We start from the raw sequence: 72,089 nt of genomic DNA, 5'->3' as shown, positions 1-72,089 counted from the left end.
TGGCAAACAGAGCCTGAGAAGTCGGCATTCCCTGTAGGCTCAGGTGGGACTTCTGTTATACTGGCCATTAATTTTTACTCCTAATAAAGTGCTACAGGCCTTTAGAAAACAGAGACAACTTCATAAAGATGTAAGTTGAATTGGGCTTTAAAAATAAGAAAATATTTTGACAGGAGAAGGGTTAAGTAGGGGTCTGGACAGAGGAAGCCCCATGAAAACTGCAGTGCACAGAATAGCTTTGGGGTTAAGTGTCAGATGTATGAAGGGAAGCAATGGTAGGTAAATCTGGAAAGGTAGTTAGAGCAAAATTCTGGGGTTGGGGAAGGACAGAAGAACAGATCTTGAACACGCATAATATCTTGAACTTCATGTGGTGGACAACAGTGAGCCAGTGAATGTAATGTAGTAGGGAAGGAGGATTGAAAAGCAACAGCATAGATGATAGGTGGGGTTGGAGTGAGGACGGCAGTGGTATGAAGGTGAGTCAGGGAAGCCAGCTGGAAAACTGTCTTCACTCTTAATTTGTGTAATGGCTATAACACCAATTTTGTGAGCATTTTGAGTATAGAAAAAAATTATCAGAAAGTCTCAAGTATCTTATCAAGCTCACAGAGGTACCTCCTATATGTTTGTTAAACACAATGACACGTTATGAGACTCTCCTTGTGTCTAATAAATGTTTGTTAACCTAGTTTCTACTAATAAGTGTAGAGATAACAGACAGTTCCATCCATTCATATTAACTGGCTTTCCACTTTTTAAATTTATTCACCTTTACATTTAATTTACTTGTTAGAAATTTGGAGTTTCTACCATATTGTCTCTTAATCCAAAGCTCCTTCTGAACTGGCTCTGACTGCCAAATAGAGATGTTTTAAGTTGAAGCATAATTATCACATTAAACCATTTACCGAGAAGAGACTATATGGGAGGAGGACAGTGATTAAGAAGTTTCTATGTTTAAATAACCAGCATAGGAAAATCCAAATTTATTACTCCTATAAGGTCACATTGGCAAGGTCACCGAGAGGCTGTGTGCTTCCATTTTAAATGGCTTTTCAATAATAGGATTCTTGGTGGACTTATCTCACCCTAGTCCCTTTCTGGGTACCTTGTGCTCCAGCCACACCAAATTACTTGCCAGGTAATTACTCCCCAGGTCTCTACCAAACATGCCCCTGATTTTGTATCTTTCATTTGGAAATTTTCTCCTTTTGTGTGATCCTGTTCATCCCACTCAATTGACTTCAATATGGTTTTTGCTAAGTGTGTCCACATAAGATACCAGGGAAAAAAATACTGTTTGTTCTTTCATTTGCATCTTCTGGGCTGGATCATGTTCATATAGAAAGTTGTGATGCAAACCAAGATCTCAGAAAGCTCCCTACCCCATCTCATGCCCTTTAGTAATTATAAGATTTTGAGCTCCCATAATCTTATCTTGGGTCCTGTCTCCCAAAACCATACTCGCTGCTGGGAGGCGTTTCTTGGTGGCCTGATGTGCATGCGTGGCACACAATTACATGAAAAAGAAAGTAATATGGAAGCTATCCTATGGCACTGGTGCAAGTTTAAAGCCTGCTACCTTTTGCTTTTTATTATTTACACAGGTACTTCTTCAGTGTGGGGGGTTTTCAACATTTCCTCATGATAACAGTCATTATTGAGAGGCCCAGGCCAATAAAACAAATACATACTACGACAATAGCAATAAATGTTCTTTGATGACGGGCATATGTATATATGCAGTGAGCTTCTAATCAAAACATGTATCAGTAATAGTTACTTAGGTACAATAATACTATAGACCAGGGATCATAAACTTAGATGTTTCAGCATCTAAGGTAGGTAAATGAAGAGAAAGTTTCGGTCTGGAGAAAATCCTTAGAGAGGGATGAAGATTAGAGCAATTGGAGCATGCATATCTATTGAAAGGCACTTAAGTTCAACATAAGATACAAGACATTGTGCAAGGTAATCAAACACTTTGAGGGGTGGAATTCTGTTCTTTGTAATCCCTGCATCACATCCTAAAGCCACCAATAAATGCTAAAACTCTGCCACCAAAATAGCATCTGAAGGTATGCCTATATCTTAAAATTGTGAGTTATTGGCCTATGGTTTCTCTAAAGCTTCCTGTCTTACCATTTTAAAATAGTTCTAAAATACATGTCAAATTGATTTTTATATACGGTAATTTTTGTATAAAATATGAGGCAGAATTCTCATGCACTGCTGATGGGAATGTAAAAATGATACAGCTGCTATGGAAAACAGAATGGCAGTTCCTCAAAAATTAAAAATAGAATTACCATATGAACCAGAAATTTCACTTTCTGGGTATATACCCAGAATAATTGAAAGTAGGGGCATGAAGAGATATCTGTATACCCCTGTTCATAGCAGCATTATTCACAAAAGCCAAAGGTTGGTAGAAGAAACCCAGTGTGCATCAATGGATAAATGGATGGATAAATAAAATATGGTATATGAAAAAAAATATAATATGAGTCATCTTTAATAAGAAAATAAATTCTAACACATGCTATTGACATGGATGAACCTTGAAGATATTATGCTAAGTGAATAAGCCAGTCACAAAAGGACAAATGCTATATGATTCCACTTATATAAGGTACCTAAACCAGTCCAATTATAGAGACAGAAACTAGAATAGTTGTTGCTGGGCCTGAGGGAGGGTGAATAGGGAATGATTGTTTAATGAGTCATAGAGTTTTAATTTGGGAGATGAAAAAACTTCTGGAGATGGATTGCGTGATGGCTGCACAGCAATGTGATTGAACTTAATATACACTGAGATGAACACATAAAAATGGTTAAAATGGTAAATTTTATGCTACATATTTTACCACATTATAAAAGTGAGATAAAGATCATGGTTATTTTGCTCCATATGATTATCCCATTGTTCCAGGACCATATTTTAAAAAGAGCATTCTTTCCCCACTGTAGTGGCATCCATAACATAAATTAGGTGAATGTTATATTTTTATGTATTGTTCAAGAAATCTTTGCCCATCCACAATAGTCTGCGGTAATACATTAAATCACAACCAATCATGATTTCATAACAATTTACTACTGAGTATGATTTCTTACTACTAAGCATGATTTCTTACAGGGAATGCAAGGTTGGTTTAACATTTAAAATTTAATCTATGTAAATCAGTACATTAACACTTAATCATCTCAATAGATCAATAAAAAAAGAATTTAATAACATTCAACACTTCTGCTTTTTTTTTTTTTTTAGACAGACTCTTGCTCTGTCACCTGTCACCCAGGCTGGAGTGCAGTAGCATGATCTTGGCTCACTGCAACCTTCGCTTCCTGGGTTCAAGGGAGGATTCTTGTGCCTTAGCCACTTGAGTAGCTTGGATTACAGGTGTGTGTCACCACACCTGGCTAACATCCATATTTTTAGTAGAGATGGGATTTTGCCATGTTGGCCAGGCTGGTCTCAAATTCCCAGCCTCAAGTGATCCCCTGTCTTGGCCTCCTAAAGTGTTGGGATTATAGGCATGAGCCACCACGCCCAGACTTAACACTTATTCTTAATAATATTTCTCAGTAAACTAGTAATGGAGGGGAACTTTCTAAAATTGATAAAGTATATCATACTTAATGGTGGAATATTAAATGCTTTCCCCCATAGTTAGGAATAAGATGATAACGTCAACTATCACTATGTCTGTTGAATATTATACTGGAGGTCCTAGCCAGTGCAAAAAAACAAGACAAATAAATATAAAGTAAAAGAATTAGAACAGAAGTTAAACTCTTTATTTGCAGGTGACTCGATTATATTTGTAAAAAATCGAAAAGTGTCTCCAAACAAGGTTGCTGAATACATGATGAACATGTTGATCAAAAATGAGCAAAAATGCACTATATTTTTGTATATTAAAAATAAAAAATTGATAAATTAATTTGGAAATTACATTTATAGCAGAAAATATCAAATGCATTGGAATAAATTTAACAAAAGATGTGCAAAAACTCTACATTGAAAACTAAAATATTTTGCTGAGATAAAGAAGACCTAACTAAATAAAGAGAGATTCCATTTTCGTGGATTGGAAGGTTCAATAACATTAAGTTGTCAATTTTCTCCAAATTGATCTATAGATTTGATGCAGTTGTTATCCATGGGGAGGGAGTGGCAATTTTGCTCCCAGAGGACATCTGGCAATTTATGGAGACATTTTGGCATGTCTTTACAACTTGGGGAGTGCTACTGGCATCCAGTGAGTGAAGACCAGGTCTAGTACTGAACATCCTACAATAAACGGCACAGCAGCTCTCCCCAACAACGAAGAATTGTCTGGCCCCAAATTTCAATAGTGTCAGGTTGAGAAACTGTAGTTTAATGGACTCATAATGCAAATCTCAAGAGTTTTTTTAAGAAATTGACAAGCTCATTTAGCATTAAATGGAAATACAAATTATCTAGAATCGACAAAACAATATTTAAGAATCAAAACTTGGAGGGATTATATTCTCAGACTCCAGAACATTCTACAAACTATAATAATTAAGACCATGTGGAATAGGTGCACAAGTAAACAAGGAAACCTAAGAAGCAGAATAGAGTTTAGAAATACAGATACACATACACATTTCCATTATAGGTGCTACTATAGTGGGGAAAGGATGCTCTTTCTAATAAATGATGCTAGAGTATTTGGATACTCATATGGGGGGAAAACAAACCTTGACATCTATCTCATGTTATAGGATAAGAGAAAAAATAGAAACATTGGACATCATTAAAATTAAACTTTTTTTTTCATTAAAAGACAATTATTAAGAAAGTGATGGCTGGACATGGTAGCTCATGCTTGTAATCCCAGCACTGTGGGAGGCTAAGGTGGGAGGATCACTTGAGCCCAGCAGTTCAAGACAAGCCTGGCTAACATAGTGAGACTTCTTTACTACCAAAAAAAGTTAAAAACAATTTAAAAGCCAGACTTGGTGGTGTGTTCCAGCAGTCCAGCTCCTTGGGAGGCTGATATGGGAGGACTGCTTGAGCCCAGAAAGTAGAGGCTGCAGTGAGCTGTCATCACAACAGTGCACTCCAGTATGGGTGACAGAGAGAGACTCTGTCTCCAAAAATAGCAATTACATCACAGACTGGGAGAATTATATTCATAAAACATATCTGACAAAGGCTTATATCCAGAATATATACCAAACTTTTATAAATCAATTTTAAAAGAGGAGAAGCACAGAACTCAATTTTAAAATGGCCAAAAGATTTAAATATGGTTTGAAAAAGAAAGAAAAAAGACTTGAACATGGATCTCAGAATCGCCAATAAGCATACTGTTAGTTCAGGTGCTTTGAGAAGCACATGCCAAGATTACACATGAAAGGGATCTACTGGGGGCAATGCCAGTGAAGAAGAAAGCGGGTGGAGCAGAAGAGGGAAAGAGCCCTTGTCTGTCCTGCAGGTCTGACTTCTGTGAAAGGAAACAGGGAAGGAAGGAGGATTATATAAGAAAAGCTTCAGATTGCACAGCAGTTCTGAGATAATCTGGGTCAAGCTGATAAGGAGTCTCTGAGCAAAGCTTGCTTATTGAAGAACTACTCCATGGGGCAGACACTGCCCAGCTCTAGTAGCTCTGCCATGCTTAGTCCTTGGCAGGGATCAGCCCAGGGGAAGTGTGGCCTTAGCATAAACATTTGAAGATCTGGATGCTGGAGGCTGTCAACTAGCTATGGTCTTTGCAGCAGGCTCCCTTTAAAGGAGATAGGAGTGGTACAGTTCCTCAGCCACAGCATATGAAAGATGTTCAATGTCATTACTCATGAGAAAAATGCAAATTAAAAGTGAGATAACTTTATTCATATACCAGGATAGAAAATATAAAAGACTGACAATATCAAACAATGGTAAGAATTTGGAGCAACTAGAAATAGAGTGCATTGCAGGTGGGAGGGTAAATGTATTCAACTATTTTGTAAAATAGTTTGGTAGTTTCTAATAAAGCTAAACATATACCTACTTTACGACCTACAGTTCCACGACTAGCATTTTCCCAAGAGATATAAATGCTTATGTCCACCAAATGACATATACAAGAACATTCATAGCTTTATTCATCATTCCTAAAAACTAGAAACAATCCCCTTGTTTATCGATAGGTGAATGAATAAATTATAGTTTCTACATATCACAGAATACTACACAGTAATAAAAATGAACAAACTACTGACATGCATGACAGCATGAATTAATCTCACAGCATTTGTTGAGTGAAAGAAGACAGACACAAAAAGTACAAAATTCAAGAACCAGCAAAACTAATCTATGGTGACAGAAGTCAGAATAAGGATTTTCACTGACGAGCAAGTATTAATGGAGAAGTGGCACGAAGGAACCTTCTGGGGTAACTGAAATGTTCTCTTTTTTGATCTAGGTTGTGGTTTCATGGGTGTATACCTATGCAAAAATTCATTGAGCTGTCTTTTTAAGATTTGAGCATTTTTTGTATGCAAATAACTCAATAACATATAACTTGTTAATAATACATAACTTATCATATGTAAATAATTTAAACCTGAGGGTTTTTTTAAAGCATTTTTTCTTTCAAAAAGTAGTTGAGAACCAAACAGATGACCAATATAGAAGGAGGAGTTTTAATACAGACAGGAAATTGTAAGATTTATGTATTCAACAAGCATTTTTCTGGTACTTACTATGTGCCAAAACATACGTCAGGAGGTAGGCAGGCAGAAATGACTGACGTTGTTTCTTCCTTCAACAAAGAAAGGAGAAAGGAGTTAAGGTTTACTTTATTGAGCAGCCATCATGTGTTAGAAGGATTGAATCCTTATGACAATATTGTCAAGAAGCCAAGATTAAACCATTGTATTCACCAGGGTTCTCCAGAGAAACAGAAACAATAGAATATTGTTAGGCTATGTATAGATATATAAGAGGAGATTTATTCTGGGAATTGTCTCACACAATTATGGAGGCCAAGAAGCCCCACGATACGCCATCTGCATGCTGGAGAACCAAGACAGCTGGTGGTGTAATTCAGTCTGTTTGAAGGCCTGAGAACCAGGCGAGTTGATGATGTAACTCCCAGTCTGAGGCAGAAAGCCTGAGAACTGAGTGGGGAGGGGATATAAGTCCTGGAGCCTGAAAGCCCAAGAGCAAGGAGCTCCAAAGGCAGCAGAAAGAAAATGGATGTCCCAGATCAAGAGCAGAGAGAGAATTTGCCCTTTGTCTGTCTTTTTGTTCTATTTAGGCCCCCAACAAACTGGAGGATGTCCTCTCCACATCAGTGAGGTATCCTCACTGATATAACCAAAAATAATATTTTACCAGCTATCTGGGCATTCCCTAGCCCAGTCAAATAGACACATAAAATTAGCCATCATAACCATAAATCAGGAAAAAGCAGTTAAATATCATGATCATTAAGTGGCATTAAAGATCATGATCATCAAGCCCGGATGCTTTGATTCCAAAAGCAATGATCTTTCTATCACAGTAGACTCCTCAAGTCATAAAGATTCTACCACTTTATTATGGGCAAAGATCTGTAAACATAAGGTCATGAGAGGACCACTGGGACAGAAAACAATACTAGGTGCTTGTGTTGTCACAGAGTCTCTAAGTGCTAGCATGTTCTGAAATGGGGGGATAAATTTGGACTTGGGGAGCAGGGACCCCTTTGCACTCTTTGCTCTGGTTCCGACAGATTTCCATTCAGCCCAACACATGTTGACTGAGTGACCACTCTGTGCTGCCTTCTGATGCTGTTCAAATAGACACATAAGAGCATGTTTTTTTATGGTCTCCCCTGACTGAAGGCAGATGCTACAAGTTCTTAAGTCTGTCTTTAGGGTATCTTTGTATTGTTTAATGGTCTGTCTGACAGCAGCTATTTGTACCACTCTGCTGGCAGCAGGAAAATGAGGGTTCTTCTGTTCTTAATGCCCAAGATGTGACCAGCCCAATAAAAGGGTGCTGATGTCAGAAGGGCCTGTATTCTCTAAGCATGGGCCAAATACCTTCTAGCCCTAAAATTGACAGATGGGGCTGCTGGTGCGGAAAAAAAAAAAAAAAAAAAAAACAGAACAGAACAGAACAAAACAAACAAACAGAAAACATTGAAGCAAAACATTGAGTGGTGTTACAGGAGTCTAAAGTAACTGGGCTTTGCTTCAATATCAAATAAAGGTTACTGGCTCAGCCCAACATTAGCTCCTAACACACATAGGTGTCCAAATATTTTCCTTGAAGTTCTTTTATTGATTGAGGAAAGGCATTGTTAGGATTAAATGTGGATCATTCAAATGCAGTAAACCAGTAGATTTTCCACCTGGCAACAGAAGGCTCAATGGCAACTCCGGATTTAATAGTAGTCTTTCCATACAAAAGAAACAGTAAATATATGAGCCCTCATCTATGAATGAGATGAAATTGAAGCCACTAACTACTATCTCTTACACTCTTCTACTTAGATTTTTTTTGCTTCTTTTAGATGGTGTGCCAAATGAATACATTCAATAAATTAATACTCAGGAATGTGTGCTCTGGATTCAGACTGCCTGGGTTCAAACTCTGACAATGTCACCCACTAGCTGTGTGATCTTTGCCAGTTAATCTTGCTTTGCCTCAATTTCTTCATCCATAGAATGGGGATAATACCCATTACTTCACAGAGTTGACTGTGAGGATTAAATGAGATCTACATGTGTGGGAGTCAGAACTCATGTTAGGTGTCATCATCATTCTTAACAAGCTAGCCATTTTCATTCTTCCTATTCCTGAAAAGAAAATGAGATACCTGCATTTTACTTCTTAATTCTTAGCACACTAGTAGAACAGGATGTGCAAACAGAATGCAAGCATGGGTTTTGCCACAAGATAGGATCATTGCTCAGCTCAAAGGATAATTTAAGGGCTATAGGTAAGTATAAAGTTTCAGAATCAAGATATCAAGGCAGTGTGGACAGAGGAGCATGTGGATAGAATTATCTGAGTGCTTTACAGTTAAATGCAAAGGCAGGATAGTTTAAGAGTTCCAAGTGAAGATACATAGTATATGGGAATTAATGAGAAATGGAATCACCAGAGACTCCTATTCTGAGGTACATGTTACCTATGTTAATTACCTGTTTCAATTTACATGTAGATTTGAGTGCAAATGACACATTTGGAGAACAACTGTTATGGAAGATACCAAATAATTAGTTTGGTAATCTGTATTAGCCTGCTTGGGCTGCCATAACAAAATACCACTGATAGGGTGGCTGAAATAACAGATACTCATTTTCTCACAGTTCTGGAGGCTGGAAGTCCCAGTCAAAGTGCCAGATGATGTGGATTTTGGTGAGGACTCTCTTTCTGGCTTGTAGACAAGCCACCTTTTCATTGTGTAGTCACATGACATAGCAAAGAGGGCAAGCTCTCTGGTCTCTTCTTAGAAGGGCACTAATACCATCATGAAGGGCCCATCCTCATGACCTCATCTAAACCTAATTATCTCCCAAAGCCTCCATCTCCAAATACCATCACACTGGGGCCTAGGACTTCAATATATGAATTGTGGGAAACATCATTCAGACTATAGCCAAATTGACAGCATAATTAATGAACTGGACTATGGTTTGTCCTGTACCTATCCAAGGTGTGCACTCTTCATGTCTGTTAACATAGTTCAGATGGAGTAAGTTATCTGAGTGCTACATGTTTGGCATTTTTTATTGTGCATGTATACACTTAGGTAGGAAGATGTAGAATTTAAGATCAAAACCAGTCAAGTGAACTGAGTAGAATTTCCCCACCTGCCACTGAGCAATGCTCCAGCTCTTCCATCAGAAATAGGCAATCACTGAAGTGTCAGAAATGGTGTCATCATGAAAGAGTGTAAGGATGGAAAGGGATTGCTTAAACATGCATGCGGAGCTCTGGGTGGGAATACAGAAACCCTGGACACTTCCTCCTCCACAGCTGATCATTTATGCTGTTTCTGTCTGCCCTGAACTCAAGGAGAAATGTGGAGGGTTGAGCAGGGAGGAAGTGGGGAAAGCAGGAGAAAAAGAGAAACAAGAGAGAAGAAAAAGCGACAATTAGCACATAAAAGCGAGAAGGCAGAAATAAAAGCGAACAAACCACAGAAAAAAGAACTGACCAGCCTCTGCCCCACCCAGCTTTGCTCTGGGGCTCAAGCGGGTCTCTCTGATCCACCGTGCCAGCGGTGCTCACAGCCCCCGAAGAAACTGCTGGCCCAGAGAAGGAAGAAGGCTGAGTGCTTGCAGGAAGAAACCCTTCAGACACCAGGGGAGGCAGCAAGCCCCACCACACTGAGGCAAGGCCTGTGGGACAGCAGACAGGATAAGTCCTGTCTTACTGTGTGTGGAAAGAGGTGTGTGGGCTTCCGCTTAGAGTTAGGTGGAAGTTCAGTCTGAAAGGGAGGGTAACAAAGTACTAAAGAGGAACAGAAGAGCTGAGAGGAGCTAGATCTTTTCAAGGGGACGTCTGCTTCTGCACCACGTGACAGTAGAGGATGCCTTGGATCTTCAGCAAAAGAGGCAACTTCCTCTTCTCCTTGAGAGACAGAGCAAATCCCTCACTTACAACATAGAACCTTCCTAGCCTTCATCCAAATGCATGTAAACCTTGAGAGCGCACCAAGAAGGAGAGAAAGGAGGCGACAGATTCTATAAGAAGTGAGACGTGACAGATGTTGTGAGGCAAATCGACGCAGGAGATGGTGGTGTGACTGAATGAATCACTAGCCTAGTGTGAGGCGAGGGCCTCTGTTCTGAAGAGCCGCCCCCCTGAGGCCTCTGGGCTGCTTCCTGTGCTGCTCACCAAGAAAATGCCATGCCAGGCTAGGCGTGGTGGCTCACGCCTGTAATCCCAGCAATTTGGGAGGCCGAGGCTGGCAAATCACCTAAGGTCAGGAGTTCAAGACCAGCCTGGCCAACACAGTGAAACCCCATCTCTACTAAAAATACAAAAATTGGCTGGGCGTGGTGGTCCACACTTGTAATCCCAGCTACTCAGGAGGCTGAGGTGGGAGAATCACTTGAACCCGGGAGGCGGAGGTTGCAGTGAGTCGAGATGGTGCCATTGCACTCCAGCCTGGGTGACAGAGTGAGACTCTATCTCAAAAAAAAAGAAAATAAAAAAAAAGAAAATGCCATGCTAAGTTAAACTCACTTTCTTTTCTGATGTGCTGCTTTCTGCTAGGCTGTTAAGTCATGGGACGGCTATATCTGTATGCATGAACTGCAGCAAGGCCTTTGAACAAGAGGAACAACATGCACACTACGTGACTGCATGCTTGAGTGAATGACCATACCCAAGGCGTAAAGACCACGGCGCCATGTTTACCTGGAGAGGCTCTCTCCAGGTCTTGCTAAAGCACTCTGCCTTGTTGGGCATTTTTATTGGCAACTTGGAAGAAGGGAAAGAGAGCAGGCTTGTCAAGTGTTCAGTTGACACAGAATTAGGAGATGGCACTAATAAGTCAGTTGACAGGAACAAGATTCAAAGAGATCTAGATAACCTAGAATAATGAATCAAAATTAACATGAAATATAGTTAAGTTTAGGCAATTAGGTGCACCAAGTAGGGGAGATGAGCTCATGCATGAAAAATGAAAACAGTAGGTTTTGGTTGATTGCACACTTGATATACATTATTAGCATAACATACTTATTTAAAAATAGAGAAAAAAGTTTGGAGTTTTACACTGCATATATAAAATGGTCATATCCAAAATAAAGAAGATAATTACCCCACTGTATTTTTCATATTGCATTCTCTTTGGGATGCCTCAAATTAAGCATACATTCATCAAAAAATACTGGTGAAACCCCATCTCTACTGGAAATACAAAAATTAGCCAGGTGTGGTGGCATGTGCCTGTAATCCCAGCTACTCGGGAGGCTGAGGCAAGAGAATCGCTTCAACCCAGGAGGCAGAGGTTGCAATGAGCTGAGATCGTGCCACTGCACTCCAGCCTGGACAACAGAGCGAGACTCTGTCTCAAAAAAGAAAAAACAAAATACTGGTGAGGGGGAGTCGGGGGGAGAAAAGTAATTGATGCAGTTGGACGAGTTTCTCTGGGGAAAGAGAACACATGTAAAGTGCAGAGAGGATGAAATAGACATATTCATATATTTTAAAGTGATGTAAAAATGGATCAGGTGTATTTTGTTTAACTCCAGATGACAAGAAAGTGGAAGTTTCAGACAGAAAGATTTCTGCTCAATATGCATTAGAATTAACTGACATTTTGACACACTCAAAGTGAACTTGTTATAAACAGAAGTTTCTATGCTGAATCCATTAGGGACGCTGTGGAAGGGATTTGGGAGGACACATTAGGTGGCTTTAGGGTTCCTTCTACCCTGTGATTTCATCCATTCCATTTAACAGATACGTATGGAATGTTTACATGCTGTGTATACAGTGATTAGTGAGGCAAAGAGAAATAAGTCCCTGCTTTTTTTGGCACTTACACGTATAGTCTATGGGGAAGACAGACAATGAACAAGTCAACAGACAACTATGAAATAAATGTTATGTGGAAAGCAAACCGGGTACTGAGAGAGAACAAGGAAGAACCTTTGTAGATAAAGCAGTCAGGGCAAGGCTCACCGAGATGGTGCTTGCTGAGGCCTAAGGATGAAGGGCTAAGGTTTTAAAGAACCAAGGAAAGCATTCCAGGCAGAAAGCACAATACAAATGCAGGCCTTAGGGTAATATGAAGCTTGGCACACTGAGGAACAGAAAACAGGTTAGGGTGGCTGCAATATAATGGGTGGGGAGTGGGACGGCTGTCTGTGAAAGGGGAAGCAGGTAGGGACAGATCATGCAATGCCCATAGGAACCAAAAGGATGACTTCACCTTTTTCTCTAAGTGTAACAGAAAGTCACTGAAGAGTTATAAGCAGAGTAACAGAACCTGATTCATGTTTTAAAAAGTTGATGAGTTCTTTAAGGCCATTTTCGTACTAAAAAACAGCAGCAAAAACCAGAGGCTGCTCTGCTCTGGCTCCCAGGTTAACTCAGAAAGGAAAAGGAGGGAGAACCAGGAAGAACTCTGCCAGAGTTTTCTCAGCTATTAAGATCCCAGCATCCAAGGAGGTTCAAAAACTTCATGGCAAAAGTCTTCAGAGCATTGGGTAGTACTGTTTACACTCAACTTGAGAACCTGGAATCCACCTTAGTGCCATTTGTTGCTTTCCAGAAGAAATGCAACTCAGAAACAAAAAGAAAACAAAACAAACAAAAAGAGGCTGGGTGCAGTGGCTCACGCCTGTAGTCCCAGCACGCTGGGAGGCCAAGGTGGGTGATCACTTGAGGCTGGGAGTTCGAGACCAGCCTGGCTAACATGGTGAAGCCCCGTCTCTACTAAAAATACAAAAATGAGCCAGGCATAATGGCATGTGCCTATAATCCCAGCTACTCGGGAGGCTGAGGCAGAATTGCTGAAGCCTGGGAGGCAAAGATTGTAGTGAACTGAGATCACACCACTGCATTCCAGCCTGGGTGACAGAGTGAGACTCTGTCTCAAAAAAACAAGGAAAAAAAGAAAGAAAGAAATACAACTCAGGGTGGCCACCAGAAAACAAGTACATAGCCAGTGGAGGCCTTGAGGCTCTGGGTTATCTTGAATGTGTAAAGTGGCAAACGTTTTAGGGAACAAATGAGCAATGAGGGTTGAGAAGAAGGTTAGAATTAAGTAGAATAACCAGTATAGGGTTAAGGGGAAGGGGGAAAAAACAGCTTGGTATAAAACTTGAATTAGATACCAAAAAATTGGGTAGGAGGGCATGAAGAAAATAAAAGAAAGAAAGGATTAGAGGAAGATTAGGATTGAATAGCTAGGATGAGAACTAGGCAAGTTTAAGAGGTGTTCTGATGAAGGTAGAGACGTGGGGCCTATGACCACTCTACCGCTGAGAGTATAATAACATTATACGCCATATAAAACAATGGGAGAAAAAGAAGAAAAGAACATCAATAATCCTACCATCCTAAATAAGCATTATTATTATTATTTTGGTACATCCTCTTTGTTATTGTTTTCTATGTGTTTGCATTTAATATCTTTATCGGATTTTAAAAATCAGAGCAATACATGCTAGTTGTAGAAATAAAAACTGCACCAATCTCCCAACCCAACCTCCCAGAGGTATATAAATGGAATCATACAATATGCAGTCTTGAAAGTTAATAGTTTGTTGTGACTAAAAATATTTTTCATGTCAGGTACGATGGCGCACACCTATGATTCCAGCCCTTTGGGAGGCCAACGTGGCAGATTTCTTGAGCTCAGGAGTTTGAGACCAGCCTGGGCAACATAGTGAAACCCTGTCTCTACAAAAAATACAAAAATTAGCCAGCTGTGGTGGTGTGCTCTGGTAGTCCCAGTTACTTGGGAGGCTGGAGTGGGAAGATCATTGGAGCCTGGGAGATGGAGGCTGCCGTGAGCTGAGATCACACCACTTCTAGCCTGAGGGACTGAGTGAGACCCTGTCTCAAGAAAGAAAAAAAAAAAAAAAAAAAAAAATTGACCTGACTATAGTCATAGTATATAGTACATTGTACAATGTTTGTTACTTAACATTATACAAACGATTACTATGTCTTTCATCTCTTTGTATTAATAACAATTAATGTCATTTTAACTTAGGTTAAAATGTTCCATACAAACATTAAAGGAAAAAGACTTTCAAGACCATTTAAAAAGAGGAAGATGATGGCTAAAAAGCACACGAAAAAGAGTGCCACATCAATAGAAAAATCCAAATTGAAAAAAAAAAATCAGATACCACTTCACACCTACTAAAAAAGGCACACAATAACAAGCACTGTTAAGGACATGAAGAACTGGGAACCCTCATACAGAGCTGGTGGAAATATAAAATGGTATAGCCACTTCGGAAAAGTGGTTTGGCAATTTCTTAAAAAGTTAAACAAAGTAACCATATGACCTAGCAATTCCACTCATAGGTTATCTGCCAAAGAGAAATGAGAGTAAATGTTCATATAAAGACTTTAACGTTAGGCCAGGTGTGGTGGCTCATGCCTGTAATCCCAGCACTTAGGGAAGCTGAGGCAGAGAGATTACCTGAGGTCAGGAGTTTGAGACCAGCTTGGCCAACATGGTGAAACCCCATCTCTACTAAAAATATAAAAATTAGCTGGACGTGGTGGCTCAAGCCTATAATCCCAGCTACTCGGGAGGCTGAGGCAGGAGAATCATTTGAACCCAGGAGGCAGAGCTTGCAGTGAGCTGAGATGGCGCCACTGCACTCCAGCCTGGGCGACAGAGCAAGACTCCATTTAAAACAAAAACAAAAACAAAAACAAAACAGACTTTAACATTAATGTTCATAGCAATATTATTCCTAATAACTCCAAAGGAAAATGATCTAAATGTCCACCAACTGGTGAGTGAACACAATGGAATACTACTCAGCAATAAAAAGGAGTGAAATACTGATACATGTGCAACATGGATAAACCTCAGAAGCTTATGTAAGTGAAAGAAGACAGAGGCAAGAGTCTACATATTACATGACTCTATTATATGAAATGTCCAGAAAAGGCAAACTTATAAAGACAGAAAGCATATCAGATGTTGCCTTGGGACTAGCTGGGGGTGGCAGTTGGGATTGACTACACACAGCTTTGAGGAAATTTTTTGAGTGATAGAAATGTTTTAAAACTGGATTCTGGTGGTGATGGCACAACTTCATACATTTACTTAAAAAGTGAATTGTGGGACGGGCGTGGTAGCTCACACCTGTAATCCCAGCACTATGAGAGGCTGAGGTGGGTGGATCACCTGAGTTCAGGAGTTCGAGACCAGCCTGGCCAACATGGTGAAACCCCATCTCTACTAAAAATACAAAAATGAGCCAGGCGTGGTGGTGGGCACCTGTAATCCCAGCTCCTTGGGAGGCTGAGGCAGGAGAATCACTTGAACCCAGGAGTCAGAGGTTGCAGTGAGCCAAGATCATGCCACTGCACTCCAGCCTGGCAACACTGCAAGACTGTCACACACACACACACACACACACACACACACACAAAGAATTGTGGCCAGGCATGGTGGCTCAAGCCTGTAATCCCAGCACTTTGGGGGCTCAAGGCAAGCAGATCACCTGAGGTCAGGAGTTCAACAGCCTGGCCAACATGGTGAAACCCCATCTCTACTAAAAATACAAAAATTAGCTGAGCACGGCGGCACAAGCCTATAATCCCAGCTACTCAGGAGGCTGAGGCAGGAGAATCACTTGAACACAAGGGGCAGAGGTTGCAGTGAGCCAAGATCCCACCATTGCACTCCACTCTAGCATGGGCGACAGAGCAAGACTCCATATATATATATATATATATATATATATATTTGTACATTTACAAAAAAAAAAAAAAGAAGAAGAAGATAAAGAGCCTGCTTTGAACTACTTCTGGAATAATATTTTAAGAACAGTGAAATTTGGAATCTAATACTGAAAAAGTATTGGTACAACAAAAGAATTTGTAAAGTCTCTTGGCTTTACAAAATATAACTACATTTGTTCTCATTACAGTATCATCCTGATTGAGCCTATGTCAAAGGACAAGTTGAAAACAGTCATATGTTTGAAAGGCACGAAATGAAATGAAATGAAATTGAATTACCACTGCCTATCTTCAAACAAAAAGAATGAAACAGAAGGTGGGCCTCAGTTTGGTTTTTATGTTACTACGCTGCTACCTAGTGGTCATTTATAAAATGGCAGGACTTGGGTTTTTGGTTTTTGTCTTGGATTTGTTTAGCCATGTCTGTACACCACAGCAAATACCTAAACGCTAACCGATGTGTGGGTTAAATATCTGAATGTATTGCTGAATAATTTATGCTTTATAAAGATACTATAGTGGCAAGAACTGGATTGAAAGATTTGAAAAATGGCTTTCAGTCCCTGATCGGCTGGTGTCAGCTTTGTGACTTTGAGCCAGGTCAAAATTAATCCATGGGTACTACCCTGTTCCACAGTTTTAGGAGCAGCTCTGTAAGGTGAGTTGGCCTTGGGGCCAGCTCCTTAACTGCTCTAAACTTTAGTGTCTTCATCTTGAAAATGGGGATAAACAATCCCATCCCTAGGCTAGTTGTGACAATTAAATGTGACAATGCCTATACAAGTACTATCTCAGAACATACCTCAGGAAAAGTTAGAATATGACTTTCCCTCTCAGAATGTGCCTAATGGGGAACAATCCTTTATCTGTCAATTAAAATTAGTTACTCCTTCCCATCGTATCCCAAAGCAACAAGCAAAAACACCAGAAGTTCAGAAAAGTAAATATGATTCTTAAAATGATCTGCTGATTTGAAAAATAAATTTGAACAATTTAAAAAATAATCAATAAAGCATAGCAGCTGGAATTTTACAAATCACTTGAAACTTGGAAATGCTGATTATTTTAAAACAGTAAGGTAGTGACCAAGATGTCAAAAGGTGAATGTTCTAGCTCATCCTCTCATCACTGGTATCTTATGGAGGTCTGACATGTTTAATGTATGCCAGTCAGCACAATGCTGACCACAGAAAGTATAATTCTTTCATTTTCCCAAGAATTAAGCCCCACTTTTGTGGGGTTGGACTTGTTCCTGGGTGTGGTGGCTCACACCTGTGATCTCAGCACTTCGGGAGGGTGAGGCAGGAAGACTGAGCCTAGTAGTTCGAGACTAGCCTGGGAAACACAGCAAGACCTCCTCTCTACAAAAAAAAAAAAAAGAAAAAAAAGAAATCAAAGAACCAAAAAATTAGTTACGTGTGGTGGCACATACCTGTGGTCCCAGCTACTCCAGAGGCTGAGGTGGGACGATTGCTTGAGCTCCAGAGGTGGAGGCTACAGTGAGCTACGATTACACCACTGTACTCCAGTCGGTGGCAGAGCAAGACACTATCTCAAAAAAGAAAAGAAAAATAAATAAAACCAAAATGAGTGTCTGTAATAGGCGGGAGCACAGTAGTTCAATCATGGCTCATAGAAGCTTCAACCTCCCTGGGCTCAGGTGATCCTCCCAACTCAGCCTCCCAAGTAGCTGGGACCACGGGCATGCTCCACCAAGCCTGGATAATTTTTGTATTAGATGGAGTTTCACCATGTTACCCAGGCTGGTCCCAAACTCCTGGATTCAAGCGATCCACCTGCCTCAGCCTCCCAAAGTGCTGAGATTACAGGTATGAGCCACTTTGCCTGGCCCACCCTAGATTTTATTCAATATTTCACAGGTCAGAGAACTAGTTTTCTTCTTTAACTGAAGGGTTTCTACTACCACTTTATTTCTTCACCCATTAGGATATTTCCTTAGGATGCCAACATATTTAGATGACTAATTTTAGTTATTACTTTCCATGCAGCAGATAGATGTTTTGGCATTATTTAGTTTTTAAAACAGCTTTATTAAGGTATAATTTAGATGTCACAGAATTCACCTATTTAAAGTGTAAAATTCGATGAGTATAGTAAATTTAATCAATTGTGCACCCATTGCCACAGTCCAGTTTTAGAACAATTCCAACATATATATATATACTTTACATGTGACCAGCTCCATACTGAAAAATTTATTGGATAATTAACCTGTGCATTTTAAACCATCTAAATCTAGGACCCAGCCTAGACATTATTTTGAATAAATCAAGCTTTAAGGAAAAACAAATTCTAAACTTTACTCAAAATAGAGATCCATAAAGCACATTCTCCCAAGGGTCTCTCCAGGGGTCTGTAGGCTAATTAAGAATACAAATTCGGCCAGGCACGGTGGCTCAAGCCTGTAATCCCAGCACTTTGGGAGGCCGAGAGGAGTGGATCACGAGGTCAGGAAATCGAGACCATCCTGGCTAACCCAGTGAAACCCCGTCTCTACTAAAAAAATACCCAAAAAAAAAAAAAAAAAAAAAACTAGCCGGATGAGGTGGCGGGCGCCTGTAGTCCCAGCTACTCGGGAGGCTGAGGCAAGAGAATGGCGCAAACCCGGGAGGTGGGGCTTGCAGTGAGCTGAGATCAGTCACTGCACTCCAGCCTGGGAGACAGAGCGAGACTCCGTCTCAAAAAAAAAAAAAAAAAAAGAATACAAATTTGGGGGTGGAGCAAGATGGCCGACTAGGAACAGCTCCAGTCTCCAACTCCCAGCGCGAGCGACACAGAAGACCGGTGATTTCTGCATTTTGAACTGAGGTACTGGGGCCATCTCACTGGGGAGTGCCGGACAATTGGTGCTGGTCAGCTGCTGCAGCCCGACCAGTGAGAGCTGAAGCAGGGCGAGGCATCGCCTCACCTGGGAAGCGCAAGGGGGAAGGGAATCCCTTTTCCTAGCCAGGGGAACTGAGACACACAACACCTGGAAAATCGGGTAATTCCCACCCCAATACTGCGCTTTAAGCAACGGGGCACACCAGGAGATTATACCCACCCCTGGCCGGGAGGGTCCCACGGCCACGGAGCCTCCCTCATTGCTAGCACAGCAGTCTGCGATCTAACTGAAACGGCAGCAGCGAGGCTGGGGGAGGGGCGCCCGCCATTGCTGAGGCTTAAGTAGGTAAACAAAGCCCTGGGAAGCTCGAACTGGGTGGAGCTCACAGCAGCTCAAGGAAACCTGCCTGTCTCTGTAGACTCCACCTCTGGGGACAGGGCACAGCTAAACAACAAAAGGGGAAGCAGCAGAGGCCTGTGCAGATGCGAAGGACTCCGACAGCTTTGAAGAGAGCAGTGGATCTCCCAACACGGAGGTTGAGATCTGAGAACGGACAGACTGCCTGCTCAAGTGGGTCCCTGATCCCTGAGTAGCCTAACTGGGAGACATCCCCCACTAGGGGCAGTCTGACACCCCACACCTCACAGGGTGGAGTACACCCCGGAGAGGAAGCTTCCAAAGTAAGAATCAGACAGGTACACTCGCTGTTCAGCAATATTCTATCTTCTGCAACCTCTGCTGCTGATACCCAGGCAAACAGGGTCTGGAGTGGACCTCAAGCAATCTCCAACAGACCTACAGCTGAGGATCCTGACTATTAGAAGGAAAACTATCAAACAGGAAGAACACCTATACCAAAACCCCATCAGTACATCACCATCATCAAAGACCAGAGGCAGATAAAACCACGAAGATGGGGAAGAAGCAGGGCAGAAAAGCTGGAAATTCAAGAAATAAGAGCGCATCTCCCCCTGCAAAGGAGCGCAGCTCATCGCCAGCAACGGATCAAAGCTGGTCAGATAATGACTTTGACGAGATGAGAGAAGAAGGCTTCAGTCCATCAAACTTCTCAGAGCTAAAGGAGGAATTATGTACCCAGCGCAAAGAAACTAAAAATCTTGAAAAAAGAGTGGAAGAATTGATAGCTAGAATAATTAATGCAGAGAAGGTCATAAATGAAATGACAGAGATGAAAACCATGACACGAGAAATACGTGACAAATCCACAAGCTTCAGTAACCAACTCGATCAACTGGAAGAAAGAGTATCAGCGATTGAGGATCAAATGAATGAAATGAAGCGAGAAGAGAAACCAAAAGAAAAAAGAAGAAAAAGAAATGAACAAAGCCTGCAAGAAGTATGGGATTATGTAAAAAGACCAAATCTACATCTGATTGGGGTGCCTGAAAGTGAGGGGGAAAATGGAACCAAGTTGGAAAACACTCTTCAGGATATCATCCAGGAGAACTTCCCCAACCTAGGAGGGCAGGACAACATTCAAATTCAGGAAATACAGAGAACACCACAAAGATACTCCTCGAGAAGAGCAACTCCAAGACACATAATTGCCAGATTCACCAAAGTTGAAATGAAGGAAAGAATCTTAAGGGCAGCCAGAGAGAAAGGCTGGGTTACCCACAAAGGGAAGCCCATCAGACTAACAGCAGACCTGTCGGCAGAAACTCTACAAGCCAGAAGAGAGTGGGGGCCAATATTCAACGTTCTTAAAGAAAAGAATTTTAAACCCAGAATTTCATATCCAGCCAAACTAAGTTTCATAAGTGAAGGAGAAATAAAATCCTTTACAGATAAGCAAATGCTTAGAGATTTTGTCACCACCAGGCCTGCCTTACAAGAGACCCTGAAGGAAGCCCTAAACATGGAAAGGAACAACCGGTACCAGCCATTGCAAAAACATGCCAAAATGTAAAGACCATCGAGGCTAGGAAGAAACTGCATCAACTAACGAGCAAAATAACCAGTTAATATCATAATGGCAGGATCAAGTTCACACATAACCATATTAACCTTAAATGTTAAGGACTAAATGCTCCAATTAAAAGACACAGACTGGCAAACTGGATAAAGAGTCAAGACCCATCAGTCTGCTGTATTCAGGAGACCCATCTCACATGCAGAGACATACATAGGCTCAAAATAAAGGGATGGAGGAAGATCTACCAAGCAAATGGAGAACAAAAAAAAGCAGGGGTTGCAATCCTAGTCTCTGATAAAATAGACTTTAAACCATCAAAGATCAAAAGAGACAAAGAAGGCCATTACATAATGGTAAAGGGATCAATTCAACAGGAAGAGCTAACTATCCTAAATATATATGCACCCAATACAGGAGCACCCAAATTCATAAAGCAAGTCCTGAGAGACTTACAAAGAGACTTAGACTCCCATACAATAATAATGGGAGACTTCAACACTCCACTGTCAACATTAGACAGATCAACGAGACAGAAAGTTTAACAAGGATATCCAGGAATTGAACTCATCTCTGCACCAAGCGGACCTAATAGACATCTATAGAACTCTCCACCCCAAATCAACAGAATATACATTCTTCTCAGCACCACATCGCACTTATTCCAAAATTGACCACATAATTGGAAGTAAAGCACTCCTTAGCAAATGTAAAAGAACAGAAATTATAACAAACTGTCTCTCAGACCACAGTGCAATCACACTAGAACTCAGGACTAAGAAACTCAGTCAAAACCGCTCAACTACATGGAAACTGAACAACCTGCTCCTGAATGACTACTGGGTACATAACGAAATGAAGGCAGAAATAAAGATGTTCTTTGAAACCAATGAGAACAAAGATACAACATACCAGAATCTCTGGGACACATTTAAAGCAGTGTGTAGAGGGAAATTTATAGCACTAAATGCCCACAAGAGAAAGCTGGAAAGATCTAAAATTGACACTCTAACATCACAATTAAAAGAACTGGAGAAGCAAGAGCAAACACATTCAAAAGCTAGCAGAAGGCAAGAAATAACTAAGATCAGAGCAGAACTGAAGGAGATAGAGACACAAAAAACCCTCCAAAAAATCAATGAATCCAGGAGTTGGTTTTTTGAAAAAATCAACAAAATTGACAGACCGCTAGCAAGACTAATAAAGAAGAAAAGAGAGAAGAATCAAATAGACGCAATAAAAAATGATAAAGGGGATATCACCACGGACTCCACAGAAATACAAACTACCATCAGGGAATACTATAAACACCTCTACGCAAATCAACTAGAAAATCTAGAAGAAATGGATAATTTCCTGGACACTTACACTCTTCCAAGACTAAACCAGGAAGAAGTTGAATCCCTGAATAGACCAATAGCAGGCTCTGAAATTGAGGCAATAATTAATAGCCTAACAACCAAAAAAAGTCCAGGACCAGATGGATTCACAGCTGAATTCTACCAGAGGTACAAGGAGGAGCTGCTACCATTCCTTCTGAAACTATTCCAATCAATAGAAAAAGAGGGAATCCTCCCTAACTCATTTTATGAGGCCAACATCATCCTGATACCAAAGCCTGGCAGAGACACAACAAAAAAAGAAAATTTTAGACCAATATCCCTGATGAACATCGATGCAAAAATCCTCAATAAAATACTGGCAAACCGGATTCAGCAGCACATCAAAAAGCTTATCCACCATGATCAAGTGGGCTTCATCCCTGGTATGCAAGGCTGGTTCAACATTTGCAAATCAATAAACATAATCCAGCATATAAACAGAACCAAAGACAAGAACCACATGATTATCTCAATAGATGCAGAAAAGGCTTTTGACAAAATTCAACAGCCCTTCATGCTAAAAACACTGAATAAATTCGGTATTGATGGAACGTACCTCAAAATAATAAGAGCTATTTATGACAAACCCACAGCCAATATCATACTGAAGGGCAAAAACTGGAAAAATTCCCTTTGAAAACTGGCACAAGACAGGGATGCCCTCTCTCACCACTCCTATTCAACATAGTGTTGGAAGTTCTGGCTAGGGCAATCAGGCAAGAGAAAGAAATCAAGGGTATCCAGTTAGGAAAAGAAGAAGTCAAATTGTCCCTGTTTGCAGATGACATGATTGCATATTTAGAAAACCCCATTGTCTCAGCCCAAAATCTCCTTAAGCTGATAAGCAACTTCAGCAAAGTCTCAGGATACAAAATTAATGTGCAAAAATCACAAGCATTCTTATACACCAGTAACAGACAAACAGAGAGCCAAATCAGGAATGAACTTCCATTCACAATTGCTTCAAAGAGAATAAAATACCTAGGAATCCAACTTACAAGGGATGTAAAGGACCTCTTCAAGGAGAACTACAAACCACTGCTCAGTGAAATCAAGAGGACACAAACAAATGGAAGAACATACCACGCTCATGGATAGGAAGAATCAATATCGTGAAAATGGCCATACTGCCCAAGGTTATTTATAGATTCAATGCCATCCCCATCAAGCTACCAATGAGTTTCTTCACAGAATTGGAAAAAACGGCTTTAAAGTTCATATGGAACCAAAAAGAGCCCGCATTGCCAAGAGAATCCTAAGTCATAAGAACAAAGCTGGAGGCGTCACGCTACCTGACTTCAAACTATACTACAAGGCTACAGTAACGAAAACAGCATGGTACTGGTACCAAAACAGAGCTATAGACCAATGGAACAGAACAGAGTCCTCAGAAATAATACCACACATCTACAGCCATCTGATCTTTGACAAACCTGAGAGAAACAAGAAATGGGGAAAGGATTCCCTATTTAATAAATGGTGGTGGGAAAATTGGCTAGCCATAAGCAGAAAGCTGAAACTGGATCCTTTCCTTATTCCTTATACGAAAATTAATTCAAGATGGATTAAAGACTTAAATGTTAGACCTAATACCATAAAAACCCTAGAAGAAAACGTAGGTAGTACCATTCAGGACATAGGCATGGGCAAGGACTTCATGTCTAAAACACCAAAAGCAACGGCAGCAAAAGCCAAAATTGGCAAATGGGATCTAATTAAACTAAAGAGCTTCTGCACAGCAAAAGAAACTACCATCAGAGTGAACAGGCAACCTACAGAATGGGAGAAAATTTTTGCAATTTACTCATCTGACAAAGGGCTAATATCCAGAACCTACAAAGAACTCAAACAAATTTACAAGAAAAAAACAACCCCATCAAAAAGTGGGCAAAGGATATGAACAGACATTTCTCAAAAGAAGACATTCATACAGCCAACAGACACATGAAAAAATGCTCATCATCACTGGCCATCAGAGAGATGCAAATCAAAACCACAATGAGATACCATCTCACACCAGTTAGAATGGCAATCATTAAAAAGTCAGGAAATAGGTGCTGGAGAGGATGTGGAGAAATAGGAACACTTTTACACTGTTGGTGGGATTGTAAACTAGTTCAACCATTATGGAAAACAGTATGGCGATTCCTCAAGGATCTAGAAGTAGATGTACCATATGACCCAGCCATCCCACTACTGGGTATATACCCAAAGGATTATAAATCATGCTGCTATGAAGACACATGCACACGTATGTTTATTGTGGCACTATTCACAATAGCAAAGACTTGGAATCAACCCAAATGTCCATCTGTGACAGACTGGATTAAGAAAATGTGGCACATATACACCATGGAATATTATTCAGCCATAAAAAAGGATGAGTTTGCGTCCTTTGTAGGGACATGGATGCAGCTGGAAACCATCATTCTTAGCAAACTATCACAAGAACAGAAAACCAAACACCGCATGTTCTCACTCATAGGTGGGAACTGAACAATGACATCACTTGGACTCGGGAAGGGGAACATCACACATCTGGGCCTATCATGGGGAGGGGGGAGGGGGGAGGGATTGCATTGGGAGTTATACCTGATATAAATGACGAATTGATGGGTGCTGACGAGTTGATGGGTGCAGCACACCAACATGGCACAAGTATACATATGTAACAAACCTGCACGTTATGCACATGTACCCTAGAACTTAAACTATAATAAAAAAAATACAGATTTAAAATATAAATTAAGAATAAAAAATACACAAATACCAATATACATATGTATTTTGAAAAGTGTATATTGTATAATTCATTATAGTTTATTTCAATACGCATAAGTTTTTTTTTTTTAAGAGACAAGGCCTCACTCTGTCATCAAAGCTAGAGTGCAGTGGCACAGTCACGGCTCACTGCAGCCTCGAACTTGTGGGCTCAAGCCATCCTCCCACCTCAGCTTTCTGAGTAGCCACGACCCCAGGTGTCCACCACCACACTCAACAGGCATAAAAATTAATTTTAAAAGTGTTTCCAGTTATGACTATCTTTCATCCAATCTCAAACTTATTTTTTTCAATCTTTTAAATATGATGAGGTGGAATAAGTTGCCCAGAGACTTAACATTTTTATCTAGTATGTTTTAAATTTATGGAAGAAATATTACCCGTTTGTGATTTGGCCGTGCACACTTTTGCGGGGTTGGACTGGAGATACTGACTTGGGTACTTGCAGGGGAGGTGCTTCTTCCTTAACGCGATATTTAAGAGGCCCCGATTTTGCCTTGTTTTAAAAATTATTCAAGAAATAATTAATTACCATGCCCCTCTTTCTGCAAATCCTGTATTCATGGTGTACTACCTCCAATACAGCATCTATTAAAGACGTACAAATACATCAATTGCAAGAATAACAATCTCGGAATAATGAAAATGCCTCTACCTGTTTGTTGTTCCTGTCTTATCTCTAAGTTCATCTAAGTTTCAGAAGGCTAGTTATGTATAAATGAACTCCACTTTGGAAATTCCATTTTTCTCTAGTCCTAGAGAGTTGCTAATAACTCCATTCATTTTGACATTTAAATACTATTTTATATTTTTATTTAAGTGTTCAATATGCACTAGTTCAGTCTCTTCAAAATACTAAGTTCCTTGTGGTTAGAATAGTTGTTTCCAACTTTGTTTGTGTAAATGAATAAATTTTACATTTCTCAAGCACCTAGTCCACATCGGGCATAAAAAAGCTATTTAACAAGTACTGTTTAATTAATAAATGATACCTCAGGTTTGTCTCCCTTCCTCCGGATCCCCATAAGATGTACATTTATCACATCGCCCAGATTTACTAGACATTACAGATTTTCTGTTCTACGGCCCCCATAAGAACAGTGCAGGTGCCACACCATATGTCTAGGACATATGGTCCTCAATAGCTGCAATATGAAACTATTTCTATTGCAATAAATCTGGTATTTATTCCTCTCTTTTTGTTTACTAATAGTTTTGATTACAACTTCAAATTTTAAAAATCGAGGATGAAGCTAAATAAAAGGGAACTGTCCCCTTTCTTCTATTTAACCTCATCTTCCACTTTCAAAATTACAAAAGCATATTAGTAAAAAAAAGTTTGACAATACAAAATGATAAAGCAAAATTCGCCTTCACCAAAAGTCATCTATTTCCCCTTCCGTGGTTTCCACGTTGAGGCTGGTAACTCGGGGCTTCCACTCTGGGCGAGCCTAGAGAACATCCAATACACACAGGAAGCAGCTGCGCGGGCCAAATGGCGCTGAGACCTGCGCACCTGTCCACGGACCAGCCCACTCGCCAACTCTTTGACCTTGGGTGAGTCTCTAAAATTTGAGTCTCGGGATCTTCCATCTCACCAGGTTGAGTGAGGAGAGCCGTGTATGTGTAAGCACTTTGCGAAATCTAAAGCACGAGGCAAACTTAAAGCATTGAGGGGGAGAAGGGCGGGGTCCTAGAGAAGTCTTTGTGCCTGCCTATGAGAGCCTTTTCAGTTCCCCGCAGCAGCTTCCAAGGACTTCCCACCAAACCCCCGGCCGCTCCGACTCCTGCACCGCAAATCTCGCGGCTCCGCCTGCAGCTGCGGCTTCCCCCCGCCTTCCCGCCAGCGACTGAGCTAGCAGCCCACTGCGCACGAGCGCCAGCCTGGCTCAGAGAAGCCCGCCAAGCCAGGGCCTTTCAGCGCCTGCTAACTGGCGCTAGCCCTAGGGCCGCCTCTCGGTCTTAAACGTAAACAAGAGCTGCCCTTCCCTCTTCCAAGACCTGCAAATCCGAGGTTCCTTTCCTCCAGAAGCCCCGCCGCCTTCTAAGTTTCTCCCCAGCCTCAGCCACGCCCCAGCTAGCAAATAACGGGTCCTCCACGCCCCCTCGCTTCGTATTTGATTTCGGCGCGCGCCATACCTGAGGGCGGCTGTGATTGGTTGGAGGTGAGCGAAGTTTCTATATGATTGGCTGATAGCGGGTAGGATGGGTGACGGCCAAGGCGGAGAATTATGGGCGGGATTAAGACTGCAAGAGCTGAGTGATGGTTGGTTCCTGAACAAAGAGGGCGGAGTAAAAGGCGGAAGCAGAATTTGGGGCGGGGCCTTGTGGAACTTGGGGGACGCAGCGAGATGGAAGTAGTTAAGTGTCCGGAGCACGGTAAGGGGCCAGGGTCTCAGCGTCCCCTGGGGCCTGTTAATTTAGCGTGGCGTAATCGTTATTCACTTTCTTCTCTCTTCAGGGACTTTCTGCTTTCTTAAGACCGGCGTCCGCGATGGCCCGAATAAAGGAAAGAGCTTCTACGTGTGCCGGGCAGACACGTGCAGCTTCGTGCAGGCCACCGAGTAGGTCTCGACCTGGGCCCCACTCCCTGTGGCTGCCTCCCGAGAGGAGCTGCCGGCTCCCCGCTGTCGGGGGCCACAGGGACGAGGAGTGGTGGGGCCCTGGTCTGCGGTATCGGGACCCTTTAAGCAGTTGGTGATCCCAGGGCAGCGTGGCGTGTTCGGAAGACGCCCAGCTAATTCTGGCTGTGTGACCCGAGGCTGGTTACTCTCCCTCACTGGGCCGATGGTCTCCCTACCTGTAAAATTGAAGATCGGTGTTTTCCAGCTCTGGGTTTCTATTCACCTGACAGGACTTAACCACTCCCTTCTCCTGCTCAGACAGTCCCTCCCCCTTTAAAGGAGTAAGGACACACAGCAGACATGGTGGAAAATAATTTGTCAGTGTTTTGCACTAGTTTTAGGCCCGACTGTTTTTTTAAATGTTTGAGCTTAAAACACTCTAGTGATTAGTTGTTAGCCTTTTTATTTTAAAATACGAGTCTCTGCATCTAAATGGTGAAATTGATAATTCAAAGAAATTAGCGCTGGAAGAAACAATGGAGGGCCTGGCGCGGTGTGTGACGCCTGTAATCCCAGCACTTTGGGAGTCCAAGGCGAGCGAATCGCTTGAGCCTAGGAGTTCGAAACCAGCCTGGGCAACATGGTGAAACTTCGTCTCTACAAAAAATTAAAAAAAAAAAAAATTGGGCATGGTATCACACGCCTGTAGTCTCAGATACTCCTGAGGCTGAGGTGGGAGGAGAGAGTCAGAAATGTTAAGCATCTTCTCTAAAGTAAGGAAAGTTAATAGTTTGTCAGGTGTTAATGTTTTCACGATACCAAGTGTCTACATTTTCTACGTGAATTTTAAAACTACCGTCACATCATTAAACATTTGCTCTCCATTCAGCGGAACTTGTTAGAGAAAAGTTATTTTTCCACGTGTCAGATGTAAAGTACATAATGGATATCAGTATTAGAAAAGTGTCCTTTCAACATGTGCACTAACTTCCCATGTTTCTGTTTCATGAGTTAGATGATTTACACTGAGCCTCTCAGATATAGTACCCAGGTCAAGTTTTGTGAGATAGAAGCATTTTTACGTTTGCAGGAACTCAGCATTAATGGTGGCATAAGATTTGGTTTTACATTAAGAGAAACACTCTTATTTAGGTCCCATCTACACAAATGCTTTGCTATACAAACTAGTACAGTGGTATTTGAAGACAATTATTTGATAAACTTGATTTATTTGGAATATATCTGATAACCAAAATATAGGCCAAAAAAAGTGCCATAGGTATAGGAGAGTACTTTAAACTTTCACTCAAACCTGTTTACTCTCAAATGTTATATATATTTAAATTTTTTCATAATAAGTTGGGAGTGATTAAAAAACTTACCCAAAGCAAGAAGCATATAGGACATATTATTAGAGGTAGGCGTGTGAATGGCACTAAGTGACAGCTCTCAGGTTATTATAGAGAAAGCATGAAGGAAGAGCCTGGGGAAAATTCATACGGGGCCTCAGCCAGCCCTAATTATGTCATTCATAGGGGATCTTAGTGTAGAGGTTACACAGTGCAGTGTAATTTTAAACTTTGAGTCATCAAGAAATAGTTATGCTTTATTTGAGAAAGTGGGTAAAGATGAAAGCTAGGGACCCGTTCCCCAAAGGAATGCCCACAGCTGTGATAATGTGTGGGAATTACCCAGTTATACATAGATTCTTGATGTAAAAGCCCATAGTTTTGGTTTGACTTTAGGATGTTGATCTCTGTTCCTGACCTAAAAATGTTTTCAACTTTTTTCTTTTCTCTAGCATTCCTGTTTCTCATTGCTTATTGCATGAGGACTTTGTGGTAGAGCTTCAGGGTTTGCTTCTGCCACAGGACAAGAAAGAATACAGGTAAGGGTCCAAAAGGAACATCTAAGTATATTTGCTTTTTTTTTCTCCCTGAAAGAGTTGCAGCCAGATATGTACCAGGTATGTATTAGGATTGTTCTTTAAAAGTCATTTTAAAAAACAAACAAAATTTGTGTACGTATTAAGTGTCTTTTGGGCTGTCACTCCGTAACTGCTGAGCAACTAGTTAATCTGAGAAGTCTGATTTCTAGTAATTTTCATGTAAATGGCTCCACAATCATCCCTCCCCAACTGTCAAGTAGCTTATACTATCAGCTGACCATTGGCCACTAACTTGCACTTAACTTGTCAACCTTCTAATTCTGATAATAGAACAAGGTAATGGGTAAAAATGGCTGACAGGTATTTAGTACTCAATAAATGTTAGTTTCCTTTCCTTTATATGGGAATTTGGGAAGGGCAGAGAAGTCTATAGAGATGGGAGATATTTGTCATGAGTATTTGAAGATAAAGTAGGAATTCCCTAAGTGTTACAGAGAGGACATATTTAATGGATTAATATATTGCATTAGAGTACTGAGGCATGAATTATGGTGTTTTCAGGGAAAATTTGAACAGAGACTTTAGGAGATAAGGCTGGCCAGGAAGGTAGGGGTCAGGATGTGATAGTCTTTGTGTGATATTCTATGCACTTCAGAATTTATATATTCTAGATCCCCTCCACCCAATTGAAGGCATTTGAGTACCACCTACAATTTTTACATACCTGAGTACCATTCATACTTCTATTTTTCTTAATTTAGTTATGTGTATAGTAAGATACACAAATCTTAAGTTTTCAGCCAGTTGAGTTTTGAGAATGTATGTACCTGCTCATAAAACCAAGATCCGAGTCAAAATATTACCCCAATAAGTGCCATCAGTCCCCTTCAAGTTAATTTCACCCCTCCCATCTCTACCCCCATCAGCAGTCGCTGTTCTGATTTTTATCTCTGTAGATGTGTTTTGATTGTTCTTGAATGTGATATAAATGAAATCCTCCTACTGCATGTACTCTTCTGTGTCTGACTTCTTTTACTTAACAATGTGTGAAATTTATATAATATGTATCAGAAATTCATTTTTATTGTGGAGTTGAATTTCATTTATAAATGCACCACTTTGTTTCTTGTGCCTATTTGCCATCAGAAAATCTCAACGTATCTGTTTAAATCTTTTGTCCTTTTTTTTGCTTTGAAATTTTTATCAAGTAGTTTTAGATTCACATACAGTTGTAAGGAATAATACAGAGTTATCCCCTATAGACTTTATCCAGTTTCCCCCAATGGTGACATTTGCAAGGTTTAGAAATATATCACTAACAGGATATTAATATTGGTACAACCCACCAGTTTTATTGGTTAAGGTAGTTTTACTTGAACTAATTTATATGTGTATGTGTCTGTATATTTAAATCTATACAATTTTATCCTGTTGAGTCATGTGTCTACCACTACAGTCAAGGTACTGAAGAGTTCCATCACAGGACCTCTCTGTTGCCCTTTCTATAACCATACCCCCTTCCCTCCCTTCTACCCTCTTCACCCCGGCAATCAGGAATTTGTTCTTCATTTCTAAAATTCTGTCATTGCACAATTGTTACATAAATGGAATCATACAGTATAATTTTGGAGATCTTTGCCTGTTGTCTTTTTTTAAAACTGAGTTGGAAGCGTTCTTCATAAATTCTATATACAGGTTAGGACAGGCATGGTGGCACACGCCTGTCATCCCAGTACTTTGGGAGGCCGAAGTGGGCAGATCACTTGAGATTAGGAGCTCGAGACCAGCCTGGCCAGCCCACATGGTGAAACCCCATCTCTACTAAATAAAAAAAAGCAAAAAACAACAAAAAATTAGCCGGGCGTGGTGGCACACTCCTGAAGTCTCAGCTACTCGGGAGGCTGAGGCAGAAAAATCACTTGAATCTAGGAGGATTCAGTGAGCTGAGGGAGGTTGCAGTGAGCTGAGGTCCCACCACTGCACTCGAGCCTGGGTGACAGAGGGAGACTCCTTCTCAAAAAAAAAAAAAAAAAAATTCTCTATACAAGTTATTTGTCAGTTATTTGTATTGTGACTATTTTCTCCCAGTCTGTGGTATGTGTTTCCTTAATTGCTTTTAAAAAAGCAAATGGTTTAATTTTTTATGAAGTCCAGTTTATCATTTTTGTATGGTTTGTGCTTTTTGTCTGATCTCCAAGAAATCTTTGCCTACCCCAATGTCACAAATATTGCCAAGAATTGTCTAGAAGCTTTATAGTTTTATTTTTGTTTGTTTGTTTGTGTTTTTGAGAGAGAGAGTTTCGCTCTGTCTCCCAGACTGGAGTGCCGTGGTACAATCTCAGCTCACTGCAACATCCGCCTCCTGGGTTCAAATAATTCTCATGCCTCTACCTCCTAAGTAGTCACCAATAGCTGGGACTACAGGTGCTGGGACTACAGGTGCTCACCAATAATTTTTTTGTATTTTAGTAGAGACGGAGTTTCACCGTTTCGCCCAGGCTGGTCTCGAACTCCTGAGCTCAGGCAATCCACCCATCTCGGCCTCCCAAGGTGCTAGGATTACAGGCGTGAGCCACTGCACCTGGCCGGTTTGTTTTTTTTTTAAGTAACTTTTTCACATAGGTCTATTATCTACACCTTAAATTACTTTTGTATAGTATATAAGGTAGTGTAGAGGTTCATTTATTTTTACATATGTTACCAATTGTTTTAGCATCATGTTTTGAAGAGTTTCCTTTTCCCATTGAAATGCTTGGCATCTTTGTAAAAAATCAATTGATCTAATATATGTAAGTCTATTTCTGGGGTTGCTAATCTGTTCCATTGATCCATTTGCCTAATCTGTACATAATTAATCAGATAAAATAGTGTGACTCTTCTGACTTTATTCTTTTGCAAGATTGTGTTGGCTATTCTAGGATCTTTGCATTTCCATATAAAATGTACAATCAGCTTTTAAAAATTTCCACAGAAAACCCTTTTGAAATTGCATTGAATCTATGTAGATCAATTTGGAGAGACTTGTTGTCAATACTGAGGCTTCCAATCCATGAATGTAGTGCATTCATTTATGACTTTAAAAATGTCGGCCGGGCGCGGTGGCTCATGCCTGTAATCCCAGCACTTTGGGAGGCTGAGGCAGGCAGATCACGAGGTCAGGAGATCGAGACCATCCTGGCTAACACGGTGAAACCCAATCTCTACTAAAATTACAAAACATTAGCCGGGCGTGGTGGCGGGCACCTGTAGTCCCAGCTACTTAGGAGTCTGAGGCAACAGAATGGCATGAACCCGGGAGGCGGAGCTTGCAGTGAGCCGAGATCACGCCACTGCACTCCAGCCTGGGCGACAGAGCAAGACTCCGTCTCAAAAAAAAAAAAAAAAGTCTCTGAGCATTGTTTAATAGTTTTCATTACAGAGTTCCTATACATCTTTTGTTAAATTTATTTCTCAGTGTTTATGTTTTTTAATGCTGTTGTAAATGGAATTTTTTAAATTTCATTTTTGGATTGTATTCTGCTGGTACAGTGGGGCTGGTAAGCCTTTATTGCATGAAGTTATTATATTCTACTGATACTTAAAACCATTTATGTACTACTGGAGGACCTTTACCATACAGACACTGTGGTAGGTGTTAGGAAGCCAGTAACAAATTGGATTTTTGATCCAATTTGCATTAAAAGAAGAACTGTGGAGGACAGATTAGAAAGTGAAAATAGGGCAAAGAGACCACTGAAATACTAGCTACCATTGAAAGCCCACTACATACTTTTTTTTTTTTTTTTGTAGCGACAAGGTCTCACTCTATTACCCAGGCTGGTCTCAATCTCCTGGGCTCAAGCAATCCTCCTACGTCAGCCTCCCAAAGTGCTGGATTATGGGTGTGAGCCACTGCACCCAGCCTGTTCATTATCTTTTACCTTCATATAATTTGTTGTGATAGATGTCAATATCCCTGTTTACCAGACAGATGAAGAAACTACCATTGAGACAGGTCAGAAAGGGAATCTGAGGACCCATGGTTATAAAGTGGCATTGCTGGGATTTAAACCCAAGTCCAACTGATTCCAGACACACCAGCTTTCTCTTAAGTGGGAGGTGATGGGCCTGAATTGAGGTAGCAGCAGTGGAACTGGGTGCAATTAGAATGGAGAAAACTTGCTGAAAGAGCACTGATAAGATGTATATCCTGGCAGGGCATATAAGCGTGTTCCTTCCTCCATTTTTTCATATGGAATATTGCTCACGGTGACCCTAACTTCTGTGGGTTGGAGGACTCCGAGAGAGAACGTGTGTGATGGCCTCGGTCTGGTGTTTGGCACATTGTCAGTACTCAGTAGGGAAATGGTTGCTAAGGTGGGACTTCTGTGTATTGTGTTTACATTAAGCAGGACAAGGAAGAAAGGTCAGGTTGGTAGAGTATTGGGATGTGTGGCCAACATGTACAGCTTTGGACTAATCATGTCTGTTTTTTTTCTTTTTTTTTTTCTTTTTAAGAGTCTTGCTCTGTCACCCAGGCTGGAGTGCAGTGGCACAATCTCAGCTCACTGTGACCTCTGCCTCCCAGGTTCAGGTGATTCTCATGTCTCAGCCTCCCGAGTATCTGGGATTACTGGTGTGTGTCACGATGCCTAGCTAATTTTTGCATTTTTAGTAGAGACGGGGTTTTGCCATGTTGGCCAGGCTTGTCTCGAACTCCTAGTCTCAAGTGGTTCACCTGTCTCAGCCTCCCAGAGTATTGGGATTACAGGCATGAGCCACTGCACCTGGCCAAATTGTGTCTTATTTTCATGTGAAACCAGCTGGAAAAATGAATGTGCAGCTCTGAAGAAAGGCATGATTGAGGCCAGAATTTTGAGAACTTGCTGTTAACATTCTTTGTACTAGATGGATGGGACTGAGAGGGGATTATTATTTTAAAATAGAACAAAAAAGTATGTTACATGTATTTCTCTTAGCCCAAATCCAGAACACTATTACTAGAAGGTACTTACTGGAGCTTTAAAAAGGTTGTCTTAGGCCTAGGTGTGGTGGTTCACACCTGTAATCCCAGCACTTTGGGAGGCCAGGGTGGGTGGATCACTCGAGGGCAGGAGTTTAAGACCATCCCGGCCAACATGGTGAAACTCCGTCTCTACTAAAAATACAAAAAATAGCTGGGCGTGGTGGCGGGTGCCTGTAATCCCAGCTACTCGGGAGGCAGGAGAATCACTTTGAGCCGGGAAAGTGGAGGTTGCAGTGAGCCAAGATCACATCATTGCACTCCACCCTGGATGACAGAGCAAGACTCAGTCTCAAAAAAAAAAAAAAAAAAAAAAGGTTGTCTTAGGACAAATAAAAGTAAAAGGCAGTGTTCAACACACAACAAATTAAAAAAAACACTAACAACAGAAAACCAGGTACCCTGATAGGTGGTATGGACTGGACATTTAAACAGAAATAGATAAGCCTATATATGGATGATGGCTTCCTTAGTGAACATTAAGGGTGTTCAGCCAGAACCCCTGGAGAGTGACCTAGGGGAGTACAGCCTTTCCCTCAGACAGTCTGGGTTTTCTTTTTAAGAACTTAAGTATTTTACATCCTCTAATTAATATTATTATGTTTGGCTTAATATAGCCAGGAGACAGGTGCAACAGAGTAATGGAAGGGAGGTGTAAACTGAGGTGAAGATGCCCATTTTTTCATCCCTTTCTGTGTAGCTGCATTTGTGTGCAGATCTCTAACTGAAACACCAGATGGCACCACTCACCAGCATTTGACTGGCCGTTTGGCGATGGCTTTCTGTGTACAGGCAGTAAAGGAATCTGATAATCTCAGTAGAACCAGGGGGAAGAAATCTTGCATTGACGTGAATGATGTGGCACACCCTGGTATACAAATGTTGGACATTGTCATTGAGCTGCTGAGTTCACATTTTCCTTTCTCTCTGTTTCTCACAGAGCTTTCACTCTCAAGGATACAGGTCAAAATAAATGGAAATATTTCTTTGCTTAGGTGTGGGTAAAACAAGTTTTAGTTCTTTAAATAATTGGTTGTGGTATCATTCTGAGCAAACTATCGCAAGGACAGAAAACCAAACACCGCATGTTCTCACTCATAGGTGGGAATTGAACAATGAGAACACTTGGACACAGGAAGGGGAGCATCACACACCGGTGCCTGTCGTGGGGTAGGAGGAGTTGGGGAGGGATAGCGTTAGGAGAAATACCTAATGTAAATGACGAGTTAATGGGTGCAGCACACCAACATGGCACATGTATACATATGTAACAAACCTGCACGTTGTGCATATGTACCCTAGAACTTAAAGTATAAAAATAAAAAAAAAAAAGAAAAATATTCACTTCAAAAAAAAATTAATTGGTTGTGGTGAGATGTTCAAAATGTTTTACTTTTAATAACCCTTGAAACTTCACATGTCTAGAAAACTCCTCGTGTTGTTGACTATTGGGTGAAATTGACCTGCGGATTATCTGGGCCTAGTATAGTGAGCAGGCTGATGATAGAGAGGCAACCAGGCGTGCACCAGACCCAGCCAGAACCTTGGGCCCCACCAGCTGTGAAGGACCCACTGAACAAAGCCATACTTATGAGGCGGTGTACAGTACCATGCACTGCACTGTGCAATGGGAGCAATCGCTGTGTATAAAGGATAGTAACCCTTTGTAATATGTGGAGCAATTACGTTTTCCCAGTTTGCTTTTTGTCTTATAATTTTGCTTATAATATTTTCATCATATGGAAGTGTAAACTTTTAAAAACTACTGAATTCTTTCTCACTTCAGTCAAAATTACTAACTTCTTTATTTCTCACCTTCAGAGTTTTATCCCATGCTTAGAAAAGCCTTCTTCACTTTAGGACTACAAGAATATTCATCTCTGTTTTTTTCCTAGAACATTTATAATTTCGTTTTTTACTTTTACATTTTTTTTTCCATCTTGAATGTTCATGTAAAAGAATGAGGTAGAAATTCGACTTTATGTTTTTCCAGAGCTGGAGCATGTAAAGATGTGAACTCATAATCCCCAAGGAGCCTTTGACACAACTGGAGTAAGAGTTAGACGTACTGAGATTGGGGTGCACTCTGCACGTTAGAGTGCTAAATTGAAGACGTTCAGATGCCAGATGGTTCTCTGACTCTAAGACACACAGTTCAGGGCTAGGAAGGTTACATAGAAAGTGGACGAGTTGGGACCTGAAGTTGTCCTTGAATGACCTTGACAGTTTTGATGGAGGAAAGGACAAGGAAGTGTTGAGGCAGAACAGCTTCAGCAGAAGTGTGGATGTAGGAATAAGCAGGGTGATCAGCCAGAGTGAACTTGGCATTTCTGTTGTCTATCAAGACCTTGGTATATATCAGGCTTTGCTCTGATTGTATTTTGTCTTCATCATGACCGTATGAGGTATGGACTATATCATTTTGCCATTTTACAGAAAAGGAAACTGCCACAGAGGGCAGTCAGTTAAGGTGTCTGATGTTTCAGAACTAATTCTATGGTAGGGCTGGAATTCGAACCAAGGAGGTTAGTTCTGGAGGCTGAGAGAACCGCAGCCTTGCTAGAGTGAATGCACTTGGCAATGTGATGTTGAGTTGGACGGTTACCTTTAGGAAGATGGGAGGATTTGTGTTTTGGTGAAGAAGTCAGGATTGAAGAGGTCTGGCTTCCTCTGGCTGGTTGCTTCATCGTTATTGCCTCTAACCTCTGTCCTAGAAAACAATTAATAAACATACTGCAGAAATTAATGCTTTTCTTTATAGTGGAATTGATATTTGCTTTCTCCACAAAAATATATTTCCACTGCATTCTTTGTTGATTCACAATATAATAAAACATAACAAACAAACTTTTTATCCTAAAATCAGAAAAGCCCATCCAGATTGATTTTAATTAAAAATGTAAGGGAAAGCATTTTTAGCACTGTGCCTAGCACATAGCAGATGTTCAGTGTGTTTCCTTCCTTCTTTCTCCAACTCTTGCCCTTCTCCTGAAAGTCTACATGGCATGAGTTTTAAAGTAGACACTACAGTCATGAGTCACTTAGCAATGGGGACATATTCTGAGAAATGCGTCATTAGGAGATTTCATTGTTGTGCGAACGTCACTGTGAACTTACGCAAACCTACTTGATATAGCCTAATACATACCTAGGCTACAGACCTGCACAGTATATTACTATACTGAATACTGCAGGCAGTTGTAACACAGTGCTAAGTATTTGTGTATCTAAACAAAGAAAATGTACAGTAAAAATACAGTATTATCTCATGGGACCACGGTTGTACATGCCATCCACTGTTGACCGAAACATCATCATGCAGCATGTGACTGTGTGGGGAAAAGAGAGGTCAGCCTGTTACTGTGTTTATATAGAAAGAAGTAAATTTAAGAGACTCCATTTGGCTCTGTATTTGAGATGCTGTTAATCTGTGACCCTACCCCCAACCTTGTCCTTGCAAGAGACATGTGCTGTGGTGATTTAAGGTTTAAAGGATTTTGGGCTGTAAGGAATGTGCTTTGTTAAACAAATGCCTACAGGCTGCTTGTGGTTAAAGGCCATCACCATTCTCTTAAATCTCAGTAAAAGAAAAACATCTGTCTCCTGCCCGTCCCTGGGAAATGGAACATCTCCGTATATCTGTATGTCTTACTGCTGATTTACTCCCTTATCTTTTGAGCAATAAATACTGAGGGAACTCAGAGACCGGTGCCGGTGTGGGTCCTCTGTAAGCTGCGCACCGGTCCCCTGGGCCCCGCTTTTCTTTCTCTATACTTTGTCTCTGTGTCTTATTTCTTCTCTCAAGTCTCTCATTCCACCTAACGAGAAACACCCACAAGTGTGGAGGGGCAGGCCACCCCTTCATGACTGTACTTATGAAATATTCTTTCAGTAAAGATTTCAAGTACTTGATATGCTTTAAACAACAGGAGGGGTTTGTTCTTGATTTATTTCTGTAAGTAGTAGCACCCACTGATGGCAGCTGGTACTTTGAATTTTATGCATTCAAAGCATTTCAGAAATTGTATTACATATGTTTAATATAATATTCTATTGCAATGAGAAAAATTAAACCAGTAAGGTTTTAAAAATTGTGAACTTGGATGGGAAAATCGTGTTTGTACAAGAGGGAGGGGCTGGACCTATTTTCTTTTTAGCTTAACTTTTATGGACTACTTGTCTATTTGGGCTTGTTCATCTTTGTTTATGTGTCCTGGTGAAGTAGTGGCGTCAAGGGACTGGGACCTGCCCAGGACTCCTGAATTAGGATGCAGACTGTTGTGATTCATCTTGTACATCATGGGACTAATTTAAGAAGTTAGAAAAAGAACAATAAATTACACTGAAGGAAAGCAGAAGGAAGGAATTAATGTTGGTAAAAATTACATTTAATGAGTTAGAAAGCAGTATATAGATAATTAATAAAGAAAATCAGAGGCTCACCTGGTCAAGAAGGATAGCACAAATACATAATATGAGAAATAAGGAGCTGCACCACTGACATATTGAAACGTATGTGAAATGACGTATGCGCAGTTTCACTCCTTGTGCCACTGGTTTTAATAGTAAAGGATAAGAAACAGGTGAACCGCCCACCAAGAGGGTTCTGGTTAAAGATAATGAAACATCCCATACAGTGGAAAACCGCAACTGGAAAAAAAATAATAAAAACAAGGGCCTTCTTTACATATATGTTACTATAGAAAAATTTTCAAGGTACTAGGTAAAAGTAGAAAGGCAAGGTATTTAGCAGTATGTATGTGATGCTACCCATCTGTGTAGAGGAGGAAGAAAGAATGTATATTGACTTGAATATGCATTTAAAAATCTCTTGGAAAGGTAAACAAAAAACTAATGAGCAGTTACACGTTGGGAGAGAAGTGAACCGGGCAGATAGAGTGTGAAGGGGCTCCTCACTGTGTTTTTAATACTTATTGATTGAATACATTACCTATTTCAACAAACAAAATATTTATTTTTAAAGTTCTTATTTAATCAATTAAATTTTTTGAGGAGTTATTTTAGGTAATGACATAAATCAGTTCTATTTTATGCAGCAATACTTAATTATGTACAACAGGCAAGTCATAGTTGGGAATAAAGAGATTATATATGGTTTTTCCCTCTAGTAGCTGAAAATATACCTGGACAGTCAGCTATATTTTATAGCTGGACAGTCAGCTTCTTTGGGTTGCTGTAAATGTAATTGTGTTTTTTGCCATTAAAAGTAATGGCAGAGAGGCAGTTCATGGATTAAACAGGGAAGGGAATGTGGGGAAACCTTGCCACGCAGGTATGACTTAAGCTGGGCCTTGAGGGACCAGTAGGACTTCCATAGCTGGAGCTGGGGAAGATGGTAGACAGATCGGGATGATGAGGATATCCTTTGGATGGAGAGTAGTACCCATGCAAAGTCTAGTAGACTGGAAGGTGCATGGCTTAGTTCGGCAGTGGAACAGCATAGACACCTCTGGATAGCTGGAGTATGGGCTGTGTTTGTGTGTGCAGGGACTTTCTTGCACTGGGATGTTAAGTCTGTATTCGCCTTCTTTTTTTGGTGGAAAGAGTGTAAATATATACAGAAGTAAGATAGGGTACTGTAGCATGAACTTCAACAATTGCCAGCTCATGGCTACTCTTGTTCTGTATGTATCCTATCCACTTCACCCCGTAACCCCTGCCCTATTTTGAAAGAAATCCCAGATAACATTATTTTTCATCTGTCAATATTTTAGACTTTTTTTTTTTTGAGATGTAGTCTCGCTCTGTCCACCAGGCTGGAGTGCGGTGGCGCTATCTCGGCTCACTGCAAGCTCCGCCTCCCGGGTTCCCGCCATTCTCCTGCCTCAGCCTCCCGAGTAGCTGGGACTACAGGCGCCTGGCTAACTTTTTTTTTTTTGTATTTTTAGTAGAGACGGGGTTTCACCGTGGTCTCGATCTCCTGACCTTGTGATCCGCCCGCCTCGGCCTCCCAAAGTGCTGGGATTACAGGCGTGAGCCACCGCGCCCGGCCAACTTTTTTTTTTTTTTGAAACCAGGCTGGAGTGCAGTGGCGCAATCTCAGCTCACTGCAACCTACCCCTCCTGGGTTCAAGCGATTCTTCTGCCTGGGCCTCCTGAGTAGCTGGGACTAAATGCACGTGCTACCATGCTGGGCTAATTTTTGTATTTTTAGTAGAGACGGGATTTCACCATGTTGGCCAGGATGGTCTTGATCTCTTGATCTCGTGATCTGCCCACCTCAGCCTCCCAGAGTGCTGGAATTACAGGCATGAGCCACCATGCCCGACCAAGATATGAACTATTTTTAAAAACATATTTTTATGTTTTAGAGAAGGGAGTCTTGCTGTGTTGCCGAGGTTTGAGTGCAGTGGCTATTCACAGGCACAGTCTTAGCACATTGCAGCCTCTGGCCTCAAGTGATCCTCCTGTCTCAGGCTCCTGAGTAGAGGGGACTGACTACAGGTGTGTGTCACTGCATCCAGCTGGACTCTTTTAGCATACCAGTTGGTGTACATATTTTCAGTGAACTCATAAAATGTCATAAATAGTTTCAGTAGTTTTTATTTGTTTAAATCAGCATCCAAATAAGGTTCACAAATTGGAATTGATTAGTATGTCTTTTAAGTCTCTTTAGTTTTCCCTTCATCTTTTTTTCTCCCTTGTAACTTATTTGTTGAAGGGATCAGGTTGTTTGTCCTATAGCGTTTCCCACTGCCAAGATTTTGCAGATTATATTCTCCATGGTCTAGTTTTCCGCGTTCTTCTGTTGTTTCCATTTCCTATGAATTGGTCATTGGATCTAGAGGTTAGTTTTTTGTTTGTTTTGGCTTGGTTGTTTTGAGTTTTTTTGGGCAACATTGCTTTATAGCTAGTGTTGTGGCTCCCCTTCAGGGACACACAGTGTCTGGCTATCTCTCATTTCTCTGATTTTAGTAGCCAGTGCTGATCAGTGTTTCTATTTCAGTCATTCGTTACAGACTAAAAAGAATAAACCTGTGTGCGTTCTCTGGCGACCATGCCATATTTATTCTTTGACTTCTTAGCCCCTATAAATGTTCTGTGCAGTAAATAATTTTTAAATGTGTACATAAAAGTAATTGGTTTCAAGTGACCTCCCAAAGCCAGTATCAAATAGTTGCAAGATGTTTTCTTGGATTAAAAATAAGCTTATCTCTTGTTCTAATGGATTTTCATAACCTTGAGTATTTGTGTTTTATACTTCATTAGATTGTTCTTCCGATGCATTAGAAGTAAGGCAGAGGGGAAACGCTGGTGTGGAAGTATTCCATGGCAGGTAGGAATTATTCATCTGTTTTCAAACCTGTTGTGTTAAGACTTTTAATATGCAGCATCACCTGAAAGTACCTTGAAGTTCACATAAACGAGTTGGTCTTCCTCAGACTGTCTTGAAAGATAGTTTTCTTTAAGCAAGGTAGGCCCTGTTGGGACTTTAATTCAAAGGAACATTTGGTTGTAATCAAGATTAATTATTTGCATCCTATTTCACTTAGTAAATAAAAATATTTACTATTACAAATATTTATTTGAGGTATTAAATGCAGTCAGTATTCTTTTACTTAAGAAAAAAATAGATTTCCTTGACTAACTCTTGTATCTTTTTATAGAGGAATTTCTACTTGATGTTGGTATAAGCTCCTAGAATGTTCGAACTAGGAGGAGCGTCTCCTCTGAATAGGAGAAGCACTATAGATATTCAGTACGTAAGGAACTAGAACTAGGGAGGTGATAAGACTTGTTTTGGCAGAGGTATGGCTTGAACTTACGATTCTATATTACCACAGTAAAATCTTCCTAAAGCCAAAATCAAAGCAAGTGTTTTAAGACAATTAGGTTTGGGGAAAAGTTCATCTTTTTTTTTTTTTTTTTAATTGAGACGGAGTCTCGCTCTGTCGCGCAGGCTGGAGTGCAGTGGCGTGATCTTGGCTCACTGCAAGCTCCGCCTCCTGGGTTCATGCCATTCTCCTGCCTCAGCCTCCTCAGTAGCTGGGACTACAGGCGCCCGCCACCACGCCCGGCTAATTTTTCGTATTTTTAGTAGCGATGGGGTTTCACCGTGGTCTCGATCTCCTGACCTTGTGATCCGCCCGCCTCGGCCTTCCAAAGTGCTGGGATTACAGGCGTGAGCCACCACGCCTGGCCGTAGTTCATCTTAAGAGAACAGTTTTTTCCTGAAAAGTATACACTGTGGCCATTGTGATTGTAAAAGCACTTTGGTTTGTCACTGCTTTTCCTTGAAGTCTAGAAAAGTGTGATCATGGACAGAGAAGGCATGAAGCATTGAAAGTACCGTGAAGAAATGTCTTTTGTGGGTTTGGCACGCCATCTTTTCTAGACATGGAAATGGTATCAAGAATGTTCAGGAAATATTGGACTGCTTTTACTGTGTTTCCATTTCTTCTGCAGAATAACCCTAAGTGAATTAACGCAGGAACAGAAAACCAAATATCATATGTTCTCACTTACAAACAGGAGCTAAACATTGAGCACCCATAAACATGGGAACAATAGATACTGTGAACTACTGGAGAGGGGAGGAGGGCATGGGTTAAACTATTGGGCACTATGCTCACTGCCTGAGTGCGATATACTCATATAACAAAGCTGCATGTGTGCCCCCTGTATATAAAATAAAAGATGAGATGAAAAGGAAAGGCATTCTAGATATGAAGTTTGCATTAATATTTTATATGAAGATTAATTATGTCGTCTTTAGGATCCTGATTCCAAAGAACATTCTGTCCCCAATAAGTCTCAGCATGCATCTGAGACATTTCATCATTCTTCCAACCGGCTGAGAAATCCATTCAAGGTACTTGACAAAAATCAAGAACCAGCTCTCTGGAAACAACTCATCAGAGGTGAAGGTAAGGAAAAGACGGCTGATGAGAAGCAAAGAGAAAAGGGAGATCAGCTTTTCGATCAAAAGAAGGAACAGAAGCCTGAATCGATGGAGAAAGATCTCTCATCTGGCCTGGTACCAAAGAAAAAACAATCTGTAGTTCAAGAGAAGAAGCAAGAGGAGAGAGCAGAGATTCAGTGTGAGGCAGAGGAGACTGGAGGCACACACAAAAGAGACTTTTCTGAAGTTAAGTCTCAACAGTGCCAAGGTAATGAGCTTACAAGACCATCTGCATCTTCTCAGGAGAAATTAAGTGGTAAGAGTCAAGATGTCCAAAGAGAATCAGAACCTCTGAGAGAAAAGGATGCCCACTTTTTGCCTCAAAATGTTGACAGTCACAGCTCAATAAGCAAGCCCCAGAAAGGGGGACCCCTCAACAAGGGGTACAAGAACTGGGAGGCTAAAGAAACAAAGGCAAAGGATGGTCCTAGCACACAGGCCACCCAGAAAAGCCTGCCTCGGGGGCATTTGCAAGAGCGGCCGGAGACCCACGGTGTGCCTGCTCCTGGAGGACCAGTGGCTCAGGCTGCACCAGCAGCACCAGGGCTTTCCCTGGGTGAGGGCCATGAAGCTGCCACAAGCAGTGACGAAGAGGAGGAAGATGATGTTGTTTTTGTTTCCTCTAAGCCTGGGAGCCCCCTACTCTTTGACTCGACTCTGGACTTAGAGACGAAGGAGAACCTCCAATTCCCTGATCGAAGTGTGCAAAGAAAGGTATCTCCGGCCTCAGGTGTTTCCAAGAAGGTAGAGCCCTCGGACCCAGCAGCCCAGCGTGTCTACCTTACAATACAACTGAAACAAAAGAAGGTAACTGTTGACTCGTGTTTTGATTTTGAGGTCAGAGCATTGCTTGCTATGGGCAGATATGAGATCTCATTGCTACAGAAGGGTTAAATATGTTCATATGAAGGTTTTATAGGTGTGTGTTTAGTTTCTGCCTTTTCCCCTATTTATAGTTTCAAGATTGGTAAGCCAGCTGGGTTAAAATTTTAAAAAGGTTCTGGTTTTTACACACATTTAAAAGACCATAATTTCAGAGTTTGGGCGTTTCAGGCTATTTTAATCCGAAACTATTCATCTAACAGTGTGAGAGATCCATTTGATGGAATCTGTTTTGCAGAGCACACTGGCATCAGTGAACATCCAGGCTCTTCCAGACAAGGGTCAGAAGTTGATCAAACAAATCCAGGAGCTGGAGGAAGCGCTCAGTGGTCTTGCCCTTTCCCCAGAGCAAGGTAAAGTGGCTTATGCCTCAGAACTCCGGGTTTGCGTGGACTTTACAAGAGATATTTGGAAGCCCTTTTAATAAAGAATGTGTTGATTCATTCACTTTTCCATTTTATTATCTACTTCTGAGCCTTCTTTCACATTACACCTATGGTTCATAAAAAGCCTTTCTCCTATTTCCTGTGGACTCTACTTTCTTCCCCATTGTTTAAGTAACTGTTAAAATGCTACATTCTCTAGGAATCCTTCATTGGAATGGTGATGATCCCTCTCTCTTGACCTCGCCTCCACACATACGATCCCTTCACTTAATTTGCTGAACTTTAATCTGCTCTTCTCTTGTTTTCTGAGCAGGAACTAATGAGAAGAGTAACAGTCAAGTGCCACAGCAGAGTCACTTCACCAAAACTACCACTGGCCCTCCCCATCTGGTGCCTCCCCAACCCCTTCCTGGTTGTGGTACCCAACCGGTGGGTTCTCTAGAACTAAAGTCTGCCTGCCAGGTGACTGCTGGAGGATCTAGTCAGTGTTATCAAGGTAAGACCCGAGGGCCTGGCCCTGCTGTGAATAGCCACCCCTGTGAGTTACGTGCCGCTACAGTAGTCACTGCTTATCCACACTTCCAGTTACCCTTGGTCACCTGTGGTCCAAAAAGAGGTGAGTACAGTACAGTAAGATATTTGGAGAGAGAAAGAGACAGAAACCGCATTCACATAACTTTTATTACAGTATATTGTTAGAATTTTTCTATTTTGTTATTATTGTTAAACTCTTCCTGTCCCTAATTTATTAAAGTTTAAAATAGGTATGAATGTGTGGGAAAATAAAAAAACAAAACAAAACATCATGTGTATATGGTTCAGTACCATCCACAGATTCAAGCATCCACTGGGGGTCTTACAACATATGCCCTGTGGATAAGGAGGGACTATTGTAGATGTCTTTGTGCCCACATGAGGGGAGAAGCCATTCTCAAGTCAAGTCATAAGTTGCCCATATAATAAAGATCGTACAGCTCAGTAGAGCTTTGCATAGTGTTACTTAGCTTTCTGTGAGGGCACAGACTGTGTCTACCTTGTTCACCACTGTATGCTGATTAGCCAACCCAGTGGCTTTCACCTAGGAGTCATCCAGTCAGCATTTGTGGATGAAAACTCTAGCTCGCATCATTATGAGGTAGGCAGACCTGCAGATGTGCTCTTATTCCTTCATGTGTGTGTGTAAGTGTGTGTAAGACTGAGGAGAGTGTGTGTGTGTATGTAAGTGTGTGTAAGACCGAGGAGAGACATGAGTCAAGACTGAAGACTAATAGATCCACAGAGAGCAATAACACCCTGTTAGCTAAGTGTTCCCTTCCTGAACTTTCTAGGCAACTTTGAATTCAGAGGTAACTGCAGAATGAAGATTCCAAGTAGAGCCTGAAATGTGTAATAGGATCAGTTGACAGGAGACTGATCAGGAAATAGGAGCTTGGGTTGGCTGGCAGTGACTAGAAAAGTAAAAGCCAGTTGTCTCCCAATAGAGAACTCCGAGAGAAGTGGAAAGTTGAGGAGATAGTTAACAAGGAGGGTAAGAAATAGATACAGGGCCATTTCTAGCTAAGTTCACTCTAAAGGGATAAAGAAAACATACTTGTGACATCTTTTAGGTAACACCTATTTGTACGCACGCCATACAAACCAAGATCACGTTCACGCAGTGTGGAAAATCACAAGTGAAGCCATCGATCAGCTGCATCGCTCACTTGAGTCATGTCCTAGTGAGACGGCTGTTGCAGAAGATCCCGCTGGGCTGAAGGTGAGCCAGGGAAGACTCCCGGTGCAGTCCCCTACGACAGTGCTCCAGCAGCCCCATGAAACTGCTGGCAGAGAGACTTTCTGAGATACCTTTCCTACAGATAGATGCTTGAATGCCTTTTCTTGCAGAATCCTCTCCTTTTATGCTTAATAGCCAAACAATAACAACAAAACTCCTTTTTTAAAAAGTCATAAAGTTATGTATTTCTGTAGCAGTTAAAGATCCATTTGTTGAGTTGGTAGGTGCCACAAGAATGTGAAGGAATTGCTTCTTGGGGCCGGGCGCGGTGGCTCAAGCCTGTAATCCCAGCACTTTGGGAGGCCGAGACGAGCAGATCACGAGGTCAGGAGATCGAGACCATCCTGGCTAACATGGTGAAACCCCGTCTCTACTAAAAAATACAAAAAACTAGCCAGGCGAGGTGGCGGGTGCCTGTAGTCCCAGCTACTCGGGAGGCTGAGGCAGGAGAGTGGCGTGAACCCGGGAGGTGGAGCTTGCAGTGAGCCGAGGTCCGGCCACTGCACTCCAGCCTGGGCGACAGAGCGAGATTCCATCCCCCCAAAAAAAAAAAAAAAAAAAAAAGAATTGCTGCTTGTAATGAACTACTTGGGGTGAAAATACATATATAATATATATAAAACAGCAAAGGCTTTAAGGCAGAAATAAGTTGTACCTTGTAATATACTATACAGTACAAAAGGGATTCAGAATAAAGGAAACATCACTCTAGGTCAGTGATTATTTGTTGTCTGCCTACTTTGTGCCTTAAAGGAGTTGAAAGCCTTTAGATAGCAGACAGGAAAGGGACAAAACACCACAATTAGAGGAGTGGTGACTAGTGGGAAGATAAAGAGATTGGTATTCAGAAGTGGTGATCAGGTGTCATCAGTACCTGAGCCAGCAGTAGCAGGTGATGTTACTGAGTAGGAGCCTGGCATTGCTGCAGGATTAGATCTGAATAGCTCAAGATATAGTGTGGAATCGCTGTAGCATTTAAGCAGGGATGGCCGATGAGGATTAGTTTTTCTCACAAAGTACAAGATAAACTGGAGTACAGAAGGACTAGAAGGGGGACTCTGGTCAAAGGGCTATTGAAATTTATGACCAGTAGTGCAGACTGGGACACTGGCTGCAGAAAGGAGAGGCAAATTTAAGAGATAATGAGGAAATGATGAAATGCCAATGTAATGGCTGCTGAAAGTAGGGTCACAGGTCTGTTAAAAGCATAGAGCTGGGCGCAGGGGCTCACACCTGTAATCCCAGCACTTTGGGAGGCCGAGGCAGGCAGATCACTTGAGGCCAGGAGTTCAGGACTAGGCTGGCCAACATGGTGAAACCCCATCTCTACTAAAAATGCAAAAATTACCCGGGCATGCACCTGTAATTCCAGCTACTCGGGAGGCTGAGGCAGGAGAATTGCTTGAACCTGGGAGGCAGAGGCTGCAGTAAGCTGATATCATGCCACTGCACTCCAGCCTGGGCAACAAAGCGAGACTGTCTCAAAAAAAAAAAAAAAAAAAAAAAAAAGCCATAGAGATGGATTTTGACTGATTAAGCAGACAAATCAGGGCTCTCACTTGGGGTGTAGGGGGACTCTTAATAGAAATGCCGAACATTAGATGCAACCCAAAACAAACAGGGGCAGACCAGGACAGTATGGTTGCATCTAATGTTCGGCATTTCTATTAAGAGAGGGTGCTGTTAAGGACTTCAGGGTGAAAACAGTCTACATGAGGACAATTAGAATACTGAGGGGATCACTTGCAGAAAATAAAAGAGTAGAGTATAGAGTTGGTGTAGCCAGGCTTGGCGTAGCCTCTCATTAGGAATTTATGCTTAGCATTTGGTTATTACTTTTGTCAGGTCCCTTTGTTACTACACCAGAAGCAGGCATTGGCTTGGTTACTGTGGCGGGAAAGTCAGAAGCCACAAGGAGGGATTCTGGGTAAGTGTGGTATTATAAGAGCCAGCCTTTATTGAATGCTTAGGCATTGTGCTAAACACATAGTGTTGTTTTATTTCATTCTCTCAAGAACTCTATGAGGCAGGTACTATTATTCCTCATTTTACAGATGATGAAAGTGAAGCGTGGAAGTGTTAAGCAACTTGCTCAAGAGTACACAGTTGTAGGATCAAAGATTTTGGTTGCCAGCAGTAGAAGCTGACTGGCTGATTAAATAGAGGAGGAGTTTATTTTTTGGCGGCCCCCACAATCTCTGGGAGATGTGGAGTGCCAGGCTCAAGGCTAATTTCAGGAGCCATGGCTACAGCCAACACACAAACAATAGTCTATTGCCTCCCTCTTTTTTTTTTTTTTTTTTTTTTTTGAGATGGAGTTTCGCTCTTGTCGCCCAGGCTGGAGTGCGGTGGTGCAATCTCGGCTCACTGCAACCTCCACCTCCCAAGTTCAAGTGATTCTCCTGCCTCAGCCTCCCGGGTAGCTGGGATTACAGGCATGTGCCACCACGCCTGGCTAATTTTTTGTATTTTTAGTAGAGATGGGAGTTTCACCTTGTTGGACAGGCTGGTCTCTAACTCCTGATCTCAGGTGCTCCACCCGCCTTGGCCTCCCAAAGTGCTGGGATTACAGGCGTGAGCCACTATGCCCGGCCTAACAGTAGTCTATAAAAAGCATCATAGCTCCTTTGCTTCACCAAGTGCTAGAGGCAACCATTGCCACCCCAAAGTCAGTTGTTTCTATAGCCACTCTTTCCTGCAGAAAGGATTTCATAGGGAGTCTCTTTCTAAAGCTGCTTATACCTGAATTAAAGCTGTTTATGAGTACATCTGATATATAGAGCCAGGTCATATTGCTAGTGCCTTAGCTGCAACAGAAACCAGAAAGCAAGTTTTCCACTCTGCTTTGGGGACTTGTCAGGCTGAAATTTTCTAAGGTGTTCAATTTTCAGAAGCCATGATAGATGTCCACTATGGCTAGTAAGTGACTGTGTCAGTGGTCCTCAAGACCACCCCCAGGTTCAATGATTTGCTAGTAGGACACAGCATATGGTCATACTCACAGCTATGATTTATTACAGTGAAAGGATATAGATCAAAATCAACAGAAGGAAAAGTCGCAGGGGCAAAATCCAGGGGAAACCAGGTACAAGCTTCCAATATCCTCCCAGTGGAGTCCCATGGGATATGCTTAATTCTCCCAGCAGGGAGTTGTGACAACAGGTGTTCAATGTTCCCTAGGAAGCTCATTAGAGATTTAATGCCCAAGGTTTTTATTGGGGACTGGTTACATAGGTGGCTTCAGCCTGGTATATACCAAGTTTTCCTACTCCTAGAAGGAAAGCAGGTGTTCAACATAAACCATATTGTTTGTACAAAACAATTTAGGCAGAGTGATTAACTCTTACCTTACATCCGAGTTTCCAGAGGCAACCTTGTAAGCAGGCCTTTCAAAGGATAGCAGACAGGCCTAGGGGCCTGCTATGTTCATTTCTTTTTCTGGACAGTAGCGGAGCCAGAATTAAAACGAGCCCATGCTCTGACATTCTACTTCTGTTACGGCAGAATGATTATTTTGAGTGGGTCAGGATTGCAGTCTGTTAAAATGAGGATAACGGTACTCTGTAGAGTATGAATAATAAATTAGCTAAGCTCAGTGATTGTTACAACGACAGTACCCAAGAAATGTTCATTTATGTCCTTTTTTGATGAATAAGTTAAGGGAATGGAAGGCTATTGTAACTCCAGGAATGTTCTGGTACTGGTAAAGTAAGTAGTAGGATATATCTACTGGACATTTTTTACTTTTGGAGGTAACGGATCATCAAACTGTAATAGATACTGCACATTGTGCAGGTAACAACATAACATAGGGACTAGAATAAGATTCAAATGGTAAGTTTTAAATTTTACAAGACTCATAGTAAATGTCTTGGACCTAGATCTCAAAGAGCAAGTGCTAGGGTTCCGCTGAATACGGAAGATAAAGGAGCCATTAAGGTAGGCACAGAGTAGTGACTGGAGTGGCACTGACAGCAGAGAGAACAAGGGGTAAATGTCTGCCAGTGGTTTCTCCTCTTGAAGTAGGGTTGATTCTTTGCCCTAAGCAATTAACTCTCTTAATTTTGCTTTTATTTTCTAGCGGATGATATGGGCTTAGGAAAAACCCTGACAATGATTGCACTCATCCTGACCCAGAAGAATCAAGAGAAAAAGAAAGAAAAGGAGAAAAGCACAGCTTTGACGTGGCTCTCCAAAGATGGTAGACCGAAGTGCCTTAATAGCCTGCCATTCCCTACGTCATTTGAGCCATCCAAGAGGGGAACGTTTTCAGCTAAAAAAGGATACTTTTGGCCATATTTAATGATTCTACTGGAAAATCAGTATTACTCACCTATCATATCATTTCTGATGCTGAGTATACTAATTATAAGTGATCATTTTTTCCCTTTTAATATAAACTAGGCAGAATTTTATGGAGAAAGGTTAGGCTCTAGAACACTTAATTTAAGCATAATAATAATTCTTAGTTTTTGAGACAGGGTCTCGCTCTCTTGCCCAGGCTGGAGTGCAGTGGCATGAACACAGATTACTGTAGCCTCAACCTCCTGGGCTCAAGCGATCCTCCCACCTCAGCCTCCCGAGTAGCTGGGACCACAAGTGTGCACCACCACACCCAGCTAATTTGTTTATTTTTTTGTAGAGACAGGGCCTTCCCATGTTGCCCAGGCTGGTCTCAAACAACTGGGCTCAAGCAATCATCCTGCCTCAGCCTTCCAAAGTGCTGGGATTACAGGTGTGAGTCACCATGCCTGGCCAGTAATTATTATTTTTGTAAATATTGGGGAAATAACCACAGCGTAGATTCAAATTAATTTTTTTAAAGGAAGATCTGTCACAAATTCACATTTTAGTCACCATAGTGGAAGCTATTTTCCATGTTTCTGAAATTCTAGAAGTTCTAGATTACAGACACTTCTATCTTAGCAAATGTTTTTAAAATGTAGTAACTTTAGCCAGGCACAGTGGTATGCACCTGTAGTCCCAGTTGAGGGAGGAGAGGCAGGAGAATCGCTTGAACCTGGGAGCTGGAGGCCAACCTGGGCAACATAGCAAGACACTTGTCTCTTAAAAAAAAATTAAATAAAAAGTAATAACTTTATAAGTACTTTAAAGATTGAATATGTTATGTATAGATAACACTACATGTAAGTTGCCATGTATTTGAATACAGTTCTCAGTTGCTTAGCTAGGTTAAAAATCTATGGCATCTGCTCTCAGGGCCTCTAATGAGCACTGTTGCAGCTGGGTCCTGTATCCCTTTGTGTGTAGTAGCAGCATGTGTGAGTAGCACAGGCATACACACGCAGAGATGGGGGCCGTGGTATAAACAAGTCATCACTAATTGGTTCCAAACCAATGTTTGCTTATTTTTTGAAAAACGTTTCTGTACTTAATTTTAAGGTAGAAGTACAATAAGTTATGCTTTTCAGAAAATAAAACAATATTGCATACGCCTGTATAATGAATCAACTCAAGAGAAGTTAGGAAATGATCCAGCTTTCACCTCCGGCCACTCTGTGAAAGCACATTGTTTTTTCATACTGAGGTCATGTGCCACCCACTTTCCTCCCCCTATTTAGCCTCTCTTTCTCACTGTACTTTTAGCGGAGAAGATAAGTCATTAAGTGTTTCAGTTTAAAAAACCATTTCTTCCATTTCCTATTTCACTATAGGCTCTGTATAGAAATAAGAGCAATGGTTAAACATATTAATTGAAGGAGTAAAGTCAGTCCAGAGGAAGAGGTAATGCCTTTAAGTTAAAGGCTGGTCAACCACGGTGACTCACGCCTGTAATCCCACTGAGGGAGGCTAAGGCAGGAGGATCACTTGAGCCTAGGAGTTCGAGACCAGCCTGGGTAACACAGCAAGACCATGTCTCCATATATTTAAAAAAAAAAAAAATAAGTTAAAAGCCATTTGGTTTATGTAACTAGGCACTGATTTTTTTCCCTTCTCAAGACTCTTCTGACTTGACTTCCCATGGAACACTAATCATCTGTCCTGCCTCCCTGATCCATCATTGGAAAAATGAGGTGGAGAAACGGGTAAACAGCAACAAACTAAAAGTCTATCTCTACCATGGGCCAAACCGGGATTCACGTGCCAGAGTGTAAGTGCAGGAATACGCAGTTGTGGGGGCATTCAGCACCTCTGCTCAAGGGCCTGTGGGCCTTTACTCCCCTCCCGAGATTTCACTTAATCAGGAAGCATATTTGTGAAGGCCAAAGACAGATCTTCAGTCTTGTCACCATACAGCCTTTGCCTTGTATCCTGAGGTCTATTGGTGATCTTTTGCTGTGTCCTTGTCATTGTCCTCAACGAAAGCTGCCCTGTGAGGAGGCCTGAGATGCCTGAGCTGCCAGTCAGGTGGCAGCAGCATTCCCCTAGTCAAAAGAGATGTTTCGCAAGGCCCTCATGGCTGCTGGAGTTCTGATTCCAGGTGTATATAGTGTGAATGGAACCGGCCCAGTTCTACAGAGCGTCTTGATAGAATGCTAATGATTAGTTGCCATAGGTTGATTATATTTTTATGACTTTTTTATTTTATTTTATTTTATTTATTTATTTATTTATTTTTATTTTTTGAGATGGAGTCTCTCTCTGTCGCCCGGGCTGGAGTGCAGTGGCCGGATCTCAGCTCACTGCACTCTCCGCCTCCCGGGTTTACGCCATTCTCCTGCCTCAGCCTCCCGAGTAGCTGGGACTATAGGCGCCCGCCACCTCGCCCGGCTAGTTTTTTTTTGTATTTTTTTAGTAGAGATGGGGTTTCACCGTGTTCGCGAGGATGGTCTTGATCTCCTGACCTCGTGATCCGCCCGTCTCGGCCTCCCAAAGTGCTGGGATTACAGGCTTGAGCCACTGCGCCCGGCCGACTTTTTTATATATGAACCATCTAAGATGCTTTAGACTCAATAATTTAGGATGATTAGAGCTAACTGTAAATTCTTGAAGAGGGATGCTCAGAAAGGAGGAAAGAAAATGCTTCCCCACATGGCAATCTTAGTCTTTGTCTTTTGGTTTTAAAGGAATTATTTTCTGTTCTTAATAGTGAAGTGACAATCTAGGTTGAATACTGGCTGCTGTAGTCAAGGATGAGAACAAAGTTATTTTTGCTTCTAAGTAATTTCTCTCCCCAGCCTCTAATCTGGATATTTTGTCTCCTAAAGAACAAGGCAGCAGTCTTTCAGGAGTAAGTTGTTAGATTGGTGCCCCTCTGTCTTATGACACACCAGTTCTCATGACTGAGAGTCGCTTCTGCAGGCAAAACGTGTCAGGGCCGCAGTGGCAGGCCTGCAGGCCTTCCCTGGCATAGATTACTGTGAGTTGCCTGCCTTTGTTCTAAATTTTTAGTTAGAAATAAATTGAATCTCACTTGATTTGTACTTTGAGCATAACTTGTTTGGTATTTAAAATGTACTAGTTGACCAATTAGAATCATTCTGAATTACACTTCTTTATATGATGCTAGGGTAACTTATAGACACTGCTGCCTCTCCGAATCAGGCGTATCATTTGTATCAAAAGTATTTATTGGGCTTCTCTTAGGGCTGGACATGGTGGCTTATGCCTGTAATCCCAGCACTTTGGGAGGCCAAGGCAGGCGGATCACTTGAGCTCAGGAGTTCCAGACCAGCCTAGGCAACATGGTGAAACCCATCTCTACCAAAAATACAAAAATTAGCAGGGTGTGGCAGTGTGCACTTGTAGTCCCATTTACTTGGGAGGCTGAGATGGGAGAATCGCTTGAGCCTAGAAGGTGGAGGTTGCAGTGAGCTGAGATCATGCCCCTATACTCTAGCCTGGGTGACCAGGGTAGGTTACTCACCTATCATATCATTTCTGATGCTGAGTCTGATAATTATAAGTGATCATTTTTTCCCTTTTAATATAAACTTGGCTTGATCTATGATTAGCAGAATTTTAATTACTTTATTTCCATAAATACTTTATTTTATTACTTTACTTTTGAGACAGGATAGAGTGAGACCCTACCTTGTCTCAAAAAATAAATAAAGTATTTATTGAAGTTCTCACAATATTAAGCTTTACTGGAAAAAGATTTGTGTTTCTCATTAAGAATCTTTATATGTAACAAGTATAAGCAAGATAAACTGAAAGCTTACAGCATGCATTTTTTTTTTTTTTTTTTTTTTTTTGAGATGGAGTTTCACTCTCGCCCAGGCTGGAGTGCGGTGGTGCGATCTCAGCTCACTGCAAGCTTGCAAACTCCGCCTCCTGGGTTCACGCCATTCTCCTGCCTCAGTCTCCAGAGTAGCTGGGACTAAAGACGCCCGCCACCACACCTGGCTGATTTTTTTGTATTTTTAGTAGAGACGGGGTTTCACTGTGTTAGCCAGGATGGTCTCGATCTCCTGACCTCGTGATCCACCCATCTCGGCCTCCCAAAGTGCTAGGATTACAGGAGTGAGCCATCGCGCCCGGCCTGCAGCATGTATTTTTATGTCCTAATGTCAAACTAGATCAGTGAATTTTCACAAATCCATTATAGAGTAGTGGGAAGAAAGCACCGTTGATACAAGGTGAACAGTGCTTTGAGGGTATCTTTCTCCCCTGGACTTTGGTGTCATCCATCTCAAATCATTATTAAACGTTAATTCCCAACTCTCTCCTACTTTCTCTTCTGGCCAGATCATATCAAGCATTATATTATCCCAGCCAGAGATTTTTCTTTCTGACTCACTGGATGGTAAGAGGGAGGCTGTGGTAGCTATAGAGAGCAGGTGGTAAATGATCAGAGGTAAAAGATAGGGAAACCAAGTGGGTAAAATTTACCTCCAAAAGTGTGTGTGTGTGTGTGTGTGTATGTGTGTGTGTGTGTTAAGGACATGAGTTAATGAGTTCTGCTGTTTGTCCTTCCATTTGTAGACATTTTTATTGAAAGATCAACTCTGTCCCTCTCATTGTCACTCTATAGTGGGACCATTTATTGATTTCTTTGTTATGTCTCTGCAGCCTCTCTACGTATGACATTGTGATCACTACCTATAGCCTCGTGGCCAAGGAGATTCCCACAAACAAGCAAGAGGCAGAGATCCCAGGTGCAAACCTCAGTGTGGAGGTGAGGCTGGGGGGCGGCCAGGGAAGTGGAGTTGGAGCCACAGATGGTTTAATGGGAGTGTTTCACAGCCTCTGTGATAGCAAGAGGACCTCCCTGGAGGTCAGGAATGCTGTAAATGATCCGCATGTGGAAAGGAATTGTTTTTTCCTCTATCCCATCACCCTTATTCCAGACAACCACCTCAGTGATAAAGGTCAGCATATGCCACAGGATTCACCTGCCTTTTAGAACGAAAGATGACTACATTATATTTGTGGGGGTAATAATCACCTGAATATAGAAAAGCCTCACTTGTTGCTATTTTTATTTTAGAGTATTTGATATTTTTAATATTGATTGTGCAGACTAGCATTTTACCACTAGTATTTTGATTTTAAGCCATCATTCCCTGCCTCCCTTTACTTCCCAGAAAAAAAGGGTTGCAAATAATAGGGCTATAATGGGCCAGGGGCTAAGTGACAATTGTGAAGACCTGAGGGTCTTCTAGGGGGTCCAGGGCAGCCTCAGTTATGTGATGTAGAGGCTTTATCGTGGAATTATACTCTGGAAATACAGTGTCATCCCAAGAACTCATCTTTCCGTATGTTATCCTTTTAGCCCAACAGGATATGCACAGGTTTCTTTATTTGGAGAGATCTCTAGAGAGAACATTTCTCTGGCTTATAACCAACTCTGACTTACAGATGATGAAATTTTCAGATTCCTCACTGATTTTCCATTGCTTTTGGAATAACCCCTAAATTTCTTTTCATGATGTAGTTAGGCTTTATTTATTTATTTATTTGAGGCAGAGTCTCACTCTGTTGCCCAGGCTGGAGTGTAATGGTGTGATCGTGGCTCACTGCAACCTCCGCCTCCCGGGTTCAAGCGATTCTCCTGCTTCAGCTTCCCAAGTAGCTGGGATTACAGGTGCCCGCCACCACACTCAGCTAATTTTTTGCATTTTTAGTAGAGATGGGGTTTTGCCATGTTGGCCAGGCTGGTGTCGAATTCCTGACCTCAAGTGATCCACCCGCCTTGGCCTCCCAAAGTGCTGGGATTATAGGCATGAGCCACTGTGCCCGGCCGTATTAGTCTCTTTATGATCTTGCCCTACCTGTATGTGGCTCATCTCTCTGACATCCTGCCCCTCTCCGTGACACCTCGTGCTCAGTCATACCGATCCCGCCATGCTCTGTCACAGTGTTGTGTCTGTTCTCCCTCCGAATGAAATGCTTTGCCTCCACTGCTTCTCCCAGGTTAATTTTTTAAAATCTGCTTCAAGAATCTTTTCTGGATCACTCCCTTCCCACCTTCCCCCAATTTGGTTGAGTGCCTCTGCCAGCTCCTTGTGCTTACATAAGTTGTAGCACTTTGTTTCTTCAGCAGACGTTGAGTATCTTCTATGGGTCAGGTGCTGTCTCGTCAAGAGCAGCCAGATTCCCACTTCAGGTGTTGAATTAGACAGTGGGACTTACTGTATCTACATCATATTGTAATTATCTCTACACTTGTTTTTCTCCCCTGCTAGATTTTGAGCTCTTGAGGGTAGGAACTGTTTTTTATACCTGGCTTAGCATCTCACATCTAAAAGTAGACTTTTGGAAAAATTTTTAGTAAATTTAGTAAATTTTTTTTTTTTTTTTTTTTTGAGACGGAGTCTCGCTCTGTCTCCTGGGCTGGAGTGCAGTGGCCGGATCTCAGCTCACTGCAAGCTCCGCCTCCCAGGTTCACGCCATTCTCCTGCCTCAGCCTCCCGAGTAGCTGGGACTACAGGCGCCCGCCACCTCGCCCAGCTAGATTTTTGTATTTTTTAGTAGAGACGGGATTTCATCGTGTTAGCCAGGATGGTCTCGATCTCCTGACCTCATGATCCACCCGTCTCGGCCTCCCAAAGTGCTGGGATTACAGGCTTGAGCCACCGCGCCCGGCTTAGTAAATATTTTATTGAGTGAGCGAATTTGCAGGTTCAATGCCTGGTATAGTCCTGGTCTACAGCCATTGCTTAAGTGTGGATTTAAAGAATAAAAGAAAACTCAAATTTGAAAACATTTTACTCTTAGGCATCTTATGTTCAAAGACTGAGACTCTCAAATGACTTATTTATTTGAACCAGTTGAGAGGTTTTACTCTTGGGTTTCTTAATTCTTATTTCAGTGTACCTGCTCTAAGCAAATTTAAAGGTAAAGGTGGGTCCTCCATACTTGGCTGCTAGTTCCCCTTGTTTCCTTGAGGACATGTACATTTTCCCATACTGTGGCTGAATTTCACTTGTGATTCTTCCAGGGCACCTCAACACCTTTGCTTCGAATAGCCTGGGCTCGAATCATACTGGATGAAGCTCACAATGTTAAGAATCCCCGAGTGCAGACATCCATAGCTGTGTGTAAGCTACAAGCCTGTGCCCGTTGGGCTGTCACTGGAACCCCCATTCAAAACAACTTATTGGATATGTATTCACTGCTGAAGTGAGTAACTTCTTGTGATTGTGTAAATATGACCCCTGTCTGTGTCCTTTCATCATTATTTCATGTCTCGTAATAAAGCCTTAGTATGTGCCAGATTATCTGGTTTAGGAAATGGCAAGCCTGTCAACCTTTAAAGGGTAAAAGAATAAATATTTATGAGAAAATAGCTGTTGATTGGTTGATATAGGACTTTGATTACATTCAGCCCTTATAAATACGCAAATATATAGGACAGCTTGAATTAACTTATTCTTGAGTCTAGTGAATGTTTTCAGCTACTTCTGCTTTAAAACATACGGTCTAGGGCCAGCACTACAATGTATTTGAAGCAAACAGAAAAGAATGCTGATTTTAAAATATTTCCTTTTGGCTGAGTGCAGCGGGTCATACCTGTAATCTCCACACTTCGGAAGGCTGATGTGGGAGGACGGCTTGAAGCCAGGAGTTCAAGATTAGCCAGGGCAGTAAAATGAGACCCCACCTCTACAAAAAAATAAAAAAATTAGCCAGGTACAGGGGTGTGCACCTATGGTCCCAGCTGCTCGAGAGGCTGAGGCAGGAGGATCGCTTGAGCCCAGGAGTTCAAGGCTGCAGTGAGCTAGGATTATGCCACTGCACTCCAGCCTGGGTGGCAGAGTGAGACCTCAGTCTCTAAAGAAAAAAATTAAAAATAAATAAAATACTTATTTTTATTCGAGTCAGCCATAATAGGATGTGAAATTTCTTTCTTAGCCCCTGTAGCTTGAGGAGCAAATTCTAGCTGTTGGTTATATGTCTTGTTGTGACAACGTAGGTGTTGTTAATAGGAAAACTCACATTTTTATAATGTGGTTTTGTTATTGACTTACATCCTTTTGATGTGTCCAGCAGAGGTTTGCTATGAAATTCACTTTTTAAAGTGATTGGATGACAGATGTAACAGAAAATCTGATTTGTGTTTCATCTTATATCTTACTTTGAACCTTTATTCCATTCTCCCTGACTTCTCTTTCCCTATTCTGTGCCCTTCTTCCTCAACAAAAAAGGTTTCTCCGTTGCTCTCCATTTGACGAGTTCAATCTGTGGAGGAGTCAGGTTGACAATGGCTCAAAGAAAGGAGGAGAACGGTTGAGTATTTTAACCAAGAGCCTTTTGCTGAGAAGAACAAAAGACCAGCTGGACTCTACTGGCAGACCTTTGGTAATCAAGTTTGTACCTGTCCCTGGGGGAGGCCGGGGAAGGAGCATGACTGTGTCCTTGTCTTGAGTTGAATAGCCATCTGCTTTGCTTCAGGAGCCTCTGAGTCTCCCATCCTCCTGTGCGGAAGCCCCAGGGTTGCAGTTCCTTGTCTCGTGTCACAGCAATCCAGTCATACTGTATGTTGGAGCAGTCCTGTGTTTAAGAAAGGGTGGAAGCTGCATTCCAGGAGTTGACTAGATCTGCAGTGTCAGTATGGGGAATTTGTTCTGTAATAGGTAATTTGTATAGCTTCATGCTAGCTTTTTTTTCATTTGTTCTTCCAGGTGACACTGCCCCAGCGTAAATTTCAGTTGCACCATTTAAAGCTTTCTGAAGATGAAGAGACTGTTTACAATGTGTTTTTTGCAAGATCAAGGTATGTGTATTAAAGAAGCACCTTCTCACACACATTGTTTTATTCCTGTCTTTTCTTGGGAGTGAGTTGAAGATCAAATTTCCACAAACTTTATTTGTGGCATTATTGATTAGTTGGATGTCTGTATTCCTTTTTTTTTTTTACTCCATTTTTCTGCTTCTCCCCTCCCCAGCTTACCTCTGTCTCATACACACATGGAAGGCAACATTTTGAATCTACTCTTCATTGACTTCTTTGCATAGACGTCATAGGGTGTGGTCACCATATACTCAATCTGTCTGGTCCTCATGGGGCTGCACTGAATGATGATGTCTCTTCGACATTTGACCTGTCATCCAGCATCTCACTGGAACTTTAAAGAGACTACTTTAATCCTTTGTGTCATCTGTTCTTTGCACTGTCTCTTGAACTCTTATCCTTCCCTGAATTCCAGATTTACTGTCTCCTATTTGGTACCTCTCATTTACATTTCTAATGTAAATATATTTTTCCTTTTTTACACCCTATATATATATATATATATATATATATATATTTTTTTTTTTTTTTTTTTTTTTTTTTTTTTTGACATGGAGTCTTGCTCTGTCATCCAGGCTGGAGTGCAGTGGCCGGATCTCAGCTTACTGCAAGCTCCGCCTCCCGGGTTTACGCCATTCTCCTGGCTCAGCCTCCCTAGTAGCTGGGACTACAGGCACCCGCCACCTCGCCCGGCTAGTTTTTTTTTGTATTTTTTAGTAGAGACAGGGTTTCACTGTTTTAGCCAGGGTGGTCTCGATCTCCTGACCTTGTGATCCGCCAGTCTCTGCCTCCCAAAGTGCTGGGATTACAGGCTTGAGCTACTGCGCCCAGCTTACACCTTATATTTATTAGCTTATTTTTTTAAAAAGATTAGTTTTTTAAAGTAACTCTTTTGCATTACCTTTGGCCATTACTTCTTATGAGCTTGGCATCATTTAACAAGTCCACTTACATAATTTGTCAAGATCCCACTGCAGGCACAGTTAAGCAGGTCTTAGTGACCATTATACCTGCTTTTTTTTTTTTTTCTTTTTAATCTGAGGCAGGTCAGCTCTGCAGTCCTATCTAAAAAGGCATGAAAGTAGAGGCAACCAATCTGGAAGAAGCCCTAATAATCCATTCAATAGAGGTAAGCTGTAGAACTCTCATAAATACATATGACTGATGATAATGGGGATTTGGATTCAGTAAAACACAGATATGTGAGGTTATGAATTCTTGGTATCAGAGATTTGATTTCATCGAAGACCCTCAAACCAGAGTAAAATCTACTGATCTGCGAACATGAGATCTGGTGTTTATTTAACTTCTTTTTAATTGTTTCCTAAATCTGCTTTATTAAAAGGCAGGTAGATCTATAAGGAAAACCGATATTTCGTTTGGCCTAATTGGCATGGAAGTGAGTGATAACTATATTATTGAGTCTGAGATCAAACACGGTTAAAGTAGCCCCATGTAGTTCCCAGCTCTCTCTGTATTTCTCTTTTAAATCCTGTACCATCCTGTGGCTTGTCTTCCCTCTTGGAAGTGGCACTGGAGTTTGGGTCCGAGGAGCCTCGACACCCTGAGGCAGCAGACTCACCAAGATCCAGCACCGTCCACATACTGTCCCAGTTGCTGAGACTCCGCCAGTGTTGCTGTCATCTTTCTTTACTGAAGTCGGTAAGAAAAGCCCTCAGCCTGCTGTCATATAATGCTCCAGAGGGGCCATCGAGAAGTCAGTTTCACTCTCCTCCAACTGGAATCCAGTCTGCTTGATCAAAGGAAATGCTGTGTTGGTTTTTCTATTTTTGTTTTTTTGGTGGGTTGGAGAAAAGGGGGCTTATTTATTTTGCTTTATTTCATATTAATCTTGACAATTCCTATGACATCAAGAATAGTGATCTTGATGTCATAGGAATAAAACAAAATAAAACATCTATTGTTTATTTTGTTTTAGATTAACTGTTTAAGAAAGGAAAATGACATTTTGTTTAAAAAGAAGCCTTTCGTGAATGCTCTGGTACTTCAGAATGTTATAAAGCTAATTTAGTTCTTGGAGTTTTCTGCTTTCAGGCAGTATTGGAGTTTTGGGTTCCAGTTATAAAAACTCAGATAGTTATACAAACTGAAAAGTTGCCTCTACATTGGATAGAGGCACATCCAAAATTAAGAGGAGTATTTTATTCATTTCAGGAGCTGTAATAATGTATTCTGATTATCAGTATCTCAACTAACTATATTCTAGCTTGGAAAAACAGAATGATTATGTCATCTGCCTGGCAAGTCTTTAAAAAGTTCCATCATTGGGTTTATCTTTAATCTGGTGAAAAAACTTGCAAGATCACACTTTAATCAAGGTGTCTTGAGGAGTTACTGATGACAAATTGCAAGACATTTTGTCTATGAAGCGTTAAACTATCAGAACATCATCAACAAGTAACAAGGTTTGCTGCCTTGACTTCCAACCTCTCCTGTCCTTATTTATTTGTTCAGGCCCTGGATCCAATGGAACTGAAGGGTGAAGGTCTCATCCTTTCCCTGGAAGAACAGCTCAGTGCTCTGACCTTGTCAGAACTCCATGACTCAGAGCCGTCTTCCACTGTTTCCCTTAACGGCACCTTCTTCAAGATGGAACTTTTTGAAGACACGCGAGAGAGCACCAAGGTACTTTTTGTCTCCTCTATAGTAGTAGAGAGACGTCGATTCCTCACACATTTTCCTGTGTGACAGCACCTCATTTGTCCAAGTGGGAACAGCCATTTGCCAGCAGAGCTAGAGCCATTAGATTCTAGCTGATCGGATTCTCCCTCCAGTCTTAAAGCTTCATTTATTTCACAGATAACACTAAAGCCTTACTACATAGGGGGCTTTCAGAGAGTAATTTGGGACAGCCCCAGCATTGCACTGAAGCAGGTTTTCTGTCGTGGGTCACTGGGGAGCTTGCCAGGTTTGTGCTAGGGACGGGGCCTATGCAAGTGAGCATTTGTTTAGAGAAAGCTTAAAAGGAAAACAAAGGCTTCACTCTAGAGACTGTGTCATACATGTGAGTGCCAATTGCTCTGACTTTGAAAGACTTCCATATGTGAGTAGTGTTTCCTACATAGCCTTCTATCTTCATTAGTCATTCTGCTCTGTTTTCATCAGAGCTTTTTAAGGCAGAAACATTCTGCTGGAGGAGGGCTGACATATGCCGTAACCTGAGTCCTGCCTATCTGCTGGCTTGAAATGTGCTTCATCATCCTGCCTGTCTTGAAAGTGGGGCTTGTTTCTCTGTCAGCATCTCAAGCTGCCATTCTTGGGCTCAACCTCTCTTCAAAGGCTTTTCTTGAAAAAGTGTATTAATAATAGAAAGGAGGTCACTTCCAGGGGAATGGCATTATTTTTTAAAAGAAATGCTGTATTTTAATTAATATTTTAAAACATTTACCTAGGTCTTTACCACTAATAACTGAGAGAAACATAAGAAGAGCATCCCATGTGGCCAGAACACACATGCTAGTGCCTTCAGAGTGAGCTACTGGGCTAAAACTTACATTCCTAATCATTTGTGTTCCTTGTTTAATTAAATGCAGGCAATATTTATCAACAAGTTTTCTTAACATATGTCCATTAATAGTTCAAACCACATAAGGTTGTTTCAAGTAGGGAAGGAGGCTTCTTACTGGAATTTGACCCTGGCTCATGGGCCATAAATCCAGCCCTCCTACTGCAGCTTTCTCAAAACACCATGGCCAGCTTTTTCATGTGGGAGTCACAGCGCCCTTCCACAGTCTCAAGTTGCCAAGACACCAGGCACATCAGTGTCTCTGTTCTATTGTTAACTAAATAACAGATGTACCTGCTTTTCTTTCTGCTGATTTGAATTGTACAGTTCTGTGACTCACTTCCTGCCTAGGCATGCACCAGAATGTTAAGATTGGAAAGCAGCCCCATGTGGTGACCACTGTAACGACATCCTAGAATGTGGGAGCTCAGAGCACCTCAGAATTTATCTGGCCTAAGTCCTTCTTTTCACTGATAAGGAATCTGAGTCCCAAAGAGGTTCAGCCATACGAGGACAGAGGAAGAACTTCTGTATATTTATCTCCTGATTGATTTCTAGTCCAGTTTTCTTCCTTCTTCAGCATTCTGGGGGTGAATTCTGGGGCCCTTAGAGGCTTTTGAAAGGTTTTTCACATGAGCAGCTGGGAAGAATTAATCCAGCTGCACTCCAAAGTCATGCCCCATGCGTTCTTACTGCCAGCTCCCCTGTGGACTCAAATGCACCCTAAGGGTTCTTGGGGAATATCCAGGGAGCCTGTTCGGAAGCTTTAACAGTTGTTCCTCCGTCTGGAGAGGTCCTTTTCAACAACATTTGGTATAGGCCGTAAAGTGGGTAAAACTCTTTCACTTTCTTCTTCAGCCAGCATTAAGAGAGTACCTTCTCTGTTTTGGCCATGTGTGTACTCACAGCCCCTCACACATGGCCAAAACAGAGAAGGTACTTTCCTAATATTTGCCTCCTTGGAGTGTCTCAAGTCCTGGAAGCAAGAGATAATAAGCAACTAATACATAGTATGACAAGGACTGTGATAATAGAAACAAAAGGTGCTATGACAGTACATGGGCAGTAGGCATCTAACCCATACTTTGGGGGTTGGGAGGACCTCCACTGACACAAAAGGGTGTTCTAGGCAGAGGGAACAGAATGGATAAGATAGCCAAAGTGTAATTTATGGGAAGAATTTTGGTGTGATTGCCGTGTCGTTTGAGGAGGGCATAGTGAGAAACGAACCCAGAGAAGCAGAGGCTGGAGCAGCAAGGATCCGACAAGCTGCCTTGAGGAGCTTGGCCTTTATCCTCAGTGGGAAGCTACGGAAGGGCTTTAGCCAGAGGGGTGAAGTGACAAACTCACATTTTAGAAAGAGGTTTCTGGCTACAGAGAGGAGGGTGGAATAGAGACAGATGAGGCCAGAGCACAGACGCCATCTAGGAGACTGCTTCGCATGGCAGGTGAGAGGAGATGGAGAAAAGTGAATTGCTTAAACATACAATGTTGATGTAACCTTTTCCCAGATTTCATCTCTGTTGGCAGAATTGGAGGCAATTCAAAGAAATTCAGCGTCCCAAAAGAGGTAACTGCGTTTTCTCATTATCCAAGTATTGGTCATAATTATGTGAGAAAATTTGATATTGCTGAGAGTTATAAATCAAGGACTGTGAGTCATGCTCAGCAGAAAGCACTGAGGTTATGACACACATTCCCTGTGATTTCTAATTAAAATATTTGTGGTGCAAATTGAAAAGGACATCCCTACAGGATCAGGGTAAGCTAAGCATCTGAAGAAGAGTTTAAAAGTAGAAAAGCATATAAAGAAAAGCAAGGGAGTGAGCAGGCTCCAGCAGTGCTGATAATGTTCTTAAGCTGGGTACTTGGATACAAGGAGTTTCATTTTGTCATTTGCTATACCTGACATATGTGCTATACACCTGCATTTGTATACGTGAAATAATTCAATATAAAAATTTAGAACTCTAATTAAGACAGCGTGGGGGCAGGGAGGAGCTTTAGTAGCCTGTTGTTCTGGCTGGCACAGGAAGGGTTGTCAGTGTCCATTTTGTGCAGGACCACAGATTTCTGGATGAGCACTAGGCCCCCAAATAAAAGAAGGCTGAGTCATCACTTTAGCTACCACTTTTTTCTGACTTCATTTAGCACTAAATAAATTGTAGAAATTATCTAGAAATAACTGGAAGCATTATAATCTTCAGACATAACCTAAATGCATGCCTTCTCTCTTAGGCAGCAGAGGCCCTTTCCTTGTCAACATTTGATAGCCAATCTTAAGAATGATGGGGGCATTAAAGCCCTGCAGATGAGTCTGTGTAATCTATGTTAGGGTATTTTTTATTTTATTCTTCTTTCCAGTGTCATTGTCTCTCAGTGGACCAACATGCTGAAAGTTGTAGCATTGCACCTGAAGAAGCATGGACTGACTTATGCCACCATCGATGGCTCTGTCAACCCCAAGCAGAGAATGGACTTGGTAGAGGCATTTAACCACTCCAGAGGCCCTCAGGTACAAGCTGGTCACGTTAGAGCTGCATAATTAACTGTTCTGAGTTATACAAGAGAATTCTTTTTGTTTGTTTCATTTTTGTTTTTGTTTTTTTTGAGATGGAGTTTCACTCTTGTTGCCCAGGCTGGACTACAGTAGTGCTATCTCGGCTCACCGCAGCCTCCACCTCCCGGGTTCAAGTGATTCTCCTGCCTCAGCCTCTCAAGTAGCTGGGATTACAGATTCCTGCCACCACGCCTGGCTAATTTTTGTATCTTTAGTAGAGACGAGGTTTCACCATGTTGACTAGGCTGGTCTTGAACTCCTGACCTCAGGTGATCCACCTGGCTTGGCCTCCCAAAGTGCTGGGATTACAGGCATAAGCCACTGTGCCCAGCCATACAAAGAGAATTCTAATATGGCAACTTAAAAATATTTACAGCCTTGATTCCTCCAAGTGTTTAGAATTTATTAGACATGTATTGGGGTATTTTTAAAGAGCACAAATATTCTAAAAAGAATAAAATAGGCCGGGCGCAGTGGCTCAAGCCTGTAATCCCAGCACTTTGGGAGGCTGAGACGGGCGGATCACGAAGTCAGGAGATCAAGACCATCCTGGCTAACACGGTGAAACCCCGTCTCTACTAAAAAATACAAAAAAACTAGCCGGGCGAGGTGGCGGGCCCCTGTAGTCCCAGCTACTCGGGAGGCTGAGGCGGGAGAATGGCGTAAACCCGGGAGGCGGAGCTTGCAGTGAGCTGAGATCCGGCCACTGGACTCCAGCCTGTGCGACAAATTAAGACTCCGTCTCAAAAAAAAAAAAAAGAATAAAATAGGAGGACTAAAAGGAGATTAAGAGCAGAGCTGGTTAGGATGAGGGGAATCGTTGTAGAGGAGGCAAGCTTTGAAGGATAGGTGGGGTTTTGGGATGAGGAAATATGGAAGGAAATGAAAGAACACAGGCATCTAATTATAGATAATAAGGATTTGGAAAGCATTAGTAGAATGATAGGCAGGAGAATTATTGTAGCAATGGAGGGGTAGGGACTGATGAAATAAACATAATCTGGTTAATTGAAAGTTTATTGAGCTGACCATCCCCAGGGTTCTAAATTACAGTATTTATATATTTTGTCAGGCATTCAGTTAATTTTTTGAGGTTGACTCACACACAAAATGTGATGTGAGAAATTTTCTCAAAAGTGAGACATGGGAGATAGCATAATAATGTTTAAAAAAAATTATAACAGCAGAAGGAAATTTGATAGAAACACAGGGCTTATCTGTATTGATCGTGGACTTAAACCTGAGACCAAGATGTGTTACGAGACCAAGTCTGTTTAAAGTTAATGTTGTGTTTCCTTTTGAAGGTAATGCTAATCTCTCTCTTGGCCGGAGGTGTTGGTCTAAACCTGACTGGAGGAAACCATCTCTTTCTTTTGGACATGCACTGGTAATGATTCCGGATTTGTCCTGAGTTGTCACAGCACAGCAAGGAGGCCAGTGGGCTACAGGGGCAGCAGGAACTGACTTCCTATGTTGATTGCTGTGTTTGTATTGCGGAGATGCCTTGCTTTGTATCTGTCTAGAGATACAGATCTAAGCAGGGTGGAGGGCTAGTTGACTCCCCTGAATTCCTGAGCTAGCAAGCCTTCAAATGACTACTCAAAATAGTTCATTCATGTTATTGTTAATCTAACATCTGTTTCCATGGAAACTAGGAGCATAGCTTTTCCTCATGGCTAATAGTTAACGTTGCTCATTTTTACCTCTTCTCCAGAATACTGTATTCCAGACACACTTGTTGGGGTCCAAGGAAATTTCAACCTTCGAAAAGAGGAAGAAGCATTACTCCAAAAAGAAAAGGAATAGGGATTTTCTAATTATGTTAGAAATATACTTAATACTTCCCCTTGGAGCTTTCGTGGCCACAAAATGAATGAGTTAGTGTGTTGCTAACAGAAAATCTCATCATTAGTACCAGTTTCTGGTTTTCCGGTTATGCCAATCAAGGATTGCTGCACCAGGCACTGTTGCTGGGCATTGTCATTGGTCTAGTTCTCCAGACAGCCCAGATTGGTACAAATAGGTCAACCTGTTACCATCTTCCGGGAGAATGGGTTTAGTTCTTACTTGGGACTCCTCTATACACATGAGTGAGGAAAGCATACTAGGAATCATGCTTTTTTTTTTTTTTTTTTTTTTCTGAGATAGAGAAATGTTATCCAAGATTTTAAAGAGGTAAGCTGAGAAACTAATTTGGAGTTACAATGGGAATCAATAAAGAAGGAAACAAATTAAGTCTCCTTCATTGAATCACAGAATATTAAAGTTGAAAAAGGTAGCTATTCAAGATCATTAGCTGGCCCTTCAGTTTCCAAGTAGCAATCTGAAGCCTGGAGGGCTGAGGTTAAAGAACTTGCCCAAGGACATCTAGCTACCTAGAGACCAGACCTGAGTTTTGGTTTCATCTCTTACTTAGAGTTATCAACTGATGATAGCGATAAGAGCTATTATTAACACTCTGACCTTAGTTTCTCACTAGAAACTAGCCAAGAAGGTATCTGGCACCAGCTTGTCTTAGGCCAGTATAACCTAGGACAGGGGTCGACAGATTTTTTTTTCTTTGAGGCTTTTCAGGCCACATAGGTCTCTGTCACATGATGTGTGTGTTTTGTTTTGCTTTGCTTTCTTTTCTTAAATCCGTTTAAAAATGTAACAATAATTTTTAGCTACAAAAACAAGCTATGGACTAGATTTGGCCCATGGTCCATAGTTTGCCACTTCTGATCTAGTATGTTGGTTCCTTTGAGCTTTACCTGTCTTCTAACAGGAATCCGTCACTTGAGGATCAAGCTTGTGACCGAATTTACCGAGTAGGGCAGCAGAAAGATGTTGTCATACACAGGTAAGTAATGGTCCCCAGGACCCAGGACCCTTCTCAACTTGTACTTTGTGAAAGTCTTTCTTTGTTAGGTAGTGTCTTAATAGAATTTAAAGTATTTGGTGATGACTTTACTAATGATGCTCCTGAGGCATACCCTCAGGCAAACCACAGTCAGGAAAAAAAAACGAGCAATTTGGGGTAAGCTTGAAGTTGGTCACTGCAAAAGAAGAGCAAGTCTGTGTATATGGTGAGGGCAGTCCATGAAAGGACGCTCCTCTCTTTTATTTTTCTTTTTAACTTTTATTTTGACATAATTTCAGACACATGGAAAAGGTACAAGAATAGTACCAAAAAGTTCTCATATATTATGTGTGCATGTGGGTAGAAACATTTTTCTGGACCACTTGAGAACAAGTTGTAGACCTGATGGCTCCTTTGTCCCTAAGTACTTAAGTGTACATTTCTTAAAATTAAGGGAATTCTCTTACATAACCCCAATAAAATGATCAAAATCAGGTTATTAAAGTTAACAAAACACTATTATCTGATCTACAGATCTTTTTAATCTCACTTGTCCCCGTGATGTCCTTCACAGCAAAAAAGAATCCCAGATTCTGGTAGCATGCAGTTGTCATAAGTTTGTCTCCTTTGATCTGGAACGGTACCCCAGTCTTTGTGTTTTATGACATTGACATTTTGATGAGCATGAGCCAGTTATTTTGCAAAATGTCCTTTATTTTGGACCCCCTTGTCTTTAAAAACAACAAAACCTGCCTTAATGCTGCCAATCCCCTCTCACAATGGCCCTGTTTTTCGCCTTCCTTTTCATGACCAGGTTTCCTGAAGAATTAGGAATCACTGCCTATTTTTACTTGATTACTTCCCGTTCATTCCTCAACCTTTGCAAACTGGTTTTTACTCCTGTTGCTGCACTGAAATTGCTCTTGTTAAGGGGCACCAATGACTTCCAGACTTTGCCAAATATAGTGATTATGACAGTCTTCCTATGTTCTCTTCTCTGCTCATTCTGTACATTCCTTCCTTTACAAATTCCATGCACTCCAGTAAGTCCAAAATCTGTATCTTTAGTTCCAAAGTCTCCTAAACTTCAGATCCGACTATTGCAGTCCCTGCTAAATATCTGAATCCAAGTGTCCACATACTCATCTATTATTCCTTCTTTTATTCATTGTTCATTTGAGCATTCAGCCCATAAAACATACCTTTTGAGCACCCACTATGTAGCAAGTATAACAACATGTTTCAGGTATTCAAATGTTACAAATCGAAATTGATTTTCTCTTCCTATTACCTCAAATCTGCTATTCTTCTGTAGTAATTGTCTTTGTGAATAGTATCACTCTTTATCTAATTATATCTAGCCAGAAACTAGACTCCCACCTTTCTCGCTTTTCCATGTACCAAGTCCTTTAGTTGTATTTTCTAAATGTTTCTGATAACCATTTCTTCCTTCCCATGCCCACTGCCAGGTCCCCCCTTCCCACTCCACTGAATTCTGTCCTCTGCATCACCACCAAAGGGCTCTTCCTAACTAATCAGTCTGATTGTGTCATCCACTTCTCATATTCTTCGGTAGCTCTCACCTCCTATAGCATCAAATCAAAATATCTTAGCATGACATACACCGCCACCCGTGATCTGGCCCTGCCAGCCTCTTGAGCCTTTGCCATTGTGGACAACATGGTGAATGTGAACTTCCTCCAATACACCATGCTCTGAAACTCAGCCATGGTTTTGCACATGTTCCCATTCCCTGGGGTGCCCTCCTCACTGCTCTCTCTGGCAAACCCTTGCCCATCATACAAGTCTTATATTAAGAGTTAACTCTTTAATGGAGCCTTCCCTTACTACTCTGGATACATTTCCTTTTCTTCCTTTTGCACACGGCACATACTTCCATTATAGCACTTACCAGGTCATATTATTATTGTTGTTTATTTTCATGTTTGTCTCGCTTGTGTCCTGCTTCAGAGAAAGACTGTATTCATCTCTCCATCCCCACACCTAGCATAGTGTAGTGAGTGCTTAATCAATACTTTTGAATGAGTGAATGAATGAATGACAACAGGGCCATTTACTTGGCTTGAAAACCCTGTTTTTAGTGTGAATTCACTAAAAAATAGATACTCTACTTAAACTAGCAGAAATTTGATAACCTTTGAGGCCTTATGGACTTACCAAGGTAGAACTTTTCAGGTGAAAGCTGGATCTCTATACTTTTTTGGATTGGGATATCTTTTGCTTATTCTGAGTTTTTTCAATTACCTTAGCTTCAGAAAGTATTAGAATGTCAATGTGAGTCACATCCTTTCAAAGGGACATATATCTAGTCAAGGTTGTTTGGATCCCTCAAACAGGGTTCTTAACTGGACCTAAGAAGACTTAAAGGAAGAAATCTCATTAAAAACTGAAGCATAATAAAAGTTTGAATGTATTATTAGATGTGCTGCTTTGGGTTTTTGATAGTTTGCTTATTTTTTTTGTTTTTGTTTTTGTTTTTTAGATTTGTTTGTGAGGGAACAGTAGAAGAAAAGATCTTACAGCTCCAAGAAAAAAAGAAAGATTTGGCCAAACAAGTTCTATCAGGGTCTGGAGAATCTGTCACCAAGCTCACCTTGGCTGACCTCAGAGTCCTTTTTGGCATCTAACCTCCCGTGGATAAGGGCTCAGAATAGCACCATTGCTGGTTTGTATTAGGATCTGGGAATAACAACCTAATCATGAGCCTTGAACTCTGTTCTTTGCATTTCAATTTCACCATCAAGCCTTTCACCTTCCTCAAAGTGAGGCATAATCTTATCCCCAGAATTGAGGAGGGGTTATGTTAGCCAATTAGTTAACCAATTATGTTAATACGTCAATTTATTTAATGAGTGGTATGGAAACCATTTGTTTTTTTAGATAAAAGAAAATATTTTAGAGTTGGATGATTTTGGAAAACAACTCTGGCAGAATTGTACATAAGCTTCAATAAAGTTCAAAAAGCGGGCCAGGTGTGGTGGCTCATGCCTGCAATCCCAACACTTTGGGAGGCCGAGGCAGGAGGATGGCTTGAAGCCAGTAGTTCAAGACCAGCCTGGGCAACACAGTAAGACCCCATCTCTATGAAGAAATAAATAAATGAGCTAGGCGTGGTAGAGCACACCTGTAGTCCTAGCTACTTGGGAGGCTGAGGCAGGAGGATTTCTTGAGCCCGGGAGGTTGAGGCTGCAGTGAGCTGTGATTGTACCACTGTATCCCAGCCTG

The 72,089-nt window shown here is 41.4% G+C and overlaps 1 protein-coding gene across 1 annotated transcript; it reads left to right on the top strand.

Moving 5' to 3' along the window:
• Positions 1 to 27,653: 27,653 nt before the first annotated feature.
• Positions 27,654 to 71,575, top strand: TTF2 (transcription termination factor 2). The gene is made up of 23 exons (XM_010367895.2): positions 27,654 to 27,734; positions 27,817 to 27,919; positions 29,721 to 29,807; positions 42,040 to 42,106; positions 43,547 to 44,539; positions 44,853 to 44,967; positions 45,314 to 45,496; positions 46,608 to 46,756; positions 48,620 to 48,701; positions 50,856 to 50,975; positions 52,736 to 52,886; positions 55,751 to 55,856; positions 58,122 to 58,303; positions 59,329 to 59,482; positions 59,806 to 59,897; positions 60,962 to 61,044; positions 61,444 to 61,577; positions 62,391 to 62,561; positions 64,953 to 65,011; positions 65,806 to 65,956; positions 67,306 to 67,388; positions 68,769 to 68,843; positions 71,347 to 71,575. Exons 1-23 carry the CDS (start codon positions 27,707 to 27,709, stop codon positions 71,489 to 71,491), a joined length of 3,513 nt encoding a protein of 1,170 aa, XP_010366197.2. The 5' UTR covers positions 27,654 to 27,706; the 3' UTR covers positions 71,492 to 71,575.
• Positions 71,576 to 72,089: the final 514 nt, after the last annotated feature.

This window comes from Rhinopithecus roxellana, chromosome 8 (genome assembly GCF_007565055.1).
Source record: "Rhinopithecus roxellana isolate Shanxi Qingling chromosome 8, ASM756505v1, whole genome shotgun sequence".
NCBI classification, from domain to species: Eukaryota; Metazoa; Chordata; class Mammalia; order Primates; family Cercopithecidae; genus Rhinopithecus; species Rhinopithecus roxellana.
The sequence above is the reverse complement of the archived record's forward strand: the minus strand, read 5'-3'. Positions and strand labels throughout refer to the sequence as shown.

Bases quoted from the DNA above. Each gene is read 5' to 3' on its own strand.
- TTF2 (XM_010367895.2), top strand. From the start codon at position 27,707: ATGGAAGTAGTTAAGTGTCCGGAGCACG. The intron at 44,968-45,313 runs GTAAAGTGGCTT...TTTTCTGAGCAG, and splicing joins TGCCCTTTCCCCAGAGCAAG to GAACTAATGAGAAGAGTAAC. The intron at 58,304-59,328 runs GTGAGTAACTTC...TCAACAAAAAAG, and splicing joins GATATGTATTCACTGCTGAA to GTTTCTCCGTTGCTCTCCAT.